Here is a 72,089-nt window from a genome sequence, read left to right on the forward strand (position 1 = left end):
GCGTGAGCAAATTGTTGAACAGTTTAAGAAAAATCTTTCTCAACCAGCTATTGCAAGGAATTTAGGGATTTCACCATCTATGGTCCGTAATATCATCAAAGGGTTCAGAGAATCTGGAGAAATCAACTCACGTAAGCAGCTAAGCCCGTGACCTTCGATCCCTCAGGCTGTACTGCATCAACAAGCGACATCAGTGTGTAAAGGATATCACCACATGGGCTCAGGAACACTTCAGAAACCCACTGTCAGTAACTACAGTTGGTCGCTACATCTGTAAGTGCAAGTTAAAACTCTCCTATGCAAGGCGAAAACCGTTTATCAACAACACCCAGAAACGCCTGACCTCATCTAAGATGGACTGATACAAAGTGGAAAAGTGTTCTGTGGTCTAACGAGTCCACATTTCAAATTTTTTTGGGAAACTGTGGACGTTGTGTCCTCCGGAACAAAGAGGAAAAGAACCATCCGGATTGTTATAGGCGCAAAGTTGAAAAGCCAGCATGTGTGATGGTATGGGAGTGTATTAGTGCCTAAGACATGGGTAACTTACACATCTGTGAAGGCGCCATTAATGCTGAAAGGTACATACAGGTGTATATATATGTATGTATATACACATAAATATATATATTTATTTTTTTTATTTTTACTTTTAATGCTTGAAATTCATTAACATCTTTAGCGCTATCTCTTGATATGAAGTTGTCATTTATTTATTTTTTTACATTTTGTGGCCTTTTCGTAAAAAAATAACATCTGTTTATAATAGCAAAATATGCAATATTTCTGAAAAATAAATTGCAGAGTAAAATATTTTAGGTTGAATAGGGAAATAATTCATGACATTGATTTTGATACAGTACACAAGAAATATTATTTTTTCAGTTCCTATTGAAGTATAAATGAGAGAACACAGGCCGACTTGGTTGAGTTAATTGAGTTCACACCTAAATAAAGATCAAAGCTCTGAGAGTCATCATGGTTTAATGGCGCTGTCTGGTGGTTAGGGGTACAGTTACACCAAAACAGGAGCGTCACTAGCTTTTAAGGACAGGGGGGGCTTAGCCCCCAGGAGATGCACAGGATGCGAGCGAACGTAGCGCACGAGCACAAAACTTCACAAACAGCTAATAAAGACTTAGAAATTAATCATTGTTATTATTATTATTTCAGTCTGTTTATTTTCAATCTGTGTTCAGTACAACAACAAACATGGTTTGCACAGTGACGATTTTGAACAGCATCAACAAGAAACTATTACTTGCATGATCCTTCAAGATACACTGAAACACAATGAAAGTCATGGCATTAGCCTCTATGTTATTAATTCACAACATAGAGGCTAATGCCACGACTTTAGCTCACAATACAATAATTGTTTGTTCCCATTGTTTTTTTGATTGATTGTGACTTTTATTAGTAGGTTGCACAGTGAAGTACATATTCCGTACAATTGACCACTAACTGGTAACACCCGAATAAGTTTTTCAACTTGTTTAAGTCGGAAAAACTTAAACCAAATATTTTGAAGTTGCACAGATTACATTTTGGGCACATATGCGACTAAAATGGTTGTAAATTCAAGCCCTGGAAATATTACTTCATTACTTGAATTAAAGTAATATCTGCATCGGGATAATTTGGCTTGTATATAATATATTTATATATATATGGCTAATGTATATTACTTTATATAGATTCTACAAGAAACGCAAAACTTAAAAACTAAATTATTTACAATTGCAGACACAAGGTTCTTGTTCTGCAGTGCTGTGTGCTAATGTGCTTCGTACACCTGCAGGACGGCAAGCAAGGTCGCAGAGAAAATGCGGACTGGATTTTGAGTGATGTGGGCATATTCTATCAATCAATCAATCAATGTTTATTTATATAGCCCTAAATCACAAGTGTCTCAAAGGGCTGTACAAGCCACAACGACATCCTCGGTACAGAGCCCACATACGGGCAAGGAAAAACTCACCCCAGTGGGACGTCGGTGAATGACTATGAGAAACCTTGGAGAGGACCGCATATGTGGGTAACCCCCCCCCTCTAGGGGAGACCGAAAGCAACGGATGTCGAGTGGGTCTGACATAACATTGTGAAAGTCCAGTCCACAGTGGATCCAACACATCAGCGGGAGTCCAGTCCACAGCGGGGCCAACAGGAAACCATCCCGAGCGGAGACGGGTCAGCAGCGCAGAGATGTCCCCAACCGATGCACAGGCTAGTGGTCCACCCGGGGTCCCGGCTCTGGACAGCCAGCACTTCATCCATGGCCACCGGACCTATGCGACTCCCCCTCGCAAGGGACAGGGGAGAAGAGGAGAGAAGAAAAGAAACGGCAGATCAACTGGTCTAAAAAAGGGGGGGTCTATTTAAAGGCTAGATTATACAAATGAGTTTTAAGATGGGACTTAAATGCTTCTACTGAGGTAGCATCTCTAACTGTTACCGGGAGGGCATTCCAGAGTACTGGAGCCCGAATAGAAAACGCTCTATAGCCCGCAGACTTTTTTTTGGCTCTGGGAATCACTAATAAGCCGGAGTTCTTTGAACGCAGATTTCTTGTCGGGACATATGGTACAATACAATCGGCGAGATAGGCTGGAGCTAAACCGTGTAATATTTTATACGTAAGTAGTAAAACCTTAAAGTCGCATCTTAAGTGCACAGGAAGCCAGTGCAAGTGAGCCAGTATAGGCGTAATATGATCAAACTTTCTTGTTTTTGTCAAAAGCCTTGCAGCCGCATTTTGTACCAACTGTAATCTTTTAATGCTAGACATAGGGAGGCCCGAAAATAATACGTTACAGTAATCGAGACGAGACGTAACGAACGCATGAATAATGATCTCAGCGTCGCTAGTGGACAAGATGGAACGAATTTTAGCGATATTACGGAGATGAAAGAAGGCCGTTTTAGTAACACTCTTAATGTGTGACTCAAACGAGAGAGTTGGGTCGAAGATAATACCCAGATTCTTTACCGAGTCTCCTTGTTTAATTGTTTGGTTGTCAAATGTTAAGGTGGTATTATTAAATAGATGTTGGTGTCTAGCAGGACCGATAATCAGCATTTCCGTTTTCTTAGCGTTGAGTTGCAAAAAGTTAGCGGACATCCATTGTTTAATTTCATTAAGACACGCCTCCAGCTGACTACAGTCCGGCGTGTTGGTCAGCTTTAGGGGCATGTAGAGTTGAGTGTCATCAGCATAACAGTGAAAGCTAACACCGTACTTGCGTATGATGTCACCCAGCGGCAGCATGTAAATACTAAAGAGTGCAGGGCCAAGAACCGAACCCTGGGGAACTCCGCACGTTACCTTGACATAGTCCGAGGTCACATTGTTATGGGAGACGCACTGCATCCTGTCAGTAAGATAAGAGTTAAACCAAGACAAGGCTAAGTCTGACATACCAATACGTGTTTTGATACGCTCTAATAAAATATTATGATCGACGGTATCGAAAGCGGCGCTAAGATCAAGAAGCAGCAACATAGATGACGCATCAGAATCCATCGTTAGCAATAGATCATTAGTCATTTTTGCGAGGGCTGTCTCCGTAGAGTGATTTGCCCTGAAACCGGATTGAAAAGGTTCACAGAGATTGTTAGTCACTAAGTGTTCATTTAGCTGCTGTGCAACAGTTTTTTCGAGAATTTTGGAAATAAACGGAAGGTGGGAGACCGGTCGGTAGTTTACCATGAGGTCAGGATCGAGGTTAGGTCTTTTGAGCAGAGGATGAATAACCGCTTTTTTGAATGCTAGGGGAACAGTGCCGGAGGAAAGTGATAAGTTTATAATATTTAACACTGATGGACCTAATAATACAAACAGTTCCTTGATAAGTTTCCCAGGAAGTGGGTCAAGTAAACATGTTGTTTGTTTTATCCCACTTACACGCTGTAATAATTCCTCTAATGTTATTTCATCAAAAATAGAGAGACTATTTTGGAGGGCAGTGTCCGTCGTATATACAGTCGTATTTGTGTTAATAGAACCCAGTTGTAGCTGGGATGCGTTGTCTTTAATCTCCTTTCTAATGAGTTCAATTTTCTTATTAAAGAAATTCATAAAATCATCTGCCGAGTGGGTGGAGCTACTGGGAGGAGTCCCTTGTTGGGTTAGCGATGCTACTGTACTAAACAGAAATTTAGGATCGTTTTTGTTGAGGCGGATGAGATTTGAGTAGTATTTAGCTTTAGCTAAGGTAAGCATGCGTTTATAAGTTATTAAACTATCACTCCATGCTTGATGGAAAACCTCAAGTTTAGTCGCGCGCCATTTGCGTTCCAGTTTTCTACATGATAATTTATGAGCTCTAATTTCTTCTGTAAACCATGGGGTGCGCCTTTTAGGGGCCCTTTTTTGCTTTAGCGGTGCTATACTATCAATAATTTCGCGCAAGGCATCGTCAAAGTTGTTAGTGAGTTTATCAATATGAACAAGTTTATCAATATGAACAAGTGGAATGGATTGGATACCGACGCACTAAAGAGGCTCTCTACATTAAGCTATGAAGTGAGGGGAAACTGAGTGAATAATGACAGGTTATATGATTATTTATTTAAACTCATATTCGGGCCACTTTATAATGAATATGTATGAATATTTGTAAAGAAAAAAAAAAAGTTTTTTTTTTTTTTTTTAAACACCAAATTATTTAGGGGGGCTTAAGAACATTTTAGGGGGGTTTGAGCCTCCCTAAAATAGGCCTAACAACCCCAATGCACCAAAACATAATTTTCCAATCAGCAAGAATGAGATTCGCTCAGTTTACATAGAAAAAGCAAAATAATGTACCATATATATATATATAAAATATAAAAACTTTCTGGCAACATTTTAGACCACTAACCTTCAAAATGGACAATCAAATCCCTAAAGGAACTCATGTAATGCCCGTTTGGGCCCGAGGGACATGGGTTAAACTAGTCTCAAGTGCAGTTTATGATCTATTAACCAAAAACATAAGACAAAAGTAAACAACCCACTGCGTTTGAGGTTAACTAAGAGTATTTTTTATTATTTCATGCACTTTATACAAAAAAGTAATAAATTAACTAGTTTTGACAGAAGATGCTTCAATTTCAAACTTCTTCTCATTTAGTGGTGAAAGAAAAATAAAATGTGGATTTTAAATGCAATAATGCTAATTGGTGTTTCATACTGTACAGTTTTTAAATTAAAAAGTCTGTGCAGGGAAAATGTCATTTGATATACATACAAGCAACAAAGCCGCATGTAGTTAACAAAAGTTACTAATATGAATCAGTGATTATATAGCAAACCGGTGTTACTGAAATGTTTTCAACAATAAATAAAAAAGTTCCAATGCTTAGATTGCAGCCGCTAAATCTGTAAGATCGGCAATTAGATGTGGTCCGGAAAACACACAAAAAAGGTGAGTAAGCCCTGATGCAAGTGACAGATAAAGATTAAATAATGTAACAGGTCTTTTCAAAGCCACTTGGTCTGCAGTGTGTGCTGATCCACACCGCGGGTTGAAAAACATTCATGTGTAACAGTCTCTTCATTTAATAAAAAAAAAAACAAGCCCAAAATGTCAACTGCACGTGGCGTTCAAGTCCAGTTTGCCTCATTCGGCACATTACAGTGCACTTCAAAAAGATTAAATCAGCTGTGGTTTAACATAACTGTTATTGTTGCACATTTTTAAAAAAATTGGTATTAATTGGAGTTAAATGTGACATATTTTGTTTATGTAGGGGTGGAGAAGCTTAAAAACGAGAAATTGGTGTAGGCACGTAAACTGATGAGGTCAGGTTTAAGATCTTTGTGTGCAATTTGAGAAGGAAAAAAATGAAGTCCTGATCATCCACATGCTCATTCCAGCTCCATGTGGGGAATCAGATGTTTTAAGGCATCATCAATACTATTTTTGATTGTCTTTGGTCATGGATGAACGTGTTGCTCTTGTTACAGCTACTACACAACCTGTGTTGTGTCGTGTTTCCACTAAATGCCAAATAGTGGAACAATACCTGGATGAGAATAGAAGCAATCAAGCGGTTGTATGAGTGTCTCCCGGACGAAGCGCCTTCCTCAGTGGACTTCAAATGGAGAAAAACTTAATGGGGAACTGCACTTTAAAAAATTTTTTGCCTGTTGTTCACTATCTTTATGAAAGACATGATGCTAATTTTTTTAATGCATTTTAACTCATAAACAAACGTAAGTAAATGTCCGCTTACAGCAGAGCAAATGGGAGGTCCTCTAATCCGCCCATAAAAGCCAATGAAAATGAAAATCATGCCCCTCATCTGTATAGTAGAAGGCTGAGGATGTAATACGACATGTTGGTAGACTTTTATGGCCGATTTAAACCCGGACATGGCGAAAACGCCACGAAAAGTAGCTTAGTTCCACCCACCTTTTCTTTGCAGGGATTTTGAGTCATTTTTCATCAAAAAGGATATATAACAAGATTTGAACAGTCGGCATCCTAATGACAGCAGACATTGCACAGTAAGTGATGTTTTATTATGTGTGTTGGCTCTCATGAAGTCTGTAGTGAGCAGTAATCGGTGATGTAGTGGGGAAAAAAAGTTACCGTGATAAGTGTTTTAAATTAATGCGCCGCGTATGCTTAAAATGATCAAAATACATAAATATTAAATGTTATTATAACTGTGCCCGTTACTACATTACATATATGCTTACAGCATGTATATGAAACCTTAATGGAGGTGTTTGGATGTTTTTTAAAGTAGTTTATAGGTAGAATAGAGCAACTCTTATAGGCTCCATTTTAAGCGGACTTTTGATCACACTTTTTTTTTAATATTTAGAATGCATAAATACAAGAAAAGCATGTGTGTTCTTGTCTTACATAAGGATTGTGAATAATAGACAAAGATTAAAAAAAAGTGCAGTTCTCTTTTAAAGACTGGACAAAAAAGGCTCCACAGATTTAGAGACAGGAGGCCCTTAAAAGTTCTGCTTCCGCCGCTTTTTGGCATCCATGGCATCCAGGATGGGCTGCCTTTTGGCCGTGTAGCGTTGCCGCAGCTCTTCGATCTCTCGCTCCATCATGGGATCCAGGGCGCTCAGGCGCATCTGCAACTCCTCAAAGTCCAGATTCTTTAACTGTGAACAAAAAGAAAACCACTCAATTAGTATCAGCCGATTTTCGTAAAAAATAATATCGCCATTGCAAATGAATGAGTTTTAATGCCGATCACAAAGGCAGATCCCCTCATGCTTACTCTTTTTATATATAGTCTCCCGGTATTTCATACTTGCCAACCCTCCCGTTTTTAGCGCCTCTCCCGATAACCTCCCGGCAGAAATTCTCTCCCGACAAACTCCCGGTATTCAGCCGGAGCTGGAGGCCACGCCCCCTCCAGCTCAATGCGGACCTGAGTGGAGACAGCCTGTTCTCACGTCCGCTTTCCCACAATATAAACAGCTTGCCTGCCCAATGACGTCATAACTGTAGAATGATCGAGGGCGAGTTCTTGGTTTCTTATGTGGGTTTATTGTTAGGCAGTTTCATTAACGTCCTCCCAGCGCGGTAACAACACACAACAACAGCAGTCACGTTTAGTCTACCGTAAAGCAGTTCGTCTGCCGTAAACAGCAATGTTGTGACACTCTTAAACAGGACAATACTGCCATCTACTGGATAGCCTCCAGAACACTGAAATTCAAGTATTTATTTTATTTATATGTATAATAAAATATATATATATATATTATATATATATATATAGCTAGAATTCACTGAAAGTCAAGTATTTCATACATATGTATATATACATATATATATATGAAATACTTGAGTTGGTGAATTCTAGTTTAAATATATTCCCCTCTTAACCACGCCCCAACCACGCCCACAGCCCCACCCCCGACCACGCCCCCAACCCCCCACCTCCCGGTATCGGAGGTCTCAAGGTTGGCAAGTATGCGGTATTTATATGCCATCAAGGAAAATGAACTGCAGTTCTTAGTATCTTTCGTATCGTTATCACAAGAGGACGAGGCTAAACATGTTACACACCGAGAGCTAAACTAGCCACTAATCTAGCTTTATACAAAACCTAGAAATAAGTGCTTAGTAAAGTTTAAGAAGTGTAGCTGGAAGTGCGTTACAGCAGAAAATAAGCAGCTATTGACATGAAATTAACAAAATACAGAGAGGATAATACAACAGCAAGTGTTGTGTGTCTGCATTGTCGCAGTCAGTAAACGACAAGCAAGAGGAGGGCAGATCGGTCCATAAATTGATGGTGTCGATACCAAGGGGAGCATCAGTATAAGAGCGACACTAAAGTTTTAGTCGATTTTTTTTTCCTCAATTTTTAAAAATTAATATTTTAAATTTTAGGGAATAATTCTCTTAACACAGGACTTTGAATTAAATGTTAGTTTTTTATTTGAATCTAGTTTAAAATGGAACAGCACTTTTATTGGAATTTTGTATCATTCACAATCTTTATGTAAGACAAGAACACATATGTTTATCTTTTTTTATGCATTCATTCTAAGTCGTAATATACAGCAAGTACGAGGTGACTAACAATGCAGCTAATGGGAGTACACGATACAGCTTATAAAGCCTCCTAAAAAACATCCCAAAACCGCCAACAATACTTATTTACCTGTCGTGACCTGTTATTAACCAAGTGTTAGCAATATTGGTATTACAAGCGCTAACGCATAAACTACTTTTAGCCGCACTGTAATCACAAGAGGTAACTAGTTTATGCAGCTATATTGGTATATTGAGCCAGTAAGCTGCTGCATTGTATGCATGCTGTTATGAGGAACATTAAGTGTTTCACCGCCGAGTCTGTGGACGAGTTGCGTACTTGTTGGGAAACGACAGACTGGAAGGCAATTGGAGCGGCCACGAACAATCTGGACGAGTATACGGACACTGTGACCTCATACATACAGTTCAATGAGGCGCGCATCATTCCAACGCGCACCAGGGTTTGTTATAACAACGACAAGCCCTGGTTCACACCCAAGCTCCGACAGCTGCGCAAGAAGAAGGAGGCTGCGTGGAGAAGCGGGGACCAAAGTACATACAGAGAAGCGAAGTACCACTTCACCAGGGAAGTGGAGAAAGCAAAATCTGTGTACTCTAACCGTCTACAGGAACAGTTCCGCTCCAATGATTCTGCGGCAGTTTGGAGAGGTCTAAGGGCCCTTACGAACTATAAGCCCAAAACCCCCCAGGCCCTGAATGACCGGACTCTCGCTCAGGGCCTCAACACACATTACTGTCGTCATGAACGGCCTTCAGCTCATCAAAGCCATGCTCCCCCCACCATCACCCTCCCCACCAATGCCAGCACATCAATAAAGGAGTTAAAGGACTCAAAGGACTCCAATGACATCACAGGACTCCAAAAACACAATAAGACTGTAAAGACCCTCTCCATTAAAGAAGAGGATGTACGCCGGCAGTTCTTGAAGCTGAATACGCGGAAGGCCCCCGGGCCGGATGGTGTCTCCCCCTCCACTCTCAGACACTGTGCGGACCAGCTGGCTCCTGTCTTCACTGACATTTTTAACACCTCTCTGGAGCTATGCCGCGTGCCGTCCTGCTTTAAGACCTCTACCATTGTCCCTGTCCCCAAGAAAGCACGGATCACAGGACTAAATGACTACAGGCCGGTCGCGCTTGGTCCTGCCTCACCTCAAGGACATCACCGCCCCCCTCCTGGACCCACTGCAGTTCGCCTACAGAGCCAACAGGTCTGTGGATGATGCAGTGAACCTGGCCCTCCACTTCATCCTGGAGCATCTGGACTCCCCAGGAACCTACGCTAGGATCCTGTTTGTGGACTTCAGCTCTGCCTTCAACACCATCCTCCCTGGACTGCTACGAGACAAGCTCTACCAGCTCAGCGTGCCCGACTCCCTCTGCAGTTGGATTAATGACTTCCTGACAGACCGAAGACAGCACGTAAGGCTGGGGAAGATTGTCTAGGACAGTCGAACCACAAACACTGGTACTCCTCAGGGCTGTGTACTCTCCCCCTGGCTCTTCTCCCTGTATACAAACTGCTGCACCTCCAGTCACCAATCCGTAAAACTGCTCAAGTTTGCGGATGACACCACCCTCATCGGGCTCATCTCGAATGGCGATGAGTCCGCCTACAGGAGAGAGGTAGACCGGCTGACGTCCTGGTGCAGCCTCAATAACCTGGAGCTGAACGCCCAGAAAACAGTGGAGATGATCATGGACTTCAGGAAAGTCACAGCCCCACCATCCCCCCTCACCCTGATTGACTCTCCCACCCCCGTCCCCATTGTGGACTCCTTCCGTTTCTTGGGCACCACCATCACCCAGGACCTCAAGTGGGAGCTGACCATCAGCTCCCTCATCAAGAAGGCCCAGCAGAGGATGTACTTCCTGCGGCAGCTGAGGAAACTTAAGGTGCCGACCGAGATGCTGGTGCAGTTTTACTCAGCCATCATAGAGTCCATCCTGACCTCCTCCATCACAGTGTGGTTCCCCGGCGCCACAGTCCAGGATAAGAATAGACTGCAACGCATCGTACTTGCTGCGGAGAAGGTGATTGGCTGCAAGCTCCCATCCCTCCAGGACTTGTTCTCCTCCAGGACCAGGAGGCGTGTGGGTCGGATCACAGCTGACTCTTCTCACCCTGGACACACACTATTCTCCCCTCTCCCCTCAGGCAGGAGACTACGCTCCATCCAGACCCACACCTCCCGCCACCTGAACAGTTTTTTCCCCTCGGCCATCAGGCAAATGAACAAGAACTCCTAACAGCAGCTCCTTGAATTCCTTGAATCCCTTCTAAGTCTATCTGATAGCTCAGTCACAGCTCTTTTTATACCAAATATGTGTTTTATGTCGCACGTTTGCACCAAGAAAAATTCCTAGTTTGTGAACCCGTTCTCAAACAATGGCAATAAAACTATTCTGATTCTGATTCTGATTCATTGCCTCTGAGTTGCTAAGTTTGTGCTAAATTATAAACCATTCCTCTCACTTTTATAGTAGAATGATTAATTTTCCTGAGGGAACTCTCCTGAAGGAATCAATAAAGTACTATCTATCTATCTATCTATGTAGCCATAAACCGAGAAGTTAGTCAACTTTGACATTCAACTTATACCCGGAGATGGCGAGAAAGAAGCAAAAAGACGCTCATTTTCATTTATTAATTTTTTTTACCTGCGGTAGAATTATGATTCTTCATCTGAACAGGAAGATATGAACATCCAATCAGTCAGCAATCTAGTTAGAGCAGACATTGTACTGTAAGATTGTTTTATTATGTTTGTAGTTAGTATTTCTTGTTTAGCACTTAGCAATAATGCTGCATGCTTTGTGTTACACTAATGTTGGATTTGTTAAGCACACAGCTTCTAAAACTTGTAGCTCATTCTCCATATTCAGGGTCAAAAACATAAGGTTCAGGATCATATTTTTTCCCAAAGTGGTCTGTGTTGTCTCTCATGAAGTCTGCCATGATCAGTAGTGTTGTTGAAGGGAAAAGTGAATGTTGGGATGCATCCGTGAAATTAATGTTTCCCTGTATGCTTGAAATGAGCAAAATACGTAAATATTACAAGTTATTATGAATGTGCCTGTTACTACATTACATGTATACTTACAGCGTGTGTATAAAACATTGATGGAGGTTTTTGTTTTTTTAGAGCGCTTTATAGGCGGAATATAGCAACTCCTATTGGATCTATTGTTAGCTGACTTTTGTTCACGTTTATTTACACAACAATTGTTTGTGAATGTTAGACAACATTCCAAAAAAAGTGCAGTTCCCCTTTAAATATTGTCTTTAGATTGTTAAACTTGAAACATTGAAAAATGTACAGTTAATACATTTAATGGTATATGCCAATCTGACGCATGGATGATCGGTATCAGAATCGGCAGAGTAAAACCCAGTTTGTAACATCCCTACACTAAATAGCGGCAGTGCACTGAATAACACAATAGCATAAAGTGAGCGTTTGACTCACAAAGTCAAAGTCGCCGTCCTGCGGCACCTTCCAGTTGTCGGGGAATATATTCTTGGACTGGATGTGGTAGCCGGGCTGCTCCTGAGGCTGGTTGTGGTTGTAGTTCTCCTGCTGGTGCTGGTTCTGATGCTGCTGCAGGGCCGCCTTGTTGGAGTCCTGCTTGTCAAAGTAGTCCATGAAGGACGGACGCAAGGGCTGCTGGGGGGTGGCGTGTCCTGTGGAACCAAGGTGATAGGACTTTTTAACTTTTAAAATCAAGGTTGTGTTTTAAAAGCAGCTTAAATAGGTTGCCTAATATGCAAAAACGACTTTTAAAGATGTTCAAACAGTGAAATGTAAAAACAAACAAAAACAACACGATCATTTTCCGCACTTGTGAAGTTCATAGAACATCTAAAAAAACAAAACCCTGATTCTGCAGGCTTTCGAACCACATCTTAAAACAAGCCTGGAACTACCAGTTGAGTATGGACGGTGTAGGGTGTGCATAGCGGGGGCTCCATGGAAATGAACCTTTTTTATGTTTTATTGGCACTTTTGCTAACTCCAGGCATCAACTCTACAATACTTTTACTAACCTGTCATGCCCAGCTTCTTTCTTGTCATTATGCCGGGGAATTCCACAAAGTCTGGCCAAGGGAAATCCGACAAGGCAGGCCGTTTTAAGCCTTGCGTGTCTATGGATCCAGATATCATGGAGTAGTCGGTCGTCGACTCTGCTCTTTTTTGAAGCATTAGTCGGAAGTTAGACGAAATGCGAGCTGACATCCCAGACAATCTTAAATCCGTTGTCAGAGGAGAGATCGCGGCTGTTATGGAACCATTCGAGAGCATTCTCTTGTCCCAGCTCGCTGCTTTTCAATATATTGTCCAATGTGCCTGCTTCCAACACCAAAGAGACAGTGATCTCTCTGGATGCAGAAAAGGTTTTTGACAGGGTGGAGTGGAACTATCTATTTTATGTCCTGGAGAGCTTCGGCTTCGGTAATAGTTTCATTTTGTGGGTTAAGCTTCTCTATTCATCCCCAGTGGCCTCAGTCAGGACAAATAATATTATATCCCAATACCTTTGCCTGTATCGTTCTACGCGACAGGGCTGTCCTCTCAGCCCATTGCTTTTTGCTCTTGAGTTTCTGTCAATAGCGCTTTGCGCCAATCTGCTTATTACAAGTATATGTAGGTACAATGTGCAGGTGAAAGTATCTCTCTACGCAGATGACCTCCTTTTATATGTCTCGGACCTCTCCATACGGCTGCAAGTACTCTTCGGGCTTTTCTGCTACTAACAAATATCCTCTGCACAATTTTCCCTTTAAAATTGCCCCTCAAAGTTTCACATACTTGAGGGGCAAGTATGTGAAACTTGCCCCTCAAGTAAGTGTGACCTGGGCATCCAGGTCACACTTGCAGAACTTTATAAAGCCAACTTTTTTACACTGTTGTCCAGAATCCAGAGAGATTTTGATCCCTGGTCCTTACTTACTATATCTACAGGGGCTTGTGTCAACTCTGTTAAAATTAATATACTTCCACGATTTTCCTATTTGCTCCAGTGTATACCGCTTTTTCTCCCTCAGTCTTTCTTTCGTAAATCAGATTTTATAATCAGTCAGATTTTAGACCTCATTTGGAATAAAAAAGACTGTCAGGTTACGTAAACAATATATACAGACACCCAAATCATCAGGAGGATTAGCACTTTTAAACTTTAGGGTTTACTACTGGGCCACCAACATTAAAATTCTTAAATATTGGCTGCAATATGAAGCATTTGATCCTCCCCCATTATGGCTGGTTATGGAGGCTAACTCAACTAAACCGGTATCTCTTAGGGCTGGTTCACTCTCCCATCCCCTCTTCTACTTCCGCTTTTAAGAAAAATCCAATCGTAAAAACCTCATTCTGGATTTGGGTTCAGTTTAAGCGCTATTTTGGTTTGCAAACTATTTCTAGTCTGCACTCATCACTGCTAATCATGCTTTTCCTCTCTCTCTGATCGATAGTGCCTTTTTAAGATGGTCAAGTCTGGAGATCAAAAACATTAAAGATTTATACATTGACAACACTTTTGCTTCTTTCCAGCATCTTTGTGATAACTTTTCACTCCCTAATTACCACTTTTTCTTTTTGATTTCTACAGATCCGCAGTTTTGTTCGTGATGCTTTACCCATATTTCAAAATTTACCGACTGACACGGTTTTAGATGTGTTTCTGACACCGCTTCCAACTTTAAAAGGATCAATTACACATATTTATAACCAAATTTTTCTTTTACGTCCTGAGTCTCTATATTCAATTAAGTCACTTTGGAGGATTTAGGAGTGACCTTATCTGAGTAAATAGCTGGACAGAGATTTTAAGTAAGTCTTCTATTTGTACAAAAAACAGCCTCATCCAATGCAAGCTAATGCAAAGGTTTGACTAGCGAAAATGTATGACGGAATATCTGTATCGTGTGGTCGGTGCCCAGTCTCTAGCTAATTTAATACATACGTTTTGGCTCTGCCCATCCCTGAACAGTTATTGGACAGTCATTTTTAACACTTTGTCTGTGGTCGCTGGCGAAAGGCTTGAACCAAATCCTGTCCGTGGACTATTTGGCAGAGGTGTGGACTCGAGTCACATGACTTGGACTCGAGTCATGAATTTGATGACTTTAGACTCGACAAAAATGTAAAGAGACATGCAACTCGACTTAGACATCAATGACTTGTGACTTCACTTGGACTTGAGCCTTTTGACTTGACAAGACTTGCTACTTTCCCCAAACCCAAAAATTAAAAAGTTATTCAGGAGCGCTCCGTATCTTTCATTGTGTACGTGTGTGTGTCTGTCAGCATGTGTGCTGTCTGTCAGCATGTGTGCTGTCGGTACAACATACAATCAAATTAGATCCACATTGTTTTCATCCGACAGCATGCATCTAATCAAATTGCAGGACAACCAACGAAGAAGAGCTGTCAAACAACGCGGCAGTGAGAAAAAATGATACCAAAGAGTTCCGTTCGGGTATAAAAACTATGAGTTGGTCAATAAAAAACGAATTGCAGTATGCAAAACATGCGGTTCGAAGATTACAAACAGAGACGCAACAACTTCCAACTTCGTTCGACATTTGAAGTTGCACAAAGAACGGTAAGTTTTGAATGTAAACTAACATTTATTGGCTAAGTAACGTAACTTTTATTTGCTGTGTAGTTAAATCAGTGAAGCTGTAAACTCACTCCTAACGTTATAATGTTATTGCAAACACGGCAATCTGTTGCGTCCACTGCAGTTCACTACCTTATTCATACTTTTTGTCAAGTTAATTTTTTTTAAGCAGGGTTGCATGAGGTACCTATACATAACGTTACGTTAGTCAATGTATCACACACAATAACGTAACGTTAGACGGCGGTCAGCGCCACCGCATATTTTAGCCACCTACAAAAAGACAAACATAGTCAAATAAAGGCCAGTAAAATGTACACTATATTAAGAATATGTGTACATATTGCATAGGGCCCTGACATCTAAAAAGTACAACTCTGTTCATTGTTTTGTTCATGTATTCGTTATGTTTTTCATGTGCACGCACACATCAACACACATACAGTATGAGATGAGATCAATGAGATAAGGTAAGAACAGGATAGAAACTGCTGTGGAACTAGTTACAATGCAATATGCCATGGAAATACAATGTTAACACTTTTGTGCAAATAAGACTTGTTTTTTCAAATGTGTTTATTCTGTAAAGGAATGAGTTAAATGTTTAAAATGACTGGTTAATAGTGCTATTATGAAGTGCAATGTCAGCACTATTTTTTTTCCTGCAAATTCAAATGCACTTGTTTTGGGGCAGTATAGCTCGGTTGGTAGAGTGGCCGTGCCAGCAACTTGAGGGTTGCAGGTTCGATCCCCGCTTCCGCCATCCTAGTCACTGCTGTTGTGTCCTTGGGCAAGACACTTTACCCACCTGCTCCCAGTGCCACCCACTCTGGTTTAAATGTAACTTAGATATTGGGTTTCACTATGTAAAGCGCTTTGAGTCACTAGAGAAAAGCGCTATATAAATATAATTCACTTCACTTCACTTCACTTAATAAATAAATACAGCGTTTTAAAAGCATACACAATCTGTGTAAATATAGTCTGTGGTCAAAAGGACTTGAAAGGAGTCGAAACTCAAAACGCAGGACTTGGAGACTTGACTTGAGACTTTCCAGTCTTGACTTTGGACTTGACTCGGGACTTGCCTGTCTTGATTCGGGACTTGACTCGATACCTGAGGGCAAAGACTTGAGACTTACTTATGACTTGCCAAACAATGACTTGGTCCCACTCTGCTATTTGGGGTAGCACCTCAGTCATGTACCCTTAGGAAATCCAAACAGAATCTTGTAGCATTCACTACTTTATTGGCTAGAAGACTCATTGTGTTAAATTAGAAAGCAACAGCGCCTCCTTGCCACACCCGCTGGATTAAAGATGTTCTGTATCTTCTCAAACTGGAGAAGATTAGGCAGACATTGAATGGTTGTTCTACAAAGTTTCAAGAACTGTGGGGTGCCTTTCAGAGATATGTAGGAGAGACTGATTCCCAAATTAACCTTGATTAAAACACAACTACGATGTGGGTGGATGATGAGCCTTCTATGTGCTGTTGCTTGTTATATATCTTTAAGGCAATTCAGGAATGCAGCTGTCTGTGGTTCCTTTTTTTTGTAATTATTTATTTTACTTATGATTAATGGACTCCGCCAAGGCTGCCCTTTGTCACCGATTCTGTTCATAACTTTTATGGACAGAATTTCTAGGCGCAGACAAGGCGTTTAGGTGATCCGGTTTGGTGGCTGCAGGGTTAGGTCTCTGCTTTTTGCGGATGATGTGGTCCTGATGGCTTCATCTGGCCAGGATCTTCAGCTCTCAGTGGATCGGTTCGCAGCTGAGTGTGAAGCGACTGGGATGAGAATCAGCACCTCCAAGTCAGAGTCCATGGTTCTCGCCCGGAAAAGGGTGGAGTGCCATCTCCGGGTTGGGGAGGAGATCTTGCCCCAAGTGGAGGAGTTCAAGTACCTCGGAGTCTTGTTCACGAGTGAGGGAAGAGTAGATCGTGAGATCGACAGGCGGATCGGTGCGGCGTCTTCAGTAATGCGGACGCTGTATCGATCCGTTGTGGTGAAGAAGGAGCTGAGCCGTAAGGCAAAGCTCTCAATTTACCGGTCGATCTACGTTCCCATCCTCACCTATGGTCATGAGCTTTGGGTTATGACCGAAAGGACAAGATCACGGGTACAAGCGGCCGAAATTAATTTGGTGGCGGGGCTCTCCCTTAGAGATAGGGTGAGAAGCTCTGTCATCCAGGGGGAGCTCAAAGAAAAGCCGCTGCTCCTCCACATCGAGAGGAGCCAGATGAGGTGGTTCGGGCATCTGGTCAGGATGCCACCCGAACGCCTCCCTAGGGAGGTGTTTAGGACACGTCTGACCGGTAGGAGGCCACGGGGAAGACCCAGGACACGTTGGGAAGACTATGTCTCCCGGCTGGCCTGGGAACGCCTCGGGATCCCCCGGGAAGAGCTGGACGAAGTGGCTGGGGAGAGGGAAGTCTGGGCTTCCCTGCTTAGGCCGCTGCCCCCGCGACCCGACCTCGGATAAGCGGAAGAAGATGGATGGATGGATGGATGATTAATGTTAACTATTATTTTCTCTTTTTGTAGTACACACGCACGCACGCACACGCACACACAGTTAGAAAGCCCACCTTTTTGCATGTGTGTGTTTCTTCACTAATTAATGCTTCACTGATGAGAGTGTTTGGCGAGTGCCCCTTTGTCCTACTGGCTTAGGCGGTCCTTGAACGCACCATAATTGTGTGGACCGTGACACAGCGGTTTGTTTACATTTATAACTTTCTCCAACTCTACTCCTTCTCCGTCTTATTCATCCACCGAAAGTTGTATGCTGTATGTGAATGTATAAAGACCACAGCAATCGTTGCTCAGCTTGCCAAGACTGTATTAAATCCACTAAAGCAGTGGTCCCCAACCTTTTTGTAGCTGCGGACCGGTCAACGCTTGAAAATTAGTCCCACGGACCTGGGGGCGGGGGTTGGAGAGTAATTATTTTTTTCATTTTTTTTTTTTCATAAACAAATTCAATCATGTGTGCTTACGGACTGTATCCCTGCAGATTGTATTGATCTATATTGATATATAATGTATATATTGTGTTTTTTATGTTGATTTAATTTTTTAAAAAATAAAATTAAAAAAAAGTTTGTTTTTTTTTGCCCCATTTTTTCTCCGTTGTCACCAGCGTATGAGTGAGAGACATGTTCACCAATCAGAATTGTTGAGCCTCGCATCCTTTGCCTCCTGGCCAATCAAAAGTGTTTAAGGAAACCGCAAGTTTGTGTGCGCTGCAGTGGAGGCAGTCAGGAAGTTAATAACAAACCTTATACTTGCACCTTGAAAAAAGTATTAGGTGACTAGGCCTGGGCCAAACAATAAATGAAAATTATGTTGAAATACTTTGCTGGCATCGATCAATTGCGGTCTGTGTGTGTTTGTTTTCTTTGTCTCCTGCTTCAAACAGGGAGAAAAAAGGTCCCACTCTGTGCATCACTCTAAGCACCTTATTTAACTGTAGAAATAACTGAATACAGTATTTTTGCAGTTTTATGCATTCATGTGTAAAAAAGATAAGAATCGCAAATGAATCGCAATCTCAATTTAGTTTTTTCCCCCAAAATTGCGCTTGCGATTCATTTGCGTTTTTTCCCCCCTCAAAATCGTGCAGCCCTCGTCTAGATTATTCATGAACTCACTCCTCATGGATCTCTGGTCCTCCTCTTCTTCCTCGTCATCGCTGTTGATGACCATGGTGCCAAGATCCGACTCCAGCATGGTGTTGCCGTGTTCGATCATAGTCTGCGCCCCGTCGCTCATGGTGCTGGTGGCTCGCATGGTGCCCGCGCCCTCCGAGCCTGACTTCACCATTGTGTGAGAGTCCACCTCAGTTTCCTCCTCCTGCGAGACACCAGAAGAAGAAAAAGTAGGCCATTTTTTTTTTGTGAATTAACATCTGGACATCAGCCAGTGAACTGAACATACAGAATTGTCTTCTTCCTCCTCGAGCTCTCGCTGCTGCTCCTGCTGCCTCTTGGCCTTCATCTCCATGGCTTCTGTGATCAGGTCCCTCAAGATGGTGACTGGTTTGGCCTGGCTGATAAACGGATGCTGGACATCCACAAAACAAAAAGCATCAGATTTCAAATTCACCATGTTTCATCAAGTAGGAGTGCATTTACTTTAGTTTTTACTATGCTATATATTCCAAAATTACCTGTAAGAGTTGTGTGGCGGTGACTCTTTGTTCAGGATTCTTCACCAAACACTTCTTGACAAAGTCCGTGAACTCGTCCGACCACAGCTCCGGCTTTCGGAATGTCGGCGGAGGGTTGGTGGGGATCATGAAGATGGCCTGTGAGGTGAGAAGAGGGCGGTGTTATGTCTGAGGTACATTACCTAAAAAAAAGAAAGAAAAATACTTACTCTCATGGGATGGATGTCTGCGTAAGGAGGCTTGCCCTCTGCCATCTCGATGGATGTGATGCCAAGAGACCAGATGTCAGCCACACAGTTGTAACCAATCTCCTGGATCACCTCCGGAGCCATCCAGAATGGGGTTCCGATCACAGTGTTCCTCTTGGCCATGGTGTCCTACAGGGGAAAACTTATCATTTATCCATCCATCCATCTTCTTCCGCTTATCCGAAGTCGGGTAACGGGGGCAGCAGCCTAAGCAGGGAAGCCCAGGCTTCCCTCTCCCCAGCTACTTCGTACAGCTCTTCCCGGGGTATCCCGACTGGGACACATAGTCTGTCCACGGTGTCCTGGGTCTTCCCCGTGGTCTCCTACCGGTCGGATGCACCTCATAATCACCATCATAACCAAATGCCCTGACCACCTCATCTGGCTCCTCTCGATGTGGAGGAGCAGCGGCTTGACTCTGAGCTCCTCCTGAATGACGGAGCTTCTCAACCTATCCCTAAGTGAGAGCTCTGCCACCCGATGGAGGAAACTAATTTTGGTCATAACCGAAAGGTCAAACATTGGTGAGGATAGCGACGTAGATCGACCAGTAAATTGAGAGCTTTGCCTTCCGGCTTAGATTCTTTTTCACCACGACGGACCGATGCAGGGTCTTCATAACTGCAGACGCTACACCGATCCGCTTGTCGATCTCACAATCCACTCTTCCCTCACTCGTGAACAAGACCCCGAGGTACTTTAACTCCTCCACTTGGGGCAGGGTCTCCTTCCCAACCTGGAGATGGCACTCCACCCTTTTCCAGGCAAGAACCATGGACTCTGACTTGGAAGTGCATATTTTCATCCCAGTCGCTTCACACTCAGCTGAGAACCAATCCAGTGAAAGCTAAAGATCCTGGCCAGATGAAGCCAGCAGGACCACATCATCCGCAAAAAGCAGAGACCTAACCCTGCAGCCACCAAACCGGATCACCTAAACGCCCCGACTGCACCTAGAAATTCTGTGCATAAAAGTTGTAAACAGAATTGATGACAAAGGGCAGCCCTGGCCAGAGTTCAAACCTCACTGGAAACGGGTCCGACTTACTGCTGGCAATGCGGACCAAGCTCTGACACAGATCATACAAGGAGCAGACCGCCACAATCAGGCGGATCCAAAACTCTCTGAGCACTCTCGACAGGACTTCCCGAGGGACACGGTTGAATGCCTTCTCTATGTCCACAAAACACATGTAGACTGGTTGGGCAAACTCCCATGCACACTCAAGGATCCTGCCAAGAGTGTTGAGTTGGTCCACAGTTTGACGACCAGGACGAAAACCCCACTGCTCCTCCTGAATCCAAGGTTCCACTATCCGGCGCAGCCTCCTCTACAGGTACGCCTGAATAGACATCACTGGGAAGGCTGAGGAGTGTTATCCCATGATAGTTGGAACACACCCTTCGGTTCCCCCTTTTAAATAGAGGAACCACCACCCCAGTCTTCCAATCCTGATGCACCGCCCCCGATGTCCACGCAATGCTGCAGAGTCTTGTCAACCACGACAGCCCTACAGCATCCACAGCCTTAAGGAACTCCTGGCGGATCCCATCCACTCCCGGGGCCCTGCCACCAAGGAGCTTCTTAACTACCTTAGCAACCTCCGCCCCAGAAATAGGAGAGCCCACCAGAGAGTCCTCAGGCACTTCTTCCTCATGGAAGACATGTACGTGGGATTGAGGAAGTCTTTGAAGTATTCCCTCCACCGATCCACAACATCCCATTATTATTTAACCAAGAGAAATCCCATTGAGATTAAAAAAATATTTTTCAAAAGGAGTCCTGTTCAAGAGGCAGGCAACATTATCCACTCGGGTTCAATGTCCAGCACCTCCCTCGTAAAATGTTCAAAGTTCTTCCAGAGGTAGGAATTGAAACTCTCTCTGATTAGAAATTCTGCCAGACGTTCCCAGCAGACCCTCACTATGCGTTTGGGCCTGCCAGGTCTGTCCGGCATCCTCCCCCACCATCAGAGCCGAATCACCACCAGCTGGAAAGCTCCTCCTAAACTTATCATTTGATTCACGGCAATAAAACGGGTGTTACCGTTAGCTGCCCGGCAACCCCAAAGTCGGCGAGTTTGGCGTGTCCCTCCGTGTTGAGTAGAATGTTTCCAGCCTTGATGTCTCGGTGGATCTTCCTCATGAAGTGTAGGTATTCCAGACCCTTGAGGGTTGACTTTAGGATGGTGGCGATCTCGTCCTCTGTCAGCTGGTAGGGGAATATTTTTATATGTTGTTTATATGTGAATATTTTTCACTCATCCAGGTCATTGTATCCTTGATCAGAACTGGACTATTGAGGTTGTCTTAGAAAACCATTGCGTCTCTCATCTGACAAAGCTTCATGCTCACAGACAAATTAGTCCAGTCTGAGAGAATGGTGTTGGGTCACTATTTCTCTTTTAAGGTGGGGACATGACAAAAATATGTGCCAGTACTCAGACAAAATTATTCTTCTTGGGCACGGTGGCACCATTTTGGGGGAGAAATGGTCTGGATCCGGCACCATCCTCTCATACTGTAGCTGTTCTATCTACTGTAATTTGCGGACATATAATTTATGGATATTTCCAGGTTAAAGAGCACATCTTGCCGGCACATCTCTAGTCACTGTGGACTAGGAATGTAATGATAAACGGTATTAATGGCAACCACGTTTAAACTTCCAACGGTTAGTATTACCATTTTAAATTAGAATGATCAGAGAAACGTGATTGATATATGCATTCTGACTCATGAACTGACTGAAGCCAGTTTGCTAGCATAAATGCTAACACAAAAACAAGAGACATTAACATTTTTCCCAATTAAGAAACTACATCTAGATCTAAACTTATATAGACACATTGCTGTCTGATAGGAATGAAAACAGAATCCAAATGTCACGGTACGAGTATTAGGGCCACGGTACAATTTTATTGTGCTATACGTCCCCCCCAAACATTAAGACTTAAAAACTGAAATAAAATGAAATGGCAGGAATGTTTAGGATAAACACACTTACTGTAACTGAACACAAACATAATGCTGAAATGTTCTAATCACATTTATTACTACAAACATGTATTTTTTCAATGCAAATAATTGTCCAGGAACAAGTACTGTTTAAAGCAAATAATAAAAAAAACTTACAGTTGAGTGTCTTTAAAGTGATGATGTAAACATCTAATGTTAAAACAATAATGTTCACTTTTGTGTCTTTCAACTTTTACTTTCGGAGAAGCAGTGTCCTCCCCAGTGGAGCTGTTTATATCAGTTTGGAAAATGCTGTTTCTAAGAAAAGTTAACTAACAATTTAATTTTTAATAATGTAAATACCTCACAAACTGTCGTTTAGCTTTAAATATATTTTCTGGGTGACGGTTTAAGAGGTGGCGACTTGAGGATTCATAACCTTATATTTTTTAACCTGAATATAGAGAGAATGAACTGCTGCTTACAGAAGCCAGCACGAAAAGAGAGTAAAACTTTGGAAAAGACGGAAGCCGAGAGAGTGAGGTTGGCGTGATTTTGACGCTGTAAATCTGGAAATTGGAGCCAAGCTGTGCCACCAGAAATGGATTGATTACCCAAAATCAACTGGAAACGGCCCCGGCCAGCTGAACCAAGTGCACAACTGTCCATCGAGTGAGTCACTTTAATATTGATTATAATACACGCAGCACGTCATGCGTGTTATCACAACGCCCTGAGATCGGTAGGTTGTAAGTTCAAACCCCGGCCGAGTCATACCAAACTATAAAAATGGGACCTCCCTGCTTGACACTCAGCATCAAGGGTTGGAATTGGGGGTTAAATCACCAAAAATGATTCCCGGGCGCAGCCACTGCTGCTGCCCACTGCTCCCCTCCCCTCCCAGGGGGTGATCAAGGGTGATGGGTCAAATGCAGAGAATAATTTCGCCACACCTAGTGTGTGTGTGACAATCATTGCACTTTAACTTAACTACATACGATGTCGAACTAGCTGTGTACAAACAAAACATGAAGTGTGGGCTAAAACTTTACAGACACTCGAATAGGATTGTTCATGGTTTTCAATCAGTACAGATTGGTGTCTCATCACATTGTGTTGTGCATTACAAACTCAACCGCGACTCGGGTGCTGACGTGGAAGCTAGCTGATCTCTCGCCGTAGCTAGCTCATGGCTAATGCCGTAGCACACCGATGTGTTAAGTGCGCTAGAAAAACAGTTCCTCAGTGTTCACTCTTACAATAACAATGTCGTTACAGCTTGATATTACAGTAAGTATTGTGAACGACTGCAAAATTCCGATTTGTGCTTTTGTTTGATGGCACAATAGTGGCTTTTGTGTGTGTGCTGTGCGCGTCTTGGCAGAGTAGAGCATATAGTAGGTTGTTGTTGTTTAACCTTTTTTTATTGAATACAAAATTGATCCATCATCCAATTGTTGTGTTTGATAAACAGTACTGTATAGCACTTTATATTGCGTTCAAAGTGTACAAACCTTCACTAAAATAGGGACCCATTATTCATGTTTAAATTGTTTCTTATGGTAAATGGGCTATACTTGTATAGCGCTTTTCTACCTTTTTTTTAAGGAACTCAAAGCGCTTTGACACTATTTCCACATTCACCCATTCACACACACATTCACACACTTATGGAGACATTAGCTTCAGTATACAAACATTTCTATTTACGACCCCTGTTCGAACCAATTTTGTTTGTTAACAGAGGTTACACTGTGATAATAGATTTTTTTGTTATGCACAGATATTTAAAATAATAAAAGCTTAGCCATTACAACAGATAAAATAGTAAGACTAAAACACTATATGTGAAGCATAAGAAACAAAACATTAAAAATAGTGGGTTTTCCAACAATGTGTCTATTTATTTTATTAAAAATAACTTGGTTAAAAGATTTCAGTGTGTGTATAAGTACTTTTTGTGCACATTCAACAATACAGCGATGACCAACACGCCGGATTGTAGTCAGCTGGAGGCGTGTCTTAATGAAATTAAACAATGGATGTCCGCTAACTTTTTGCAACTCAACGCTAAGAAAACGGAAATGCTGATTATCGGTCCTGCTCAACACCAACATCTATTTAATAATACCACCTTAACATTTGACAACCAAACAATTAAACAAGGCGACTCGGTAAAGAATCTGGGTATTATCTTCGACCCAACTCTCTCGTTTGAGTCACACATTAAGAGTGTTACTAAAACGGCCTTCTTTCATCTCCGTAATATCGCTAAAATTCGTTCCATTTTGTCCACAAGCGATGCTGAGATCATTATCCATGCGTTCGTTACATCTCGTCTCGATTACTGTAACGTATTATTTTCGGGCCTCCCTATGTCTAGCATTAAAAGATTACAGATGGTACAAAATGCGGCTGCTAGACTTTTGACAAAAACAAGAAAGTTTGATCATATTACGCCTATACTGGCTCACTTGCACTGGCTTCCTGTGCACCTAAGATGCGACTTTAAGGTTTTACTACTTACGTATAAAATACTACACGGTCAAGCTCCTGCCTATCTTGACGATTGTATTGTACCATATATCCCGGCAAGAAATCTGCGTTCAAAGAACTCCGGCTTATTAGTGATTCCCAGAGCCCAAAAAAAGTCTGCGGGCTATAGAGCGTTTTCTATTCGGGCTCCAATACTATGGAATGCCCTCCCGGTAAAAGTTAGAGATGCTACCTCAGTAGAAGCATTTAAGTCTCATCTTAAAACTCATTTGTATACTCTAGCCTTTAAATAGACTCCCTTTTTAGACCAGTTGATCTGCCGTTTCTTTTCTTTTCTTTTCTACTCTGCTCCGGGGTGGACCGCTAGCCTGTCCATCAGATGGGGACATCTCTACGCTGCTGACCCGTCTCCACTCGGGATGGTTCCCGCTGGCCCCACCATGGACTGGACTTTCGCTGATGTGTTGGACTTTCACAATATTATGTCAGACCCACTCGACACCGAGGATGCCGATGTGGCTTGTACAGCCCTTTGAGACACTAGTGATTTAGGGCTATATAAATAAACATTGATTGATTGATTGATTGATAATAATGATAATCATGATAATTTTCGTCACAATAACCGTGATACGACATTTTTACTTTGTTACATCCCTACAGTGGACCAATGAATTTCTTTACATTAAATCAAACACACTCACACAATCATTTAGTCAGCCATTAAGCGCTTTATGGACTCACCCTCATCACGGACCCACGCGCACCAAAGAAGACTACTTCAGATTATTGTATGACACTGTATGCCGTGTTACAGCCACTGTCTTTTGTTGTATTTGAGAATAAACACAAGTGCCTAATGTTTCAATCTCAGGGTCTCTGCAGATTTCAACAAGTCAAATTTAAGTGGAGTGAAGTGAATTATATTTATATAGCGCTTTTTCTCTAAACCTTTTAAAGACCATAATGGAGTATAATTTAAGACCATTTCACATCCATACGGACAAAAAATACAAATGGTAAATGGGTTATAAGCGCTTTTCTACCTTCAAGGTACTCAAAGCGCTTTGACACTATTTCCACATTCACCCATTCACACACTGATGGCAGGAGCTGCCATGCAAGGCCCTAACCACCACCCATCAGGAGCAAGGTTTCTTTTTTAATTTTGCCTATTGTTCACAACCATTATGAAAGACATGGCATATGGATTTTTTATATTTCTTATGCATTCCAAGTATTAAATAAACGCAAATAAAAGTCAATAGGAGCTCCACTATTTTGCCAATAAAATCCAATAAATAACTATTCAAAGTACCAACAATACTCCATTTACATTTCGTGACTTCGTTTTCTTCGCGAGGATTATGAGACATTTTTCATCTAAAAAGGGAATATATGAACATCCTAGCAGTCGGCATCCTAATGATAGCAAACCTTGCACGGTAACAGGGATGTCACGGTATGAAAATATGAAAATCACGGTTATTGGACCAAAATGATCACGTTATCATTATCGCGGAATTTCAAAATGTGCTCAATTTAAAAATATATATATATTTAGATTAGATTAGATTAGATAGATCCATTGGTCCCCGTGGGGAAATTCATTGTCACTGCCGTACATTTAAACAATAGACACTACACACCACAAAACAAAAATAACAAAAATACATCATATATGACAAACACATTTATGGGCTTGTCAGACAGGTGCTGCTGTTAACCTGCTGTTAAGGGCGGCTATAGCTGCAGGGATCAGGCTTTTCCTGAGGCGGGCCCTCCGGAATTTGATGGTTACCTGTGCCCTGATGGTAGTGGGATGATGTATTGGTGTAGTGGGTGAGTGATATCCTGGACTATTGTGTTTGCCAGTCGAGTGATAGACCTGTGGTTTAAATCTGAAATGTTGGGTGTGGGTAGGCCGATGATTTTACCTGCTATGTTTGTAATGCGTGTGAGTCACCATGATTTGGTTACAGAAATCATGGTGAAAAAACATGTGTAACAGTACAGAAGTATGGGTTGAACAATGCTTTGGGAAAGTAATAACAGGAGATGAGGTGCAACGTATAGTCCTTTAAGTTTTCGGATGGCTGACAGTCTTTGTTGACTTTTTTTTTAATGTCCGTGGTGTTTATACTGACATATTTTAACCAAGTTTTATTTAAAAAACGACACATTCAAAATGATTTTCTTTGTAGGACAAACATTATTGTAGATAAAAAACACGGTTTCATAGACCTCAAGTAGAAATTGAATGCGCATATGAAAGCAACAAAAGCATTATAAATAAAGTAATATGGCAGAAAAAAAAAACATAAATAACTAAAATAAATGTGAAAATTGTGCAAAAAAACACTTTATGGACATAGGAGATTCAAAAATAAAAAACAATGTAAGCATTTTGAAAGATGCCACCGGATGGCCATAAGATGTAACTGCACTTTTTGTCTAAATAGATAAAAATAGTGTTCATATATAGGATCTATCTTATATGTAGGGCTGCACGACTATGGCCAAAATAATAATTAAGATTATTTTTATCAATATTGAAATCATGATTACTGATTGTTAGGTAAAGCAGTGTTGGGGTGGGGTGTGAACGTAATACCATCATGTAATTTGTAATGTCTAATAAAAAGGCTATAGATAAACGTTATCCATATATCTAAAACAAGTATTTAAATTTTTTTAAATTTTTTTTTTTTAGACAGTATTACTAACCGTATGGAATTCTACAGCGGTTTATCATTATACCGTTTACCGTTATATCCCTACACAGTAAGTGATGTTTTGTTATGTTTGTTGGCTCTCATAAAGTCTGCAGTGAGCAGAGGTCAGTGATAAAGCAAAAGTCCTAATGCATTTTTTAAATTAATGTGCCGCGTCTGCTTAAAATGATCAAAATACGTAAATATTAAATGTTAGAAATGTGCTTGTTACTACACTACATATATACTTACATCATGTATATAAAACCATAATGGAGGGGTTTGGATGTTTTTAGAGGCTCTACAGACAAAATTGAACGGCTCCCATTGGCTCCTTTGTAAGCAAACTTTTGATCACATTTATTTCATATTTAGAATGCAAAGAGAAAAAAAAAAACATCTATCGTCATGTCTTTCATAATGATAGTGAATGATAGGCAAAATTCCCAAAAAAGTGCAGTTCCCTTTTAAATGGGAAATACTAAACGTTAAAAGTATATCAAGCAAACCTTTAACAAAGTGATCACTGCAAACTTGTGCGTTCTTCGACTCAATCTGCTCCCTTGGAGTGCTTGTCACTGTTCTTGTTTTCTTTCATAAAATCTTGACAACTTTCGCCTTTCTTGATTACCTCTCGAGGAACTCTGAATAAACTTTTATCCTTTTTGCGATTTGAATAATTCCAACAGTCTAAAACAACGCAAATATAAGGCATTTTTATTCGAGAAAGACAAATGCCGCTCAGAACGCTATGACAACATACGCTCGCTGGCCCACCACTTCGAGTCTCACATATAAAATGAGCCGGACGTGACGTCAAGTGAATGCAACTCAAAATTGAGCAAACAGATTAAAAACATCTACAGTACTACTACTGTATCTGCACAAAGTTGTGAAAAACAGAGAGTGCAGACAGAGCGATTGTCTAAAGAGAAAGACAGCGATTATGGCTTGCAAGCCTTAAACAGAACAAATAGAATTTGGATGTGAATAATGTAGATAACATTCCAATTTGCTCAGCTCATTTTGTATCTGGTATGTATGGATACTTTTTACCTGTTTTTTCAGGACTTTCTTTTAGTTATTAAGCATGACAAAACATTTGCAAATATTCCTTGCTTTCCTTACCTCACCATAAACTGAGTGTAAACACAAAACAGACAACTTTACTGTATATTAGAGATGTCCGATAAGGGCTTTTTTGCCGATATCCGATATTGTCCAACTCTTAATTACCGATATCAACCGATACCGATATATACTGTCGTGGAATTAACACATTATTATGCCTAATTTTGTTGTGATGCCCCGCTGGATGCATTAAACAATGTAACAAATAACCAAAATAAGAGAACAACTTCAACTAAAGTTATGGCACTGCCATATTTATTATTGAAGTCACAAAGAGCATTATTTTTTTAACATGCCTCAAAACAGCATCTTTTAATTTGGGACATGTTCTCCCTGAGATAATCCTGATACCCACGACAACTATGGGAAATACTATACTTTTGACTTTCACAAAGTGCATTATTTTTTTATTTTATTTAAACATGCCTCAAAACAACAGCTACAAAAACAATGAAGGCACACCGCTTTAGTCCAGAATATACTACAGTAACAAAGTAAACAATAAAATAGTCCTCCTTTAGTGCACGACTGTCTGGCATACTGTATAACAGGAAATTATAAACTGGGCTCAATCTGCCCTGCTCTAACGTATTTGTATGAGTAACAAAAATGTGCTGCAAGCGAGTGGTGAGTACTTGAAGTGGCCTACCAGTCAATGCAGCATTTCAGAAGCTCTGGCTGAGACAGGGCACCTCCGTTCACTGCAAACTGCAAAGTGTGCGCCATGCAGGGAAGACTAGCCACACCAAACTCCACCATGAACTTTACCATGAATTGATTAACGTGGACCCCGACTTAAACAAGTAGAAAAACTTATTCGGGTATTACCATTTAGTGGTCAATTGTACGGAATATGTACTGTACTGTGCAATCTACTAATAAAAGTTTCAATCAAACAAAAAAAAACACGTAGATTTTACCATACTGTATGCGTTGTCCCTGATCACAACGTGAGCTTTCGCCCTGGGGTGGTTTTGTTGTATTTTTGTTTTTTCTCTGCGCAGTCTTTAAGCGACAACTGTGTGGTACTACTTTTTTTCGGTGTTTGCTTTTCATCCATCTTCCGCTTGTATTCATCGTGTATCTCCTTATGATTCTTGAAGAGGTGGGAGATCAACTTGCTCGTATTAAAGGAAGACGTCTTGGTTCCTCCTCGCATAACCAACTTTTTGCAGTCATTGCAAATTGCCAGTTTTTTATCCGTCAGACACACTTTAAAATAATCCCAAACCATAGACATGGTGCCGTTAGTCAGTCAGCGAGCGAGCTCGCTTGTTAGCCACGGCTACAGCGCTGGCAACAACACACTCTTGTTGATGTTATGCTCCACTCGCGGCGGTTTGATGAAGTCATCAAGCGTCGCCAGTAAACCTCTCATGCTGCAGTCGTCAAGTCCTGTGTTGTGTGTGGGAGAGGGGAAAGGGGAGGGGCTGCTGACTGGGAGACGCATCTGCTCTGTACTTCCCCCTATGTCCGTGTTTTACTGGATATGTACAGCTCCGTACAGCGGCGTTCCAAAAAGTCATTAATTTTACTTTTTTAAGCCGATACCGATAATTTGCGATATTACATATTAAACCATGTATCGGCCGATAATATCGTCAGGCCGATATTATCGGACATCTCTACTGTATATCTTTTAATGTCAGTTGCTGTATTATCTTGGAGAGAAGATTAGGGATGAGAAGCTGACCTGAAATTATTGGAATAAATAATAGAGGTTTATGTTGTTGTTTTTTATAGTTGTACCGCTGTGAGTACATTACTAGCACAGAGAAATTAGCCTGTGCTAACTGTATATAATAATAATATGATTTCACTGGTAAACATCTCATATTGATCTCCTTCAGCAATTGGCACATAACACTCCTTTGCGGGGTTAAGTTGATCATTGTTTACTTGTGTAAGAGTTTGTGGTGTTTCAGCATCTTTTGACACGGACATATCCCGGGTTTTTGACTTTTACATTATCATTCCATTCACTTTCAGCACAATGTTTACAAACGCTTCCCTCCTCCATCCACCGGCTTCAAAACATGCATTAAATTGATTGTTCCGGAGCCACAAATCGTTGAACTTGCACTTACCCATATTATGCAAGTCTTTCGGCTTTGCTGTGGGCTTCCGTTACATTTTCTCCGCTGCTTTGCTAAACTGTAAAAACGCACAGCGCTTGTGTGGTTATGTGTGTGGGCGAGGCAAGTGGATGTGAGCGGCAGTTACTCCTTAGTTGTTGTGTGCGTGTAGGTTTCCTTTTACCTGTGTGTGCTGCATGTCCATGATTAAACATCAGTCACACATGGATATGCACTCATGTACCACTGTCTTGGCTTGCAGTTATTATACTGCTACTAATAAAGTCTTACCTTATTAGTGGCGCAGCATACTGTGCTGATGGTGCTCGGTAAACTCTGTCTGGGCAGCACAGGTAGCCTACTTAAGTTTCTCAAAAAAGGTTTATTAGGTCTTGCAAAAATTATGCAATTTGTTATTCTTACAGCCAGACCTGTGTGTTTACTCATCAAGTGACAACCTCTAAAGAAGGCAACAGTTGTAGCCGAAACCGTCAGATACGAAAGTAAACACAGGTCTGGCTATAAGAATAACAAACTGCTACAAGTACTTTAGTTCCGTTTTGTAGTTACGTTATAGCGTCCTCAAATATCGAAACATTTAAAACCAAGACTGAAGTTTATGAATGTTTTAAATAAAAGTAACGGTAATAGATGTTTAAGACATTTCAAAATAGTATTTAAGACCTTTTATGAGATTTTAGGAGAATTGTAGACATTTTAAGGCCTTAAATTAAAATTGTTGGATTAAAGACTTTTTAAGATCCCGCGGATACCCTGAATGTGTACACCTGCGTCTTATTGACCTGAGCAGCCAGTATATGTACAAAATAATATTTGTCCAAAACGTAGATGGTTGCGGCTTATTCTTACACTCGTACGCACACAGATTATATACATTCATACGTATGGGAAAACATGTTTCACAATCCACCGTTAGCTAGGGATACCTACTGTTTTGTTACGCAGCCTGATGATATCCGAGACGGAGCCCGCTCCGCAGTACTCCATGACAATCCACAGGTCTGTGTTCTTGAAGTAGCTGCCATAGTACTTCACTACATAAGGGCTGTGGAATGTAAACCAGTACTATAGTTTAATAAACAGCGCATGTGCAATTAAAAATAAAATGGAGTTTCCTTTTCCCCCTTACCTGTCACACTGCTGCATGATGGAAATCTCCTTGATGATCTCTTGTAGATCAGACTCCACGGGGACCTGCTTGATGGCCACAACTTGTCCAGACTCCTTGTGGATGGCTTTAAACACGCTTCCATAAGAGCTAAAACACACACAACACAACAAGTCAAAGCATCGTGTAACATTTATTACAAAGTTTAACTAGATGAAATAAGCAGTCACCCTTCACCCAGCTTTTCCAGAACATCAAACACTTCCTCTGGTTGTTTGGTCAAACTGTCTTCACTCAGCTTTTTCAGCTTGCTGTTGGAATAAGACGAATACAATGAAATACACAGCACTGAAAAATCAAGTCGAAGAATTGAACTAGTATCTTAGTGTTGATTCCCGTTGTTTCAGTCGCATCACTGTAACGCACAACTAATGCAAAAATTACGCACTGTTTATTGAAATAACACATTATTATAAACTTTAATTACTTATCTTACATAAATGGAAAGTGGGAAAGACCGGCGAAGCTAACTAGTGTTAGCATTACCGGCTAGCTTGGCAGCTATCGACTATGATTGGCTTTACAAGCTAGGATCAACACAAACAACAGCAGACAAACCTTTTCGGGGCGGATGGCTCCATGGTTTCCAAATGTCAAATTATGCAAATTCCGCAAAGGACGGATGTTTAGTTGTTTTAGCCGCTATGATCACTCTGTGGACATCGTCGTCGTTGTTGTTAAAAATTGAAAAAAAAGGTGGAAAAGCGAGAGGAGCTCGAGCCGTGCCTTCGTCAGGTGATGGACACTCGGCAGTTCTTCTTCTTTACAGTTTTACGGCAGCTGGCATCCATATGTGTTGCATTACTGCCATCTTCAGTCTCATTTTATAAGTACTTTACAGTCTCTGCTTGAGTCCAATATTATTTAAAATCTCCCATATTATTTTCCTTTCATTTTCAGGCCATGTCAACACGAACACAGAGAGTTTCAAAAACACATATCCAAGGTTAAAAAGATCTACATCCACACAAATGTAGTTTCAAAACTGTGTATGCACAACACATACACTTGCCGTCATGCTTGTCCAATCAGAAGCCTGGAAAAAGCAGCCACAGCTGATTGGTGGCATACATCTTTGTTATGTTTATTTAGACATACAATGACATGAACGTCATTATTATTATCATTATTTTATTATTAATCAATCCAACAAAATAATACACAATAGTACCATAATAATACAAATTCCAATTCCAAAACCAAACCCTGCCCAGTAACATTCAGAATGGTAATCAACAGAGCAATTGACAGGACACACAAACATGACACAAAACAATCCAAAAGTAGTCAAACAAAAATGAATGATATCAACCACAGTATCAATATTAATAAGTATTCCAACACAATTCCAACATAATCCCTCATTGACATGATCATTACCATTTATTAAAAAAAATTAAAAAAAATTAAAAAATGAACATTAGTGTCACAGTGGCTTACAATTGTAGCACACTGTGTCCAATATTTTCCACAAAGATAAAATAAGTCATATTTTAGGTTAATTTAATAGTTAAAACAAATGTAAATAATGGATCCCATATTCCAATATATGACTCATTATTATCTATACTAAATGCAGTGTTTTCTACTGATATCATCTCCATAGCTTATGTATACCAGTCAGTATGAGTTGGATCAACTTCTATCCAATTTTTAAATATTACCCTTTTTGTTATGATGCGTATAGAAAGAAATGCATTGTTTATCTTAAATGACACGTTACTAAATTGATGCAGATCACCAAGATTACACGTTTGCACTGTCATTGGGATGTTTATATTTAGGTATGTGATTGCTTCTTTTGTTGTTTTCAACAATAACTCTTTTATTCTCTGACATTCCCACAATAAATGAACAAGGAACTAAAATAAAATAATGCAAATAATGAAGTGTCGGCCGACACTTCATTAGTTTTAAAACCAGCTTGCACTTACACAGAGCCCTGGGAACATTACGTATCTTTTTTTAGTGTTTAAGCTCACATGCACGCCTGTGCTGCTAAAATCCAAAATTATAACATCTTTAATTAGCAAAATGTTAAGATATTACATGTGTGTACATTATATCTAAAATTAGCACGCACAACGAGCCAAGGAAACCCTTTTGCATGTTTAGGTGCCTATAAGCGCATGGACGTGCGAGTGCAGCTGCAATCGTGGAATTATGACGCGTTTAATGATTAATAGAGGCTTTGCAGCTGACGTCATCAGCCACGTGACATTAGCTTGGCGGCCATCTTGCCGGTCACCAGTTCACTGCCGGTCAACGACTCACACACGCTTTCTTGTTAGATCTGCTGCTATTTGAGCTTGGAAATGCCGGAAACCTGCTGTGCTGTTGGATGTAGCAATAGACGAGGCGATAAACCAAATCTTAGCTTCGGATCGCGGCGATTTGTCGTGAACGATGGAAACCTACGATGTACACAAGGATATGCAATGATATCAGGTATGTAAACAAACTATTCACCCCTGATTTGTTTCACAAAATGTGAAATAATACAATATGGGATGATACAAATATGATTGTTGAAAATGCTGGGTGCATTTTTAGAAAGGCAGCAAGAGCAGCAAGGCAGGAAATGGAATGATTTCTTCAGTTCACCCCCCGCCTCTGTCTTTGTGATGCTAGGTACCGTTTTTATTTTTTCATGATGCCTCATCTGATTGGCTTGAAAACTTTATCAATGTAAATGTTGAGCTTCATATTGGAATTGAACAATTAATTATCATGAGTGAATGCATTAGGAAATTTCAAAAAAAATTATGATGGACCTTGTGAAACAATTTTTTTCTAATGAAGCATTTTTTAACAAGAGGCTTTTTGTTACTTCATTTGGCACAAGGTAAAATCTACATTGGTAAAGTTTTCAAGCCATTGGCACAAGGTTAAAATTTTTATTGGTAAAGTTTTCAAGCCAATCAGACGAGGCATCATGAAAAAATAAGAAAAAAATAAAAACGGTAGCAACTTAAACAGACAGGTATCTGAATGATTTCACTCTATTCAGTTTTTTAATATGTCAAGTTATGAAATGCCATTACAAAACAAATTGAACTGGGTATATCCCCATCAACAACGTGCTTAATTATTTATGGCAGTCATTATGAATAATGTGACTGTTTGATTGTTTCAGGTGCAAAAAGCGAAGATCCACTATCCCCAGACTATGTGCCAAGTATATTTGAGCATACCCAGTCACCTCACAAACGAAAACTCAAATGTTCAATGAAGATCTTTGAGAGAAGACAAAATCTCAAGCAGCGTAAGAGAGACCGCGAGAGGGCATTGGCAGCAGCAGCAGCACTTGTCAATATTTCCCAGTCTGTCCCTTGTGAAAATGATCAACTACCCGCTGGTGAAGATGTGGTGCACGCTGAGATTCGAAAAGAAGGCAGCTTAATCCACTAGATGTTGAGGGCACCAGAGGATTAGCTGCTGTCCGTATCCATGTAGAGAGAGTTATTGGACTCGCAAGACAAAAGTATACCATGATGGAAAATATCATACCCATCTCTTTATTGTCATCTGATGACAGTGGTTACACAACATTAGATAAAATTGTATAAGTGTCATGCGCACTTACAAATTTATCCGACCCAATTGTACCATTTGAGTAATGATGTTGCATCGATATTTTTTCTGTAATAAATACCAGGAAAGAATCTTACAGAAACAACTTTTTCTGTTTTACTTCCAACTTCTTACAGTTAGGGCAAAACCATCGTTGTGGGACTCGTTTTATGCCAAGACATTTCATGTGGAATGCTTTGATGCTGCAGTTCTCGGATGAATGTGAACATGTTTCACCCAATCCAGCCATGCAGGTACAGTGGCAGCACAGAGTCTGACCATCTTTCGCTATTGCTACCCAAGGTCTGAGGGGAGGATCATTCATCCGTTGAGAGTGTTTTACCTGAAACAGATAATATGACATACCTTATATTATTATCAGTCCCTAATTTGAATATAATATACAAGGCTAGACGTCTTACTGTCCATTTATGCATATTTTACCTGGCATTTGGTAAATTTTCTCATGAATCATTCTTTAAATTAGCCTGAAAATTTAAACCTGGTTCATTTTGAGCAAGAAACCAAAATTATTTATCAAGCATGAATTCTAAAAATTATTTTTGTAGAAACTGTTTCATAAGCTCTATACTGAATAGTTGGAAATTATGTAATATTGTTTTATTGTAGGAATTAATTTCTCAGATTTCAATATGAAGCTCCTGGAAACAGTTTTTTACAAAGCAATTTTTGATAGAATTTTTTTATAATATTGTTTGGTCACATCCTTAAACTGAATACGATAAATTTTCAGGCTAATCTTTTATTACAAAAAGCCTCCTGTTCAAAAATGCTTAATTAAAAAACTGTTTCACAAAGTCTATAGTAGTTTTTTGAAATTATGTAATGCATAGAGAAAAATAGGAACATTTCAATATGAAGTTTGTGAAACAGTTTTTGAATTAAAAGCATTTTTGAACAGGACGCCGTTTGTAATAAAAAAAAAAGCTTAACAATGTGAGTTTTCATTAGAATCATTCAGTAGTTGTTTCACAATCACACTGTTACTGCCACGCGGATTTGTAAACAGACAGTAGGCTCTTCTGTGTGTGCTTTTTCCTTACCTTGGTCATGAGAAGAAATCGATTCTTGTTTGGAATCTGCCATATCAGCCCATCATGCACAAAACCTGCTGTAAAATACTTGTAGACATCCAGACTCTTGTATGCCTTAAGGTCCTTTCCAGTGTACGGAGATGGTGAATCGACGAGTTAATTATAAATGTCTGGATATGAGAGTTCAGGCAGGTCGACTGTTGCAAAATGCTCAGGTGATTTTAGCATGCTTCTCGGTAAAAGGTACGGATCCTTTGTGCCAACAAGGTTCAACTTCTCTCGGTAACGTTTTTTGGACTCTTCATCCAAATGCACAACTTCATTGGATAGCAAATCAGCCATAATTCGGATGAAATCGGTGAAAATGTAGCGCAGAAATCCAACTGAATCTGTACGAACACGTAGGAACGAGCTGACCGGTAGGGATGTGCGTATCGATCCTGTGGTATCGATATATCGATACTCACACGCTACTCATTTGGCATCACTTTTCTGAAAAAAGTATCGATATAAACCAAAAAACGGCGTGTGGGGGTGCAAGCATCACTTTCAGATGTTTTTGATGACTTACTTAACGTACTATGTGCTGGGACACCCCTGTACCTGGCAGAGTATAGAGCTGGCCCAGTCACGTGACAGGAGACAGCGAATGAGCGTCGTCAACGTGCAACACACACACAGCCAGCCGACAGCGATGCAGCCAGGCATATCCAGTGTTGTCCAATTGTTGACTTAAAACAGGCATTGTTTTTTTTGTTTTTTAGTAATGTTTACTGAATATTTTTGTTTAAATGATTATCCTAAATTCAAATAATTTCCACACAGGGGAATTTACTGTTAGTTGAAAATTCCTTGAGTATTTAAAACAAGATAAGAAAGAGATACAATTTGGAGATTCTTCATCTTTGCATTACAGTTTTATTTTTTTCCAAGAAAATCTTGAATATATGATTGAATGTGATTTTGGTTTTAATCTGTAACATGATTTCTTACATTTCGAAAACATTATCCTATTTCATATTTCATTAATTGCTAATTATATCATAAACTTTAAAAAATAACTGCAGCTTCTTGCTATTCGGATTTGACTGTTAATTGGAAAGCCCTAATATTTAATTATTATTATATATAATATATAGTTATTATTATATATAATATTTAATTTATTTTTCATATTTATGTTATTTATTAAAATTTTACTTTTATTATATATTGACCATAATAAATGTGGTATAAATGGTCTGTATTTGTCTTGTGATTTGTTTTAAATAATAACAATAGTAATAATATTTTTCACTGACAAAAAATTGCCAATAAGAAATTATTGGTGTCGGTATCGGTATCGATGAAAATGCAAGAAAAAGTATCGGTATCTTATCGAATCCTAAAAGTGGGGTATCGCCCATCCCTACGACAGGTTGACCGGCAAGATGGCGGCGTAACACAAAGTCACGTGATAAAACCACGTGACTGCAAAGCCTCTATATGGGTGAGGGCGGACCTACGTCACTTCCGCCTACCAATCCCCTAGCAACCGGGAATTCGTTGAAAACAAACCAGCTCACAGCGAACACAGCATTGCCAGAAAAGGCATTTAACGAGCGTTGTGGCTTGGAAGTTGGCGTTAAATCCTTCATTTACGCATTTTTACTTATTCGCATATCGTGTGAAAAAACGAAAATGTATTATTTGCGTCAGACTCGTCTCAGTAAACTTTAAAGCTTCTCAGGCTTAGCTTAGCTTGCTAGTTAGCTTAGCTTGCTAGTTAGCTTAGCCTGCGCGCTACTAAGAAAGAGACGCGGAAGTTATCAACAACTTTGTGTGAACACGCCGTACTTGTTGGAGCCCACGTCGAAGAAGAAGCGCTTGTTGTCCACAGTCATCGACGAGCCCTCCGGCAGCTCCGCGGGCTCCTCGTCCACGCCGTAATCGTCAATAAGTTTGGCCAAAGCGTCGCGGAACTCGATAAGTCCCTGCGCCGGAAGCGCGATGGTCTGACCCCAAGCCGGGCCCCCTGTTCACGGTCTGCCGGATCGTCAAGAACCGTCCCCGCTGGTTCTCTTTCAGGTCCATATAGTACTTCCGATTCTCCCGCACTAGGAACTCGCTTTTCAGGGCCCGCCGCGGCTCATCCTGCACCATGCCCGGGTTGCTGGGACCCAAATGGGCGCAGTGTTCGATGAAGTCCACCAAGTAGTCGCGGAACTCGACCGCCACCGACATAGACAGCGTGAGGCGGCTCTTGTTGCCACCGGCCCCGACTTCGGCTGCGAGCCATTTGTCTCGTCTCTGTGGGCTTTTATCACGCTTTGGCAGAACCAAATACAACCTTTGTTTTCCCTGTTTCCAGTTGTGGTTAGCACAACCAAAAACAACACAGTTTTTCGGCATTTTGGAGGCAGAATGACGGGTTTAACCAGCGTAGGTCGACAGGTTAAAGAGTAATGGCAACGGTTTGTTTTCAACGCCAGTCTGGTTGCTATGGCTCAAAGAACCCGTATGTAGCTCAGTTGTCCGGATGTCGGCCCTCACCCATAGAGATACGTGTAAAACAAACAAAATGTTTCCAACACTGGGCAGTTTGTGATTTTTTTCTTCTTAAACCACCGCGTCCCCTGTTGAGTCGGAGTGTACATGCAATCTAGGGATGTGCGTATCGAACCTGTGGTATCGATATATCGATACTCACACGCTACTCATTTGGCATCACTTTTCTGAAAAAAGTATCGATATAAACCAAAAAACGGCGTGTGGGGGGTGCAAGCATCACGTTCAGATGTTTTTGATGACTTACTTAACTTACTATGTGCTGGGACACCCCTGTACCTGGCAGAGTATAGAGCTGGCCCAGTCACGTGACAGGAAACAGCGAATGAGCGTCGTCAACGTGCAACACACACACAGCCAGCCGACAGCGATGCAGCCAGGCATATCCAGTGTCAGGCATTGTTTAATTTTTTTATTGAATATTTTTGTTTAAATGATTATCCTAAATTCAAATAATTTCCACACATGGGAATTTACTGTTAGTTGAAATTTGCTTGAGTATTTAAAACAAGATAAGAAAGAGATACAATTTGGAGATTCTTCATCTTTGCATTACAGTTTTATTTTTTTCCAAGAAAATCTTGAAATATATGATTGAATGTGATTTTGGTTTTAATCTGTAACATGATTTCTTTCATTTCGAAAACATTAGCCTATTTTATATTTCATTAATTGCTAATTATATGATCACAAACTTTAAAAAATAACTGCAGCTTCTTGCGATTCGGATTTGACAGTTAATTGGAAAGCCCTAATATCTAATTATTATTATATATAATATATAATTATTATTATATATAATATTTAATTTATTTTTCATATTTATGTTATTTATTTTAATTTTACTTTTATTATATATTGAGCATAATACATGTGATATAAATGGTCTGTATTTGTCTTGTGATTTGTCTTAAATAATAATAGTAATAATATTTTTGACTGACAAAAATTGCCAATAAGAAATTAATGGTATCGGTATCGGTATCGATGAAAATGCAAGAACAAGTATCGGTATCGTATCGAATCCTAAAAGTGTGGTATCGCCCATCCCTAATGCAATCTCTTTTTGGCCAATCACAAAGCACTTTACTGAGTCGAGTGAAGAAGTTACTGCGCATGTGCAAGGAAGTGGCGTGTGTTTGACGAGTGGACCGAAACCGTTTATTTGGTTTACAACCACGGTGAGATTGTTTTACATGTTTGTAGTATTTGAATGTGTATTTTTATCATGCTACATTTAATCATCTGCCCTACAATATACGTTAACTACAGCTGTAGCTCATCACGTTGATTGTGCCATGCTGTTTTCGTATGTAGCTGTTGTGATGCTGTTGAACTGGTTCCAGAGCCCTTGCTGTGCGTCGAAGTGAGTCCGACTATATCTAACCGGAACTTCTCCACCTCGCGCACTAGCTCAGGCTCCTTCCCCCCCAGCGAGGTGACGTTCCACGTCCCAAGAGCTAGCTTCTGTAGCCGACCGCCAAGTGCCCTGCCTTCGGCTGCCGCCCAGCTCACATTGCACCCGACCTCTATGGCCCCTGCTATGGGTGGTGAGCCCATTGGAGGGGGGGCCACGTTGCCTCTTCGGGCTGTGCCCGGCCGGGCCCCATGGGGACAGGCCCGGCCACCAGGCGCTCGCCATCGTGCCCCAACTCCGGGCCTGGCTCCAGAGGGGGGCCCCGGTGACCCGCGTCCGGGCGAGGGAAATCTGAGTCTCGGTTTTTGTATTTCAATAGAAGTCTTCGAGCTGCTCTTTGTCTGATCCCTCACCTAGGACCTGTTTGTCTTGGGAGACCCTACCAGGGGGCATGGAAGCCCCCGGACAACATAGCTCCTAGGATCATTGCTACCTCGGAGTCTTGTTCACGAGTGAGGGAAGAGTGGATCGTGAGATCGACAGGCGGATCGGTGCGGCGTCTTCAGTAATGCGGACGCTGTATCGATCCGTTGTGGTGAAGAAGGAGCTGAGCCGTAAGGCAAAGCTCTCAATTTACCGGTCGATCTACGTTCCCATCCACAACTATGGTCATGAGCTTTGGGTTATGACCGATAGGACAAGATCAAGGGTACAAGCGGCCGAAATGAGTTTCCTCCGCCGGGTGGCGGGGCTCTATCTTAGAGATAGGGTGAGAAGCTCTGTCATCCGGGGGGAGCTCAAAGTAAAGCCGCTGCTCCTCCACATCGAGCGGAGCCAGATGAGGTGGTTCGGGCATCTGGTCAGGATGCCACCCGAACGCCTCCCTAGGGAGGTGTTTAGGGCACGTCTGACCGGTAGGAGGCCACAGGGAAGACCCAGGACATGTTGGGAAGACTATGTCTCCCGGCTGGCCTGGGAACGCCTCAGGATCCCCCGGGAAGAGCTGGACGAAGTGGCTGGGGAGAGGGAAGTCTGGGCTTCCCTGCTTAGGCTGCTGCCCCCGCGACCCAACCTCGGATAAGCGGAAGAAGATGGATGTTGTGATGCTACATACTTATCATGCTAATTGTGTCTTTTTTAGTAGATACAATGGAAACACCAAGAGATGTACAGCCGCCAAAGCAGCAGCCAATGTTCTACATATGTGGCGGTAATGGACCAATTAACCGCTGCTTTTATTTGTTCTTTAATGTGCAGTAATGTATCATGTGCTTACCCGCAGAGTGCCACAAGGAAATCGAAATCAAAGCCCGTGATCCCATCCGGTGCAGAGAGTGCGGCTACAGGATCATGTACAAGAAGAGAACAAATAGATGTATCCTTTTACGTTATTGAACAATTTTTTGTTTTTTGAAGGGGGCATATTTTAAGAAAGACAGGCAGGGGTTGACAGCATCTTGCACCTCTATTTTTGTTTTGTACATAGAGGGGTTCGGATTTGTTATAAATTTCCCACAATGCATTGCTTTTGGCCATATTAAAAGGCTTAATTTTTGTCAACTGCCACAGTCGAGGTGGGAGAAATATCACTAGCTTTTATTGCATTCCTAAGTGTTTTTCTGGACAAACAGAAGCGGCTGAAAATATCAATTAACGGCAAAGGCGAGCATGGATAACTGCAATCAACTGATATGTGATGTGCTACGTCGACTTTGTGTTTGTTCGGATCATTTGATTTCCGGTCAATAAGAACATTTTGTAAGTAGAAATGAATTTAAAAAAAATGACAGCCCCACTTTGCATTAACTTGATGGGCTTGGTCTAAGAACTTTGATAGTAGTTGTATTGATAAAAAAACAGTACTCACTTCTCTTATCCGGACTGTTGCCTCTACATACAAAAGAAAATTAAGCAACATGAAAATATAATTCTCCCAATCCTGTCACAGTGCGCTGAGATGACCTTAGATTGGTTATTTGTGATTATCCAGGGTGTCAACTTGGATCGGATCTTTTTTGAGAGTGAATTACTCTAGCCTTGACAACACAATGTCCACTGGGTTTATAGAGATAAACACAAGCGTCACGAATGCATCCACAAAAGTGGTCATAGCTTTCTAGACTGTTAAAATTATAAAAGTCCCTCCAGCTGTAAAATGGGCTGGGTTAAAAAAATAAGTAGTTCACAAAGTCCAGGTATGAGATATCAGGGAAGATGTTGTCTCTGCTCCGCTGCGACTTGTTGCTCTTGTGCAGATCCTTGATGTTCTTGACAAGTAGGACTCTTGCTTCTGAACCCCATTCAGTTTGATGTAGATTTTGCAGTTGGCGCTCCAAGTTTCCTGAATTTTCTCCCGTTTCCTCAAGTCGCGTGCATTTTCAGCATTGCGAGGTGCTCGTTCATGTACACATTTGTGCCTTTTCAACTTTGTTCCCTGTCAGCAATGCTATTGTGGATTTCCTGTTGGCAAGCTTAATGATGGTGACTAGCATGGTGGTATTGCCTCTTCTATTCAGTGAGATGCATGCATCAATGATGTTAATATCAACATCAATTCCCTTTGATTGCAAAAAAGTTGACCAATTGTTGCTCTGTTGGCAGCGTCCATGTCGTCTGGTTCTCCTCTGTTGGCAACTGCTCTTGCATAGGATCGAGGTTTGATGCGTAGCCCTGTAATAATGTAATTCTGTCGTGTAAACTGATCCACGTCTTCTGCTGTTTTCCAAAACACTGTAATTCCCCAAATTGGTGATATCTTGTCTGGCATTGAACTGTTGTCTCAATGCAGCCATTTCCTCCCTAAAGTTCTTCAAAATCAGTGTTATTTAGTTGCAACTTTTGCCACAATGCGTCTATCTCTATTTTAATGTTCTACACAACACTGCTGTTGTCCCAATGGATGTTGTCTTGCTGCTTGGCATTCGACTGTCGCCGCAACGTTGCATTCTCCTCTTTCAGCTTCTCTACCTTCCGTTTTAATACTGTGTTGTCTTCAGTGAGAATCTTAATTTCCTCGCTGAACTTTCTAAATTCCATCATATCATTACATTATTTTCTGTCTGTTTCTGAGATCTGCAACATCTTTTTGTACACCATTGATAATCTGTTCCTGGCGATTGTCGACATTGCTTCATGTCTCATTTACATTGTTTTGTAGAGTTCCGCTAACGCTTTTTAAATATATAAATGGTTGATAGGCTAGTAAGGTAAAGTTTTGTACCTGACAAGTTTCGGCTACCTTGCTTCTGCAGCCTTCATCAGAGGTGTCACGTGATGTTAGCGTGACGTCGTCTGTTATGTGGATTTTTTTGTTATATGGATCACGTGACACCTCTGATGAAGGCTGCAGAAGCAAGGTAGCCGAAACTTGTCAGGTACAACACTTTACCTTACTAGCCTATATAAATCAACCATTTATATATACACATCAGTAGGCTAAATGAACCTCTTCAACATATAACGCTTTTTATGTTTGGTTCTACCTTTGGTAACTCTGTGTTGACGGCTTCTCGTGTTTGTTCAGCAGCGAAGTGAAGCTGTTGGTGTTGTTAACTCCTGCTGTGTTTTTCATGTACCTTGCACCAGCCAGAGCTGTGTCAGCCTTTCTTGTAGCTCGCTTGTGCGGTCAGAAGCGTTTAAAATATGTTCAACTCTTTGGTTTTGTTGTTAAGCTTTGGGTTGCTAGGCAACCAATTTGACCTAGCATTTGGCTAGTTAGCCCCCGGCTTTTCGGCACCTTCCGTTGGCTTACTTTAGTGAATTTGTGCCTCCCGCCGGGCAGAGTTTAAGTCGAAAATGTTAGCAAATTATAGTTTTTATTCAAATCTGCTGTACGAAACTTATCTCAACTGCATATAACATACAGTATATTTGAAGTTAGTTTTTAAAGTAACACATTAATTACTTTCCCTAGTAATGAGTTACATATATTAAATAGTAATTCCATTAGTAATTAAATTACTTTTTTGGTTAAGTAACAACTAACTATGATTACATTTTAAAATACTTTTCAGAACACTGGTTTTGATTGATTGAAACTTGTATTAGTAGATTGTACAGTACATATTCCGTACAATTGACCACTAAATGGTAACACCGGAATAAGTTTTTCAACTAGTTTAAGTTGGGTCCACGTTAATCAATTCATGGTAGTAACATTCATGTGGTGTAGAGTTTAAACATGTAAAGCGACTTTGGGTACTTAGAAAAGCGTTTTATAAATCCCAGGTATTATTATTATTATTAAGCCTAAACACTTTGCACATTTTGGTTTAAAATGCAGATATAAATCTTATATCGCTATTAAAGCCTAACAATACACAGATATCAGTCTTGGTCCATTCATACAATATATTACTTAAAGCCCCACTTAAGTACTTCCAGTTTTGGTTGATTTTGGCGGCCCTAGTGGACCAAATTAGTAGTGTTTTGCCAGAAGGAAAACCACATTTCCCATGAGGACTAGCGCATATTGCATCAAACTGACATGATGTCTGCTGTAATATTGGCAAAAATATTACATCTCTAATGGCTATGCTGACGTTAAATAGCAGACACTATCAAGAAACGATCTTGGTTTGCTCTACAAATATGATGCTACTACCAGAATGTATCGGGTTGGATGCAGGTCAGAAGCAAAGAAAGACTGGCTGGAGACTTTTTTCGAATGAAGTGGTGTGGAACTGCCAACTATCAAGGTAGTGGCTGCTACTACGCAAATTTCCGATAGCTGGCATTAGCATTTTGATTTGAGCATTGAAATTAACTTCCTAGTTTAGCAGGAACAGAGCCAAGGCAGCATTGGCCGAAATCCCTCATCTTTGAGCTCGACAGCGAGTGGAAGCCGGGGCAATTTTGATCCTGACAGTCCTTTTATCCGGATAGGCTTCATTTCTATTTTTTTGTCTCCTCAAGCAAAACTTTTTGTTTCTTTGGTTGTTTTGGTGCGTCGACCATGATAAATGCACATAGGCGTTCTTCTTTTTGTTTTCTGGTGGCACGGAGGCGTTCACATGGACTACTATCTTTTTAACGAATAAGAAAAGGGGGAGTGACGTATGCCGTAAAGCAAGTCAGCACATTTTTAGTTTTTTGTGTGGCAGGGTTCCTGCCACCCTCCAACGTTGCTAAATGCCAGTAAAAGTGATAGACACCCTCAGGCCATGACACAGGTGTCTATTTGTAAGTTGATGTATCGTTCCAAATGTTAAGAAAATATTTTATGAAGGTTGTATACTTACTTTGTGTTGTTTTACATGTTTGTTCGTTTTTTACCAAAAAAAATCTCCTCATTCTTAAGTCGCGGCAGCGCGTCACAATCAATTACATATAGGGGAAACACCGGGTGTTTATGCTCAAAGATCCACTATATGACAGGAGTGCTGTGCTTAATTTAGGAATCTGTTGCGAAAATAGTTTGTACTAAGCTCGCCAGATTTGGCCTGGTTAACAATAAATTGTATGCTTAAAATGTCATTTATATATGTTAACATGTCATATAAGCCTCTTTCCTTTACTCATTATTTACAGTGGTTGTTTTTGATGCCCGATGAAGCGGAGGAATGTTTTTGTGCTGTCTTTGTTGTTGGATTTGCTTTTGGGTTTTATTAAAACATAATTTTCACTGACCTTTTGTGTGTTTTGAGTGCAAATTGCCCCACAAATGTACAGTTTTTCCATTTCAGAGTGAATTTTTGAGGAACATACTGTATTTTTTCTTGGTTTTGCACCATGATTCTTAATGATTTTAACATACCAGTAAATCTATAGCCTTACATGAATGAAACTAACAATATATTTAAATGTGACAGAAACTATATTTTTGTGTAACACTTAAATAAACCGACCTCTGCCATTAAACATGAAGGCTTTCACATAGCTGCATGCTGTTGTCCCTCCCCCACAAGGGGGCATGTCCTAGCAGAAACCCCCATCCAGATGGAGCTGCTGCGGCTTTAAGAGCCGTAGAGGCTGGCAGAGAGGGAGGAAGTGCCAGGATACACTGCAGTGTAGCGATGGGGAACACGCAGGAGAAATCCCTCTTTAGTGGGGGAGGGGAATCCAGACTGGATCAGACTGCAGCCGAGAACAGGGGTAAATGCACGGAAGGGAAGGATCAAAGCGCTCCCGGCAAAGCGGTGGCCAATGGGACTGGGAGCATCCCAGCCACGGTAGGAGAGGAGCCCCGCTGCCCCGCAGTGGACACAAACCACCATGCCGGGTCTCTCCCGCCCCACCTGGCACGGATTAAGAATGAGGGCAATCAACTCTTCAAGCACGGCCAGTTTGGGGATGCGTTGGACAAGTACAGCCAGGCTATTGAGGGTTGTGCTGAAGCAGGTGGGAACACTTACTTCACTATTGACAATGTTCTGTGTTAAATTATATCATTGAACATGTGTTTCATGTCACGATTATTATATGATAAAGAAAAAGGCTTGTGTTTTTGATTCATCAAATATACACTGTCTGCAAAAACAATGTTTCTTAAACAAATAATTCTTACATGTTTCAAAAATATTTTTTCATTTCAATGACAAACATGACTTACAAAAGACTGCAAATGTAGTCTTTAATATAAACAAGAATGCATCATGTTTATTAAAGACTAAAGAGTCCATGTTTAAAAAAACAGACTGAAGAAGATTGCCTACAATGCTCAGAGGAACATGTACTTTAGAATCATCTATACCTGGCTTTCCACAAAAACATGCATGTTCTGGCCGGCCGAGCTCTAACCCTCTCGAGGATATCTGGGGTCACCTGGTGTCCTAGCAATAAAATCAAGCACAAGTTGTTTTATATAATCTGTTAAAATTAAACTAGAATCACATAATTATTGTCTTTGAATCACCTAATTTATCTGTCTACTCTACTCTGCACAGGCAGCGTGCAATGTGTACTGTGATGTGCAGAATCATGTTCGTCACCGAAATAGACATACCCTTTGATCTATGATGTATTTTCCCTGTTTGGGTGCTCTTGCTACTGGTCATTGCTGTTGGTGCTGTCCCAATCGGTACCCAGTCCGTCTGGCATCCTTGTTCTCTTGTATTTCCCTGGAAATGGAGAAACAGCTACATGTAATATGGATACCTCATTTACATTAATTATGAATACTTTTGGATTGGGCTTGAACTGTAATCCATTTGAACATTGATTAGGAAAACAAATCGAACCTGATCTTGATCGCCCTCCTCATCAGGCAAATCTAGTGCCATTGCCATTGGTTCATCCACCGCATCCGCCACTGATGCCGTAGTCGTACTGTCCATGATCTGATCTATTGTCTGTAAATGTACAAATGTACAATACTTTATATTATTGTCTATTGTAATCTATTGACAGTATTGACACTATTGAGAGTAATGTCAGTAAATGTACGATACTTTATACTGCAGAAGAACTTGACTAGAACTTGAAGCAATAATTATATGTAGACTATTTTATTGTTCATTTATTTCATTGTTCGTGGAGTAGTCCAGTGGTTCTCAAATGGGGGTACGAGTACCCTTGGGGATACTTGAAGGTATGCCAAGGGGTACGAGAGATTTTTTTTTAAATATTATAAAAATAGCAACAATTCAAAAATCCTTTATAAATATATTTATTGAATAATACTTCAACAAAATAAATGTTTAGAATTAAGTTCATGAATCCAGATGGATCTCTATTACAATCCCCAAAGAGGGCACTTTAAGTTGATGATTACTTCTATGTGTAGAAAACTTTATTTATAATTGAATCACTTGTTTATTTTTCAACAAGTTTTTAGTTATTTTTATATCTTTTTTTCCAAATAGTTCAAGAAAGACCACTACAAATGAGCAATATCTTGCACTGTTATACAATTTAATAAATCAGAAACTGATGACATAGTGCTGTATTTTTTTTCTTTTTTTCAACCAAAAATGCTTTGCTCTGATTAGGGGGTACTTTAATTAAAAAAATGTTCACAGGGGAAAATCACTGAAAAAAGGTTGAGAACCACTGGAGTAGTCTATGACTGTGTGTGTTAGTTTTGGTTGATTGATTGAGACTTTTATTAGTAGGTTGCACAGTGAAGTACATATTCCGTACAATTGACCACTAAATGGTAACACCCCAATAAGTTTTTCAACTTGTTTAAGTCGGGGTCCACTTAAATTGATTCATGATACAGATATATACTATCATATATATACTATCATCATAATACAGTCATCACACAAGATAATCACATTGAATTATTTACATTATTTACAATCCGGGGTGTGGGGGGGGTTTCAACAATTGAGAACAAAGAAATGGATATTGGAACAGTGTAGTCTGACTATGAAAACTGGAAATCAAGATTCTTACCCTCTTCCTTTCCCTTTTGGCAAATGCAGACCTCATGTGCACAGTCTGTCCGCTTGTGGAGGGGGTCGGGTGCTCCGGACTTGTCCGTGGTCTATCGAAAATAGTTGGCTTCGCACCTTTCTTCAGCACGAGTCGACGAGTGCTGATTCCCATTTCTGCCATTCGCAAGGGACCCTCTTCGAAACATGATCTTTCGAAATGTTCGCTGCATAATACACTGTACTTTGTATGTGTCGTCCAATCCAACCGTGTTCGCTTGACTTCTTTGTTCCATAGTAAAGCTTGGCCGCCATCTTTTGGGAAAAGAAACAATGAAACACCGGTTGTGTTTTGGTTTGTGTTGCTACATCCAGCAGCAACACACCGCTTCCCTACAACTCTCTTTTTTGCAGTCTCCATTGTTAATTGAACAAATTTCCAAAAGATTCACCAACACAGATGTCCTGAATACTGTGGAAATTAGCGATTAAAACAGAGCTGTTTAAATTGGGAGGGACCTATTCCAAGATGACGCGTTCAACTGCCTTCGTCACGCGCATACGTCATCATACCGCGACGTTTCAGCCGGATATTTCCCGGGAAATATTAAATGTCACTTTATAAGTTAACCCGGCCGTATTGGCATGTGTTGCAATGTTAAGTTTTTCCTTGCCCGTATGTGGGCTCTGTACCGAGGATGTCGTTGTGGCTTGTACAGCCCTTTGAGACACTTGTGATTTAGGGCTATATAAATAAACATTGATTGATTGATAAGATTTCATCATTGATATATAAACTATCAGACTGCGTGGTCGGTAGTAGTGGGTTTCAGTAGGCCTTTAAAGCCCAAACAATCCTTAATGTTTCAAAATCACACATGGTAGGTTGATGAAGGACTGACTGCCTTCAATGTCAACATAAATGCACAGACTCATTCAGAATTTTAAACAATCACAAAACAATGTACGGTTGTCCCTCGCCACATCAAACTTCAAATATTGCGGTTTCATCACATCAGTTTTTGTTTTTTTTAAACATACATTTTTGCCCTAAATTAAAAAATTGGCTACTGATTGGCTTAGTCGGAGGCAGCATTGTTGTCTAGGATTGAAAGAGTGTAAATGTGACTAAAGGGTGTTGTTTCATGTCTAAAGGGCTCTCGTAATGTTTAAAAATGTATTTAGATGGTCATAAACAGGTTTTTATGCTCTAGCTATGAAAATATTCAGTTGATTCCTACTACTTGGAAATTAATTTATCTCGGTCATGTCCGGAACCAATTAAAAGCGATAAACGAGGGGCGACTGTACATTATTATGTACATAATGTATGTATAGGTGACTAAATTTGTCATTGTTTTAAAATCACATACTGTATGTTTAGGTTTATGAATAACTAACTGCTCACAAAAGCATACTTTCGATTCTGTACAAAAATATGCATGTTTTTTTTTTTTTTTTTTTAAACCAAACAGTAAAGTTAATTAGGGACTAGATTGTCTTCAATGCTAACAAGTACTTAAAAAAAAAATCCAAAAAACATGCATGTGAAATGAGTTCTGTTCAAATTGGTGATTTGCACAGGTCAATCGCTATAGCTAACAGCTTCATGGTTGTTTGCTAATGTCTCTAAAAAAGTGGAGACGTCTTGCAGGTATCAGCAGCCCGCAGGACTTGTGCATCCTCTACTCCAACAGAGCCGCCTGCTACCTTAAGGACGGCAACAGCACCGACTGCATCCAAGACTGCACCAAGTACGTCTGGGAGTGAATGGGTGATGTATGAGACTCAAAACAGTGTTTGTCTGTGATTCTACTAGGGCCTTGGATCTGCAGCCTTACTCCTTGAAGCCCCTGCTGCGTAGAGCCATGGCATATGAGTCGTTGGAGCGCTACAGAAATGCTTACGTGGATTATAAAACCGTGCTGCAGATAGACACTGGGGTGCAGGCAGCCCACGACAGTGTGCACAGGTCAGGACAAGGTCAGGAGGTTAATCTAACAGGTAATATAATTAGTATTGTGTGTGCTCCATTTAGGATCACAAGGATGCTAATTGAGCAGGACGGGATGGTGTGGAGGGAGAAGCTTCCTGAGATTCCTGTGGTGCCGTTGTCGGTGCAGCAGGAACATTGGGAGAAGCCCGTCAGCATGGAGCAGGAGCGGGCACGGGCAGCCAGGGTGGCACAGGACGAAGGTACAGTAGGTGACGTCACACTTACGTACATTGTGAGTAACACAGCACATCTTACTCATCTCACCATATGAAATGTAACTTACTTTACCGAGTATTTATTTATTTATTTTTATTTGTATTGTGATTACTTATGGAGTATATTGTGAATAAATTGAGAACAGGAAGTGAACAAATGTTTTAGCAACTGTTATGTAAAAGAAAGGGGGTAGGATTAAATAATCTCTGCTTCTTCCTCTCCTTTTCAAACGTGTTGAAAATAGAAACTGGAAATTGTGATGTATCATGTTGTATGCATGTATGTTCGAAATAAACTCAAACTCAAACTCAAGTCAGTGAGTAAAACGCTGCGTGATGTGTGTAAAATTGTGCGTGCGTGCATGCGTGGCATCAATAATACATTGGGAAAGGAGCCACATTGTGCTGTCGTAATGGAACAATCCAGGTCATGTTTCCTGAAGGTTCATTACTCCTCTCTCTCTCTCTCATATATATATATATATATATATATATATATATATATATATATACTCTTGTAAAAAACATAATGTCATGGCTGTCTTGAGTTTCCAATAATTTCTACAACTCTTATTTCTTTGTGATAGAGCGATTGGAGCACATACTTGCTGATCACAAAAAACATTCATGAAGTTTGGTTCTTTTATGAATTTATTATGGGTCTACTGAAAATGCGACCAAATCTGCTGGGTCAAGTATACATTCAGCAATGTTAATATTTGGTTACGTGTCCCTTGGCAAGTTTCACTGCAATAAGGCGCTTTTGCTAGCCATACAAGCTCTGGCAAACTTCTGGTTGAATTTTTGACCACTCCTCTTGACAAAATTGGTGCAGTTCAGCTACATTTGTTGGTTTTCTGACATGGACTTGTTCCTTCAGCATTGTCCACATGTTCTCAATGGGGTTTAAGTCAAGACTTTGGGAAGGCCATTCTAAAACCTTAATTTTAGCCCATTCCTTTACCACTTTTGACATGTGTTTGGGGTCATTGTCCTGTTGGAACACCCAACTGTGCCCAAGACCCAACCTCCGGGCTGATGATTTTAGGTTGTCCTGAAAAATTTGGAGGTAATCCTCCTTTTTCATTGTCCCATTTACTCTCTGTAGAGCACCAGTTCCATTGGCAGCAAAACAGGCCCAGAGCATAATACTATACCACCACCATGCTTGACGGTAGGGATGGTGTTCCTGGGATTAAAGGCCTCACCTTTTCTCCTCAAAACATATTGTTGGGTATTGTGGCCAAAAAGCAACATTTTTGTTTCATCTGACCACAGAACTTTCCTGCAGAAGGTCTTATCTTTGTCCATGTGATCAGCAGCAAACTATAGACAAGCCTTAAGGTGTCGCTTCTGGAGCAAGGACTTCCTTCTTGCATGGTAGCCTCTGTCCATGGCGATACAAAACACGCTTGACTGTGGACACTTGACACCTGTGTTCCAGCAGCTTCCAATTCATTGCAGACCTGCTTTTTTGTGGTTCTCGGTTGACTCTTGAGCATCCTGACCAATTTCCACTCAGCAGCAGATGATACCTTGTGTTTTCTTCCTGATCGTGGCAGTGACAAAATGGTGCAATGCACTTTATACTTACAAACAATTGCCTGCACAGTTGCTCTTGGGACCTTAAGCTGCTTTGAAATGGCTCCAAGTGACTTTCCTGACTTGTTTAAGTCAATGATTCATTTTTTCAGATCTGTGCTGAGTTCCTTTGACTTTCCCATTGTTGCATTTGTAACGGAGTCTAATGCAACAATGCATTAGACTCCGTTACATCACATGAGCCCTATTTAAATGGGCTCAGAGAAGTCAACAGATGTCGTCAATCATAATCACTCACATGAAGTTAAGAGGCCATGCCATGAAGCTAATTTGATTTGATTGTAACTTTTCTACATCACCAAAATTGATAATGTATGTTGGTACATGTACTGTATACTTTTGACCTAGCAGATTTGGTCACCTTTTTAGTAGACCCATAATACATTCATAAAATAACCAAACTTCATTGTTTTTTGTGACAAACAATTATGTTACTCTATCACAAAAAAATAAGAGTTGTAGAAATGATTGGAAACTCAAGACAGCCATGACATTATGTCCTTCACAAGTGTATGTAACCTTTTGACTACGACTGTATATGTGTGTATGTATATTATTGATAATAATAGTATTGTCATCGAATGGTCTCCCATCCACAGTCAGACGAAAGGAGGCCCGCGTCAGTCTCCTCAAACAGGAAGGCAACGACCTGGTTAAGAGGGGTCACTTCCACGACGCAATGCACAAGTACACCGAATGTATCGCCATCAAACACGACGACTGCGCCCTCTACACAAACAGGTACACAAAATATGCATGTTTCAAAATCTACTTTACTAACATAGCATAGCATGTACCATAAAACATAAGGGTTCCTAAAATATTGGTTTGGGGTACCATGGGGGTGTCATGAGCAGCAGGAGAGATTTTCATTATTATGTTTACATTCTAGTATTCATGTTAGAATGATACACTAGCCTGCATCTAAGTGGCAAAAGTGCTCAATCTAATCCTATCCAGTAGAAGTAATAAGTGCATAGGGGAAGTGATGGAGTTTGTGAACGGGATGGAAAAACAATTGCAACTGTCGTCAGCAACATATATAAAGAATGTGAATTACACGATGTGTTGTACAGAAAATGTAATAAATATGACCAAGTTCTCAATAGTAATCCATTTCAGGGGGGTCACTGAAAATTTCTGTACCCTGGATGCAAGGCCATTGCTCGGGATTCTGTTTAAGAACATTTCTCAACGGGCTATTGCAAGGAATTTAGGGATTGCACTAAGGTCTGTAATATCATCAAAAGGTTCAGAGAATCTGGAGAAATCACTGCACGTAACATTGAAAGTCCGTGACCTTAGATCTCTCAGGCGGTACTGCATCAACAACCGACAAGTCTAAGTCATCAGTGTGTAAAGGATATCACCACATGGTCTCAGGAACACTTCATAAAACCACTGTCAGTAACTACAGTTGGTCGCTACCTCTGTAAATGCAAGTTAAAACTGGGCCCAAGCTCATCTAAGATGGACTGATGCAAAGTGTAAAAGTGTTCTGTGGTCTGACGAGTCCACATTTCAAATAGTTTTTGGAAACTGTGGACATTGTGTCCTCTGGAACAAAGAGGAAAAGAACCATCCGAATTGTTATAGGAGCAAAGTTCAAAAGCCAGCATCTGTGATGGTATGGGGGTGTATTAGTGCCCAAGGCATGGGTAACTTACACATCTGTGAAGGCACCATTAATGCTGAAAGGTACAGGTTTTGGAGCAACATATGTTGCCCTCCAAGCAACGTTATCATGGACGCCCCTGTTTATTTAGCAAGACAATGCCAAGCCACGTGTTACAACAGCGTGGATTTATAGTAAAAGAGTGTGGGTACTAGACTGGCCTGCCTGTAGTGCAGATCTGTCTCCCATTGAAAATGTGTGGCGCGTTAAGCGTAAAATACCACAACGGACTGTTGAACAACTTAAGCTTGTACATCAAGCAAGAATGGGAAATAATTCCACCTAAAAAGCTTCAAAAATTGGTCTCAGTTCCCAAACGTTTACTGAGTGTTGTTAAAAGGAAAGGCCATGTAACACAGTGGTAAAAATGTCTCTGTGTTGACAATTTTGCAATGTGTTGCTGCCATTAAATTCTAAGTTAATGATTTGCAAAAAAAAAAAAATACTTTTCTCAATTCGAACATTAAAACCTTGTCTTTGCAGTCTATTCAATTTCAGTTGAAAAGGATTTGCAAATCATTGTATTCTGTTTTTATTTACGAATTACACAACGTGCCAACTTCACTGGTTTTGTATATCAATTATGTAATATTGTCTTATTCTCATTTAACTGATTTGCAACAAATTATTACACCTTTGATTGCAAATACATGTTCAATTAACCATTCAACACATAGGTATAGCTGGTATTTTATTGTATTTAACAATCAAACACTGATACGCAAAAAAAAAGTGTCCTGGCTCAAGATAGCCCACAGGTAAATATGTAGTATTTAACTTAAATGTGCAAGAAAAACAAAGAGCACATGTAATACGTTCTTATAAAACAAATATAAAAAATCAACAACAAGGCTCATCTGAGCTCAGTTTAAATTGAATTATAAAAATGAAGCATATAGTTTGCTATTATATGATTTGAAATAGCCAAGGTGTTGATTAATGTCACTGCCAGTGGTGCAGCAGTTCACCAATAAATCACTCATTCACCATCAAAGGCATCATTAGCCAGCTGGGTGTGGGCGTTGGATGTGGGGGTGAAACTCAGATGAAGCAGCCACTGCTGACTCTGGTGCAGCAGAGCATGAAGGTTATTGTTCCATTATATATACAGTGGGTACGAAAAGTATTCTGACCCATTTAAAATGTTTCACTCTTTGGTTTATTGCAGCCATTTACTAAAATCCAAAAAGTTAATTTTATTTCTCATTAATGTACACGCAGCACAGCATCTTGACAAAAAAAAACCAAAAATGTAGACATTTTTGCAAATGTATTAAAAATAAAAAACAAATTACATGTACATAAATATTCAGACACTTTGCGCATTACTTTGTTGACGCACCTTTGGCAGCAATTACAGCTTCAAGTATTTTTGAATACGATGCTACAGGTTTGGCACACCTACAGTTAGGTCCATGAATATTTGGACATTGACACAATTGTCAGTATTCCAGCTCTGTACAACACCGCAATGGATTTGAAATGAAACAATCGAGATGTACTTTAAGTGTACACTCTGAGCTTTAATTTGAGGGTATTTACATCCAAATCAGGTGAACGGTGTAGGAACTACAACACATTTTATATGTGCCTTCCACTTTTTAAGGGACCAAAAGTCATTGGACAAACTAACAATCATAAATCAAATTGTCACTTTTTAATACTTTGTTGCAAATCTTTTGCAGTCATTGACAGCCTGAAGTGTGGAACACATAGACATCACCAGACGCTGGGTTTGGTCCATGGTGATGCTCTGCCGGGCCTCTGTTGCAGCGGTCTTCACTTCCTGCTTGTTCTTTGGGCATTTTCCCTTCAGTTTTGTCTTCAGCAAGTGAAATTCATGCTCAATCAAATTCAGGTCAGGTGATTGACTTGGCCATTGCAGAACATTCCATTTCTTTGCCTTAAAAAACTATTTGGTTGCTTTCGCAGTATGCTTCGGGTCATTGTCCATCTGCACTGTGAAGCACCGTCCAATGAGTTTTGAAGCATTTGGCTGAATATGAGCAGATAATATTGCCCGAAACACTTCAGAATTCATTCTGCTGCTTTTGTCAGCGGTCACATCATCAATAAATATAAGAGATCCAGTTCCACTGGCAGCCATGCATGCCACTACCACCACCATGCTTCACTGATGAGGTGGTATGCTTTGGATCTTGAGCAGTTCCTTGCCTTCTCCATACTCTTCTTTTTCCATCATTCTGCTACAAGTTGATCTTTGTCTCATCTGTCCATAAGATGTTGTTCCAGAACTGCACAGGCTCTTTTACATGTTTCTTGGCAAACTCTAATCTGGCCTTCCTGTTTTTGAGGCTCACCAATGGTTTACGCCTTGTGATGAAGCCTCTGTATTTTCTCTGGTGAAGTATTCTCTTAATTGTTGACTTGGACACAGATACATCTACCTCCTGGAGAGTTTTCTTCATCTGGCCAACTGTTGTGAAGGGCTTTTTCTTGACAATGGAAGGTATTTGTCTGTCATCCACCACACTTGTTTTCCGTGGTCTTCCAGGTCTTTGGTGTTGCTGAGCTTAGCAGTGCGTTCTCTCTTTTTAAGAATGTACCAAACAGTTGATTTGGCCACACCTCATGTTTTTGCTATCTCTCTGATGGCTTTGTTTTGATTTTTCAGCCTAATGATGGCTTGCTTCACTGATAGTGACAGCTCTTTGGACTTCATATTGAGAGATGACCTCCCCAGATTCCAAACTAATATACCACACTTGAAATGACATCTAGGCCTTTTATCTGCTCTTTGTAAATGAAATAAATGAGAGAAAAAACCAAGGGAATAACACACACCTGGCCATGGAACAGCTGAGTAGCCAATTGTCCAATTACTTTTGGTCCCTTAAAAAGTGGAAGGCACATATAAAATGTGTTATAATTCCTACACCGTTCACCTGATTTGGATGTAAATACCCTCAAATTAAAGCTCAAAGTCTGCACTTAAAGCACATCTTGATTTATTAATTTCAAATCCATTGTGGTGTTGTACAGAGCTGGAATACTGAAAATTGTGCCAATGTCCAAATATTTGTGGACCTAACTGTATCTTTGGGCAGTTTTGCCCATTCCGCTTTGCAGTACCTTTTCAACTCCCATCAAATTGGATGGGAAGCGTTGGTTTTCATCCAGGATGTCTCTGTATATTGCTGCATTTATCTTTTCTACTATCCTGGCAGTTTTCCCTGTTCCTGCCGCTGAAAAGCATCCCCACAGCATATGCTACCACCACCATGCTTCACTGTCGGGATGATGGTATTGGCCTGGTGGTGAGCCATGCTTGGTTTCATTCAAACATGATGTCTGGCATTTACGCCAAAGACTTCAAGCTTTGTCTCATCAGACCAGATAATTTGTTTTTTCATGGTCTGAGAGTCTTTCAGGTACATTTTGACAAACTTTTTACTCAGAATTGGCTTTCGTCTGGCCACGTTACCATACAGGCCTGGTGGGTCGTTTGCTGCAGAGATGGTTGTCCTTCTAGAAGGTTCTCCTCTCTCCACAGAGAAATGCCGTAGATCTGACAGAGTGACCATCGGGTCACCTCCCTGACTGGACTAAGATGAATGCAGCAATGTACAGAGACATCCTGGATGAAAACCAGCGCTTCCTATCCAATCTGATGGAGCTTGAGAGGTGCTACAAAGAGGAATGGGCGAAATTGCCCAAAGATAGGTGTGCCAAGCTTGTAAATTCAAAAAGGTTTGAGGCTCTAATTTCTGCCAGAGGTGCGTCAAAGAAGTATTGAGCAAAGGGGTTGAGTTTTTAATTTTTAATAAATTGGCAAAACAATTCTACATTTCTGTTTTCTGTAAAGATGAGTGTGTTGTGCTCGTAGCGTGAAAGATAAACAACTTGACGTGTAGTTGACACACAAAAACGTGTGCGTCGTTTATTCATAAAAGCACAAGCAAGAATGAACGCTTTCATCACAAACACTCAAATATCGTGGGAACAACAAACCCCCACCTTTATGAGAATCTACTGACGGCCACTTAAAGGGGCCGCGCCGGATTACTCGCTCTTAACTGCACACAAAGAACAACATTGTCATGTACACAATAGAACAGTACGGTGAATGATGATGACAAAGTCAAATAACAGGTGTGGTGAATTATGTCCTAAATCAACCGCTACACACGTCCCCCCAGAATTCGCCATCACAAAGGAAAACAAACTGTCAATGGACAGGGGCACGGACGGGCCGACCAGACCGGGTGCGCCGGACTGGTACAAACGCCGGGGAGTCAGTAGGGGGGACCGGAAAGGTACCTGTACCGTCTAAGGTCCCGGGGGCCTGCGTAGAAGGATGCATAACATTATTATGGGGCCTAGGTAGAGCGGGCGGGGTACGGCCGTGGTAACCGGCTGACTAAGATCCAAGTGGGCCGCTTTCAGCCGGTCCACCGTGATCTTTTCAGACCGACCCCCGATGTCCAACAGAAAATGCTTATCTCCGCTCTCTAGGACGCGAAATGGCCCATCGTAAGGAGGCTGCAGGGGACCGCGGTGGGCGTCGTGGCGGACAAAAACAAACGCTGCTCCCCTCAAGGAAGCGGGAACATGAGACGGCATAAGGCCGTGTTGAGAAGTGGGGATGGGGGCAAAACTCTTGGCAGCATCGAGGAGAGCAGCTCGCTGCTTACTGGCGGACCAAGGTGCCGTCGTGCTAGGAATAAAGTCACCTGGCACCCGCAGGGGCTGGCCATACACCAACTCTGCCGAGGAAGATTGCAAGTCTTCCTTGGGGGCAGTCCGAAGCCCCAGCATCACCCAAGGGAGCTTGTCTACCCAAGCGCTGCCTTCATGGACCTGTGAAATTGCTCACACATACCATTGGCCTGCGGGTGATACGCCGTCGTGTGGTGGAGTTTCACTCCCAAGCTCTCGGCGACAGCGGCCCAGAGCTCAGAAGTGAACTGAGAGCCCCGGTCGGATGATATGTCCGATGGGGTACCGAAACGGGCAACCCACGTACCAATGAACGCGCGCGCCACCTCCGCGGAGGTGGCGGACGTCAGAGGTACTGCCTCCGGCCAGCGTGTGGTCCTGTCGACTATCGTGAGGAGGTATGTGCAGCCGCGTGAGGATGGGAGAGGCCCGACCAGGTCCACATTGACATGGTCAAAACGGCGCTCCGGAACCGTAAACGGTGCCAGTGGGGCCCGCGTGTGGCAGTGCACTTTTGAGCGCTGGCCTGCCACACATGTGGAAGCCCAGTCCCTAACGTCTTTCTTCAGGCCACGCCAGACAAATTTTGCAGCAACCAGCCGCTGGGAAGCTTTCCTCCCAGGGTGGGAAAGGCCGTGGATGGAGTCGAACACGCGTCGCCTCCGAATGGCGGGCACAAGGGGCCGTGGCCGACCGGCAGCGACGTCACAAAGGAGCGTAACCCCTGTGTCCTCAAATGGGACCTCAGACAACCGTAACCCTGTGGCTGCAGCCTTCAGAGCTTGGATGTCCGGGTCGTCGGCCTGGTCAACTGCCATTTGTGCAAAATCGAGCCCCACATGGACAGCGCTCACGACGGCTCGGGAAAGGCAATCAGCGACGACATTGCTCTTACCAGCAAGGTGCTGGATGTCCGTCGTGAACTCTGAGACGTAGGAGAGGTTCTTCTGTTGCCGAGCCGACCACGGTTCAGCCGTCTTGGCCATCGCGAAAGTGAGGGGTTTGTGGTCCACAAAAGCTGGGAAAGGCCGGCCTTCAAGCAACGAACGGAAATGGCGTATGGCCAGATAGAGGCCAAGGAGCTCACGGTCAAAAGTGCTATATTTCCGCTCGCAGGGGCGCAACTGCCTGCTAAAGAAAGCCATAGGTTGCCAAGTGCCACCCGCCCACTGCTCATGCACTGCACCTACAGCATAATCTGACGCGTCCGTGGTGATTGCAATAGGAGCATCGGGTAATGGGTGTGCCAGCAGGGTAGCGTTAGCGAGAGCAGACTTGACCCCCAAAAAAGCACTGTGCCGCGCGTCAGACCAGTCTACCATGTGCTTGGGAGCAGCTCCTTTAAGAGCATCATACAGCGGCCGCATGAGGTCAGCTGCCCGGGGAATAAACGATGGTAAAAATTTACCATGCCAAGGAACTCCTGAAGAGCCTTAACTGTGAGTGGGCGGGGGAAGTTTGCGACGGCAGCAACCTTCGCTGGGAGGGGAACTGCCCCGCACTCCGTGACACGATGTCCGAGGAAGTCGATAACAGACAACCCTGACTGGCACTTAGCTGGGTTGACAATGAGCCCGTGTTGGCTAAGGCGCTGAAAAAGGGACCTGAGGTGGGTCACATGCTCGGCCTGAGAGGTGCTCGCGACCAGGATATCGTCCAAATAGACAAATAGAAACGGCAAATCACGTAAAACAGAGTCCATCAACCGCTGGAAAGTCTGTGCGGCACTCTTAAGGCCAAAAGGCATACGTAAAAATTCAAACAGTCCAAATGGGGTGATGACCGCTGTCTTCGGGATATCAGAGGGGTGGACCGGCACCTGATGATAGCCCCGGACGAGAGCTACCTTAGAAAACACAGTTTTCCCAGCGAGGTTGGCGGAAAAATCTTGTATGTGGGGGACCGGATAACGGTCCGGGGTAGTCGCGTCGTTGAGTCTGCGGTAATCACCGCATGGCCGCCAACCACCTCCGGGCTTCTCCACCATGTGGAGGGGCGACGCCCACGGGCTGTCTGAGCAGCGAATGATCCCGAGGCGTTCCATGGTCTCGAATTCAGCTCTAGCGATGGAGAGCTTAGCGGGGTCCAGGCGCCGGGCTCGTGCGTGCACAGGGGGGCCTGTGGTGGCAATGTGGTGTTCCACACCATGCTTGGCGGTAGATGACGAGAATGTGGGCTGCGCCAGGGTGGGGAACTCAGCGAGGAGGCGCAGAAAAACGTCTGCGGTGGGTAGCATGCTGGAAAGCCTGATGGAGTTCGTCGCGCTGAGACTGCACTTGTACGAGCAGAACGTAATCGCATCCACCAAACGCCTGTTTTTTACATCCACAAGAAGGCCGAAAGCACAGAGAAAATCTGCACCGATGAGCGTCACCGTCACTTTAGCAGTCACAAAGTTCCAACTGAAACGCTGTCCACCAAAACACAGTTCCACGTACCGTATTCCATAAGTGCGGATAGGGCTGCCATTGGCCGCTTCCATGGGGGGGGCCATGTGACTCAGACAGCATGTCCAACCTTGATGCTGGCAGGACGCTCCTCTGCGCGCCGGTGTCACACAGGAACCGTCGTCCAGAGAGGGAGTCCTGGATGAAGAGCAGCCTGCCAGTACTGCCGACGCTCATGGCCACTGCTGAGCGCCGGCCCCGGCGTTTCCCGGCGGCGGTCCACGAAAACTGCACGGGGGACGGCACCGCCTAGCTTTGGTCCCGAACTTTGCGTGGAAAAAACATAGTCTAGAATCCGGTTGCCGCCTGGGGGGCGCAGCAGCAGCAGCGAGAGTGGATGAATCTGCCACAGGTTTTTCTGTCTCAGCCAAAAGGAATGCAGCCACATAGGCCGGTTGGGAAGCTAAAAAAAACTTATCAGCTTCAGCAGCTAGTTCGCGGCAGTCCAAAATGGTGGTGTTGGCTAAAGCAACCCGCACCTGAGTAGGCAGGAGTCTCAGGAAATACTGCATGAAGAAGAATCCAGGTCTGTGCTCACCTAAGAGTCCTAGCATGTTGTTCATTAGTTCAGAGGGCTTGCAATCGCCAAGCCCCTGCAACGAAAAAAGGCGGTTAGCTCGCTCCGCGTCGGAAAGATGAAATGTCTGTAAGAGGAGAGCCTTCAACGTGCGGTACTTGTTCCTCTCCGGTGGGTGCGTAATGACGTTAACCACTTTGGTCGCCATCGCGCTGCCGAGGGAGGACACGACATAATAAATCTTAGTGTCGTCCTCGGTGATACCACGCAGGGCGAACTGTGCCTCCGCCTGGGCAAACCATGCGGTCGTGGAAGTTTCCCAGAACTCGGGCAGCTTTAGAGAAACCGCATTCGCCGTCATGGTCGATAAGAATCACTGAATCCGTTCAGTGAAGCGTCGGGGTCACCAGTGTTGTGCTCGTAGCGTGAAAGATAAACAACTTGACGTGTAGTTGACACACAAAAACGTGTGCGTCGTTTATTCATAAAAGCACAAGCAAGTAGGGATGTGCGTATCGATCCTGTGGTATCGATATATCGATACTCACACGCTACTCATTTGGCATCACTTTTCTTAAAAAAGTATCGATATAAACCAAAAAACGGCGTGTGGGGGGTGCAAGCATCACTTTCAGATGTTTTTGATTACTTACTTAACTTACTATGTGCGGGGACACCCCTGTACCTGGTAGAGTATAGAGCTGGCCCAGTCACGTGACAGGAGACAGCGAATGAGCGTCGTCAACGTGCAACACACACACAGCCAGCCGACAGCGATGCAGCCAGGCATATCCAGTGTTGTTCAATTGTTGACTTAAAACAGGCATTGTTGTTTTTGTTTTTTTAGTAATGTTTACTGAATATTTTTGTTTAAATGATTATCCTAAATTCAAATAATTTCCACACAGGGGAATTTACTGTTAGTTGAAAATTGCTTGAGTATTTAAAACAAGATAAGAAAGAGATACAATTTGGAGATTCTTCATCTTTGCATTACAGTTTTATTTTTTTCCAAGAAAATCTTGAATATATGATTGAATGTGATTTTGGTTTTAATCTGTAACATGATTTCTTACATTTCGAAAACACTAGCCTATTTCCTATTTCATTAATTGCTAATTATATCACAAACTTTAAAAAATAACTGCAGCTTCTTACAATTCGGATTTGACTGTTAATTGGAAAGCCCTAATATTTAATTATTATTATATATAATATATAGTTATTATTATATATAATATTTAATTTATTTTTCATATTTATGTTATTTATTTTAATTTTACTTTTATTATATATTGACCATAATAAATGTGGTATAAATGGTCTGTATTTGTCTTGTGATTTGTCTTAAATAATAACAATAGTAATAATATTTTTGACTGACAAAAAATTGCCAATAAGAAATTATTGGTATCGGTATCGATGAAAATGCAAGAAAAAGTATCGGTATCGTATCGAATCCTAAAAGTGTGGTATCGCCCATCCCTACAAGCAAGAATGAACGCTTTCATCACAAACACTCAAATATCGCGGGAACAACAAACCCCCACCTTTGTGAGAATCTACTGACGGCCACTTAAAGGGGCCGCGCCGAATTACTCGCTCTTAACTGCACACAAAGAACAACATTGTCATGTACACAATAGAACAGTACGGTGAATGATGATGACAAAGTCAAATAACAGGTGTGGTGAATTATGTCCTTAAATCAACCGCTACAAGTGTACATTAATGAGAAATAAAATGAACTTTTTGGATTTTAGCAAATGGATGCAATGAAACAAGAGGTTTGAATACTTTTTGTAACCACTGTATTGTAAAAATTATTTTTCATGGAAAAACTGTTGCAGAACTAACATTATTGGACAAAATGTAATTGGCTTCTTAGCACGGTAGCTCTAGGTGGAGAGGTTGACTTTCCCAGACAAATAATATTTTAAACCATTCAAAAGTCAGTAAAAACTGTCCACAATTCTAAAAAGTATTTATTTACTTTTTGTCAGCTGTTATGGCAGAGTTTGGGAACCTTTTTGGCTGAGAGCCATGAAAGCCAAATATTTTAAAATGTATTTCGGTGAGAGTCATATATTTTTTAACACTCAATACAACTAAATGCGAGCATTTTTAAGTAAGACCAACATTCTTACAGTATAATAAGTCTCTTATTCTTTTTACTAACATTGTTATTCTTAAGCTAACCAATAATAAATAAAATACTTCTTACCATTAATACGACTACTGGTGCTGCATGGTTTTTGCTGATGGCTTTGTAGTCTGGTTTATTTGTGGTTATTTTTTAAACTGTGATTACCAGCGGAATTATTCATTACTTATTGTGTTAAGCAATGTCAGCTAAGATTGATCTGAGAGCCAGATGTAGTCATAAAAAAAGCCACAGGTTCCCTACCCCTTTATTATGCTGTCTTATTTTATACTGCTTTGAAAACAAATCTTTAAACATTTAACTTTTTTGTATCCATCCATCCATCCATCCATTTTCTACCGCTTGTCCCGTTTGAGGTCGCGGGGGTGCTGGAGCCTATTTCAGCTGCATTCGGGCGGAAGGAGGGGTGGGGTACACCTTGGACAAGTCGCCACCTCATCGCAGGGCCAACACAGATAGACAGACAACATTCACACTCACATTCACATACAAGGGCCAATTTAGTGTTGCCAATCAACCTATCCCCTGGGCTAGTAAATGTCACACTAAACACATTTTACATGACCTTTGAAAACATCATGATAAACAGAATGATTGTTGATGCAATGCACCTCCTCCTTAAAACGTCTCGGCTGACGTCATTGTTTTCTGTTGTGACACTTGTTAAAAAAATGGTACAGAAAGATGTTATGTTTATTTTGTTTAGATTTTAGGTTTGATTTGGATTTTGTGCGCTGCGTAGATTTTCCGTTTGCAACAAAACTGAAAAACTAATTTTGTGTTGATTTATTCATTTTATACCGCACAGACTTAAACGTAGACACTAGATGGCAGGGAGAGCACATACTTGGAGCTATTTGTCAATTTAATGTACTTTAAAAAAAAATAATTATAATAAACATTGCTAAGTGTATTTTCTTCATTACCCAGAAGGCTTAGCGCTGTAGACAGGAACTGGAAGTAGGTCTGAGCTACACGGGAGGATGACAATTGTGTCATTTGCTCAATAAATAGTTGATATATTGTTATATGTTGCTTTGTTTACACACAAGAAAAACATTAATGTAGATTAGACAGTTGAAAGAAAGAAATTAGATTGGAAAACATAAAACAACATAGCATAACAAGCAGTGCTACTAAATTATACATCTTCAATCATGATTAATCATCAGAGTATTATTCGCCTGTAGCCCAAAAGCGTTTATCCTCTTGTTCATATACTTTTCAATTTTCTTCTTGTCAGACAAAATTTTTAGTACATTGGATGGGATTTTTACCAGAGCAAGAAATACAGAAATGGATGAATGTTTTGACTGTTGTCTGCAGTCTTCTTCAGAAGGGTCACCTGACTTTGATTGATTGACCACAGTACTGTTGCCTTTCAGCTGTTTTTATAGGCGTAGACACCCAGTGTGTTTCTCTTCCTTCTGTCTCTTTTCTTCTGTTATGATGTTGGCCCATCCGTAGTGTCCTCACGACTGATAGTTTGTGTGCTGTGGGATGTTCGGAGGTCCAGAGTAGATTTTTGGTCGGTGTGTTGTCAGTTTTCTGTAAACGGCGTCATTTTTGTGGTGGATTTTCATGTCCGAAAAAAGTTACGGTCCCGTGTGAATTTGATGTTTCCAGTTGAAGTAGTCTGTAAGATCCAAAATCCAAAACAACTCTCATAGGATCTTAACAGTGGCGGGCCGTGCGTTTCCCACCTAGGCCTTCAGTGATGACCGACTTCAATTATTACCTCTCAAAATACCATAATTTATGTCCCCACATGACCATTTCTGGAGAAATACTATACAGAAACACATTCAAGCACTACTGAGCATTGTAGAAAACGGGTTATTTTCTGGTGCATTTAAATATCAATTAACCCGCATCAGCAATTAAAACATTACTTATGTGGTACTGTCAAAATTAAAATTGCAAAAAACATTTTAAATATGAAAAATAAAGTAATAAAACATCTGAATTCACATTTCATCGACAGTTGAGCTTGCGTCTGGGGTTGGCCGACATGGTCTCACAAGATGTAGTTTCTCTTTAAATATCCTTCTTGAAAATGGCCTTGCAAATATATGTGTTGTCTTGTGTAATCATAAAAGATGCAGACAAGGCCTGTTGGCTGAGTTCTTAAAGTTTACTCCACAGCGTGCTCGTCAGCAACATCCAGCTGCCGGCATGGGTGTATTCAACAACCTAATCGGGGCCACTGCGCATGCTCTTCACTTCTGTGGCATGCTGGGTAATGGAGTTCTTATTTTACCTGGCTCATAACCTCACTCTACCTGTAAATCTGCTTAGGCCATCTCGAAGGCCTTACTGACAACGTGTGATCTGATTGGCTATCGCAACTGTCTATCACTGTATGTCCCCGTTCGCTTACAGTGCATAGACGCCCACATTGCTGAATCTGAAGGCTCCGGCAGATTTCGTACAGCATGGCAACATAAGATAGCTGAATTCTGTTTGGATACAAACTCTATGAACTAAAAACATCAGCGCTGGAAGGAGCATAATATGACACGAAGAGAATATGAATACTTTTAATATTTATCCATCCATCCATCCATCTTCTTCCGCTTATCCGAGGTCGGGTCGCGGGGGCAGCAGCCTAAGCAGGGAAGCCCAGACTTCCCACTCCCCAGCCACTTCGTCCAGCTCTTCCCGGGGGATCCCGAGGCGTTCCCAGGCCAGCCGGGAGACATAGTCTTCCCAACGTGTCCTGGGTCTTCACCGTGGCATCCTACCGGTCGGACGTGCCCTAAACACCTCCCTAGGGAGGCGTTCGGGTGGCATCCTGACCAGATGCCCGAACCACCTCATCTGGCTCCTCTCGATGTGGAGGAGCAGCGGCTTTACTTTGAGCTCCCCCCGGATGACAGAGCTTCTCACCCTATCTCTACCGACAGGCCAAGCGGTGTGCGGCTTCAGCGGTCGCGGAGGCAAAAACTCGGACATGGGAGGAGTTCGGGGAAGCCATGGAAAACGACTTCCGTACGGCTTCGAAGCGATTCTGGACCACCATCCGCCGCCTCAGGAAGGGGAAGCAGTGCACTATCAACACCGTGTATGGTGAGGATGGTGTTCTGCTGACCTCGACTGCGGATGTTGTGGATCAGTGGAGGGAATACTTCGAAGACCTCCTCAATCCCACCAACACATCTTCCTATGAGCTATGAGGAAGCAGTGCCTGGGGAATCTGTGGTGGGCTCTCCTATTTCTGGGGCTGAGGTTGCTGAGGTAGTTAAAAAGCTCCTCGGTGGCAAAGCCCCGGGGGTAGATGAGATCCGCCCGGAGTTCCTTAAGGCTCTGGATGCTGTGGGGCTGTCTTGGTTGACAAGACTCTGCAGCATCACGTGGACATCGGGGGCGGTACCTCTGGATTGGCAGACCGGAGTGGTGGTTCCTCTCTTTAAAAAGGGGAACCGGAGGGTGTGTTCTAACTATCGGGGATCACACTCCTCAGCCTTCCCGGTAAGGTCTATTCAGGTGTACTGGAGAGGAGGCTACGCCGTATAGTCGAACCTTGTATTCAGGAGGAACAGTGTGGTTTTCGTCCTGGTCGTGGAACTGTGGACCAGCTCTATACTCTCGGCAGGGTCCTTGAGGGTGCATGGGAGTTTGCCCAACCAGTCTACATGTGCTTTGTGGACTTGGAGAAGGCATTCGACCGTGTCCCTCGGGAAGTCCTGTGGGGAGTGCTCAGAGAGTATGGGGTATCGGACTGTCTGATTGTGGCGGTCCGCTCCCTGTATGATCAGTATCAGAGCTTGGTCCGCATTGCCGGCAGTAAGTCGGACACGTTTCCAGTGAGGGTTGGACTCCGCCAAGGCTGCCCTTTGTCACCGATTCTGTTCATAACTTTTATGGACAGAATTTCTAGGCGCAGTCAAGGCGTTGAGGGGATCTGGTTTGGTGGCTGCAGGATTAGGTCTCTGCTTTTTGCAGATGATGTGGTCCTGATGGCTTCATCTGGCCAGGATCTTCAGCTCTCACTGGATCGGTTCGCAGCTGAGTGTGAAGCGACTTGGATGAGAATCAGCACCTCCAAGTCCGAGTCCATGGTTCTCGCCCGGAAAAGGGTGGAGTGCCATCTCCGGGTTGGGGAGGAGATCTTGCCCCAAGTGGAGGAGTTCAAGTACCTCGGAGTCTTGTTCACGAGTGAGGGAAGAGTGGATCGTGAGATCGACAGGCGGATTGGTGCGGCGTCTTCAGTAATGCGGACGCTGTATCGATCCGTTGTGGTGAAGAAGGAGCTGAGCCGTAAGGCAAAGCTCTCAATTTACCGGTCGATCTACGTTCCCATCCTCACCTATGGTCATGAGCTTTGGGTTATGACCGAAAGGACAAGATCACGGGTACAAGCGGCCGTAATGAGTTTCCTCCGCCGGGTGGCGGGGCTCTCCCTTAAATATTTTTAGATATTTAGGGAAATTAAATTAAAAATTACTTTTATCTTTAATTATGATCATGATTTCTGGTTATGTTAGGCCAGCAGAGAAGGCCTTTCTGGCCCTGACGGCACACCACTGGATCTTAACACAATAAAATTGGAACCAAATAAAATGTAATTGTTTACCAAAACCCCAGTAGATGTCACCGTACACATCGTCAATAAACGAATCACAGAAGACCGTTTCAAAACAAGAACAAACCTCACACCTGAAGACCTGTGTGTCAAAGTCAAGGCATGAATTATCCATGGCCCTCTGGATGATATTTGATTAGTATTAGAACCGGCCCGCCTGCTGCTGTTTTGCACGCACCAATACTCCATCAGTGGGGCCGCTAGGAATTTTCATAAAAATGGGGTCCCACAGTAATTTTTGGTGTCCCACTTTTTTGTAACCGTTTTGAAAACAAATGATGAATGAATGTAGTATCCTGTTATATCTCACATTCTATATTGTGTTTTGGGAAAAGGTTATCATGAGTGTTACTTAATTAATTAAAAAAATTATACAAAAGAAAACACATTTTTATATATGTAAATTTATTCAGTTGTAAACATTCATTCACTTTCTTCTTTCCTTCATGGATCTAAACTTTACTGCTGCCGGTATTTTTTTCTATATTTTTATTGTAATATTTTAAGAAAATAATCGATTTTCATAATTTCAGTTCTTTCAATAAAAGCAATTATGATACACTGCACAAGCATGTTTGATATAAAAGTACTTTTAACTGAATTAATTAAGGTCCACACAAGCGACAATAGGGGAGAGGAGAACCAGGTAGACTTGACAGGTGTGCCTGGTTGGCCACGCCTATAAAAACAGATGATAGATAACGCATCACAGTGGTCAGGTGACCCTTCTGAAGAAGACTGTAGATGAAAGTTAAAAACATGTCCGGTAAAAATTCCATCAATGTTAGAAAATATTGTCTGACTGGAAGAAAATTGAAAAGTATATTACTTGCTTGCATGATTAAAATGAACTTAAAAAAAGACCCCAATATTTGGACACCAATGAAATGTTATTGTCTTAATGTCATACAGATTTTTTAAAATATAAAACAGCATGATATAAATATATAATAAAATAACAAAATCTATGTAGATTGGCCGCCAAGGGTAAGCTTCGATTCCCTCGTGTGCTTCAAATGTCATGAAATTGTCCTTCAAGTTGACCAAAATGTATGTTAGGTTTACTCAGGACTTGATGCTAACAAGAAGACCTTCAAGCGAGACTATTTGAAGACTCAAATAGTCTGTCAACAAAAACATTAATCCGGTAAATGAGGACTCTACTTTAAATTCTCATTTGTTTACACAAATTAGGAACTCCAAATTGTCTCGTGTGTGAACAAAAATTGACTTTAAGGACTTTGATTTATTTCCCTTTTTGAATGAAATGACTGAAAATTGTTTTTGAATATGCTCTGTATTTTGTGTCTTCTTCCAGAGCCATTAGTCTGCTAAAGCTGAGTCGCTTCCAAGAGGCCAAGCAGGACTGTGACGCTGCCCTCCTCATGGAGCCAACTAACAAGAAGGCCTTCTACAGACGAGCTCTGGCTCATAAGGGTCTACAGGTCGACTAAACCTCCCTTAACACCCCCACCCCAATGTCTCATCAACGTTTCATCTAAACTTTTACATGATCTTTTGTCATTCAGGACTACTTGTCGGCTAGTAGTGACCTTCAGGAGGTTCTAGAGCTGGACCCCAACGTCAGAGAGGCCGAGGCGGAGCTTCTCGTGGTGACCAGCCTGCTGAGAAAGAGCCTCATGGACGACAGGGTCAGTAAGAAATTGGTTTGTGTACCAAAATGTGTCCAGATCCGATTTTGTTATCTATTTTTTGCCATGTTTGTTCAGCCTCTTCAAATGTGATGGATCCTCATCTCGGAGATAATCGCTTTATTCTGGAATGTTCCAAAGCCTCCCTCCTTCCATGCAGAAGGTGGAGACCAGCTCAGAAATCATAAGGTCTAGTGCAAAAACAAGTGTGCCTTACTGAGATTTCAAACCACTCTTATGATGGAAAAGGCCAAGTTTCATTGTGGTGAAAAGAGCTTTGTTTCCAAAGTTACCCAAAAATAGTTTTCTGATTACAGACCATTTCATGTGAGCATGATAACATTTGTGTTATAAACTGATTTTACTGTGTGCAATGTGCAAAACCCAAAACCAGTGAAGTTGGCACCTTGTGTAATTCATAAATAAAAACAGAATACAATGATTAGCAAATCCTTTTCAATTTATATTCAATTGAATAGACTGAGAATTTTATTTTTTCTGCAAATAATCATTAACTTTGAATTTAATGGCAGCACACATTGCAAAAAAGTTTGCACAGGGCCATGTAACTGTTACATGGCCTTTCCTTTTAACAACACTCAGTAAACGTTTGGGAACGGAGGAGACCAATTTTTGAAGCTTTTCAGGTGGTATTATTTCCCATTCTTGCTTGATGTACAGCTTAAGTTGTTCAACAGTCCGGGTTCTCCGTTGTGGTATTTTACGCTTCATAATGCGCCACACATTTTCAATGGGAGACAGGTCTGGACTACAGGCAGGCCAGTCTAGTACCCGCACTCTTTTACTATGAAGCCACGCTGTTGTAACACGTGGCTTGGCATTGTCTTGCTGAAATAAGCAGGGGCATCCATGATGGATGGCAACATATGTTGCTCCAAAACCTGTATGTATCTTTCAGTATTAATGGTGCCTAATGTGTAAGTTACCCATACCTTGGGCACTAATACACCCCCATAGCATCACAAAGACTGGCTTTTGAACTTTGCGCCAAGAACAAGCCGGATGGTTCTTTTCCTCTTTGTTCCGGACGACATGACGTCCACAGTTTCCAAAAACAATTTGAAATGTGGACTCGTCAGACCACAGAACACTTTTACACTTTGCATCAGTCCATCTTAGATGAGCTTGGGACCAACGAAGCTAGCGGCGTTTCTGTGTGTTGTTGATAAATGGCTTTGGCTTTGCATAGTAGAGTTTTAACTTGCACTTACAGATGTAGCGACAAACTGTAGTTACTGACGGTGATTTTCTGAAGTGTTCCTGAGCCAGGCTGGACAGGCTGTCCTCACTCAGGTCCGCACGGACCTGGAGGGGGCATGCCTTAAGTCCGGCTGGAAATAGGGAGAAATTCGGGAGAATGGTTGTCCCGGGAGATTTTCGGGAGAGGCATTGAAATTCGTGAGTCTCCCGGAAAATTCGGGAGGGTTGGCAAGTATGGTACAGTGATTTCTCCAGATTCTCTGAACCTTTTGATGGTATTGCAGACCATAGATGGTGAATGTGGAGGTTGCCCTCCTGTGGGTCCTCCAGACCACCAAGCATTGCCATG

The 72,089-nt window shown here is 41.7% G+C and overlaps 3 protein-coding genes and 1 pseudogene across 5 annotated transcripts in view; 2 read left to right on the plus strand and 2 right to left on the minus strand.

Moving 5' to 3' along the window:
• Window positions 1-4,561: 4,561 nt before the first annotated feature.
• LOC133650869 (serine/threonine-protein kinase 3) lies at window positions 4,562-32,948 on the minus strand. Its single transcript, XM_062048595.1, has 11 exons — window positions 32,695-32,948; window positions 32,307-32,387; window positions 32,098-32,226; window positions 31,899-32,013; window positions 21,621-21,785; window positions 19,535-19,702; window positions 19,326-19,463; window positions 19,094-19,219; window positions 18,808-19,009; window positions 11,996-12,210; window positions 4,562-7,114 (listed from the first exon to the last, which is right to left on the minus strand). Exons 1-11 carry the CDS (start codon window positions 32,715-32,717, stop codon window positions 6,956-6,958), a joined length of 1,521 nt encoding a protein of 506 aa, XP_061904579.1. The 5' UTR covers window positions 32,718-32,948; the 3' UTR covers window positions 4,562-6,955.
• A 5,645-nt stretch (window positions 32,949-38,593) lies between these two features.
• Window positions 38,594-38,987, minus strand: LOC133649957 (transcriptional activator protein Pur-alpha-like; annotated as a pseudogene).
• A 1,354-nt stretch (window positions 38,988-40,341) lies between these two features.
• LOC133650874 (DNA-directed RNA polymerases I, II, and III subunit RPABC4) lies at window positions 40,342-46,295 on the plus strand. Of its 3 annotated transcripts, none has more exons than XM_062048602.1 (4): window positions 40,342-40,492; window positions 41,810-41,878; window positions 41,951-42,043; window positions 46,198-46,295. In XM_062048602.1, the coding sequence occupies exons 2-4, from the start codon at window positions 41,818-41,820 to the stop codon at window positions 46,218-46,220; spliced, it is 177 nt and encodes a 58-aa protein (XP_061904586.1). In that variant the 5' UTR covers window positions 40,342-40,492; window positions 41,810-41,817; the 3' UTR covers window positions 46,221-46,295. The 3 variants fall into 3 exon arrangements, with proteins under 3 accessions (XP_061904586.1, XP_061904588.1, XP_061904587.1); XM_062048604.1 differs by having other exon boundaries at window positions 40,364-40,492; window positions 41,813-41,878; XM_062048603.1 differs by lacking the exon at window positions 40,342-40,492 and adding an exon at window positions 40,505-40,677.
• Window positions 46,296-46,297: 2 nt separating this feature from the next.
• The window catches only part of LOC133650873 (sperm-associated antigen 1A-like), a 31,258-nt gene continuing 5,466 nt past the window's right edge, over window positions 46,298-72,089 (plus strand). Inside the window, exons 1-8 of the mRNA XM_062048601.1 lie at window positions 46,298-47,007; window positions 50,641-50,740; window positions 50,806-50,958; window positions 51,025-51,182; window positions 53,399-53,540; window positions 70,186-70,312; window positions 70,397-70,519; window positions 70,598-72,089. The exon at window positions 70,598-72,089 is cut by the window's right edge and continues 5,466 nt beyond it. Coding sequence (XP_061904585.1) covers window positions 46,551-47,007; window positions 50,641-50,740; window positions 50,806-50,958; window positions 51,025-51,182; window positions 53,399-53,540; window positions 70,186-70,312; window positions 70,397-70,519; window positions 70,598-70,612 — 1,275 coding nt within the window. The 5' untranslated portion in view covers window positions 46,298-46,550 and the 3' untranslated portion in view covers window positions 70,613-72,089. The remainder of the gene's footprint in view (window positions 47,008-50,640; window positions 50,741-50,805; window positions 50,959-51,024; window positions 51,183-53,398; window positions 53,541-70,185; window positions 70,313-70,396; window positions 70,520-70,597) is intronic.

Source organism: Entelurus aequoreus, linkage group LG05 (assembly GCF_033978785.1).
Source record: "Entelurus aequoreus isolate RoL-2023_Sb linkage group LG05, RoL_Eaeq_v1.1, whole genome shotgun sequence".
Taxonomy (NCBI): domain Eukaryota; kingdom Metazoa; phylum Chordata; class Actinopteri; order Syngnathiformes; family Syngnathidae; genus Entelurus; species Entelurus aequoreus.

Bases quoted from the DNA above. Each gene is read 5' to 3' on its own strand.
- LOC133650874 (XM_062048602.1), top strand. From the start codon at position 41,818: ATGGAAACACCAAGAGATGTACAGCCGCCAAAGCAGCAGCCAATGTTC. The intron at 41,879-41,950 runs GTAATGGACCAA...GCTTACCCGCAG, and splicing joins AATGTTCTACATATGTGGCG to AGTGCCACAAGGAAATCGAA. The intron at 42,044-46,197 runs GTATCCTTTTAC...CATTATTTACAG, and splicing joins CAAGAAGAGAACAAATAGAT to TGGTTGTTTTTGATGCCCGA.
- LOC133650869 (XM_062048595.1), bottom strand. From the start codon at position 32,717: ATGGAGCCATCCGCCCCGAAAAG. The intron at 32,227-32,306 runs GTGACTGCTTAT...TGTGTGTTTTAG, and splicing joins CTGGAAAAGCTGGGTGAAGG to CTCTTATGGAAGCGTGTTTA. The intron at 19,220-19,325 runs GTAATTTTGGAA...GTGGATGTCCAG, and splicing joins CCGCCACACAACTCTTACAG to CATCCGTTTATCAGCCAGGC.